Here is a 72,089-nt window from a genome sequence, read left to right on the forward strand (position 1 = left end):
TAGCAATGAATATTCTAGTAAGATAACCAGTGGAAGGGGAAGACTTTGGTTCTGCTATGACTGAACCCACAGTGAACGTGATTGTTGGGGGAAATGCGGCAATGGGGGGAGGATGGGGAGGGGAACATGCATAAAGAAGGGGAGGGGGAGGGATTAGGGTTATGTTTGCCCAGAAACCGGGAAAGGGAATAACACTCGAAATGTAATAAGAAACACTCAATTTAATAAAAAAAAGTGTCAGACAAAAACTGCAATATAGGGTATCCAGAACATTGAAGAGGTTTCTTTGAGCTGAGAACACAATGCTTATCCATGCCATCTTCATTAGTACCTATGTCTTTTTTACAAAAAGTATAAAGTCCATGACCTGTCAGGGATACAACTGTGCCCTTCACAACACCTGACTTTTGGTATAAAGAAATGAATGATATAAACTCTCTGACTTCCAGGAAGCAAAATAACAGGGAAGTCCAGATGCTTCTGAGAGGCTCCTGGCTCCTGGTTCCCTTATGTGGAAACCACATAACTTCAGAGATACCCCTCAACACCTAACAAGGACACACTAAGCTTTCCCAAGCACCACATATTTCTTCCTTGTTTTTTATACCAAGACAGAAGGCCAGCTTCCTTATCCCCATTTCATATCCTTCATCCTCTTTGTTCTCACTCCCAAATTGTCTCTGAATAAGAGGCCAATTAGCAAACCTTAGAGGTATTGAAGGAAAATCTGAGAGGCAGTTGCAGTCATGACAACAGAAGGAGGTAGGGCTCACCAGGTTATAAGAGAGTTTTCATGGAGTTCCTAATGATGATGTCACTGAGAAATACGGTGGTCTACATGATGAACACCTTTCCTTACATTGTCCAGATTCGAGAGTGCCCTTACTAGGTATGTCTCCGGTAACACAGTGGAAACCTGTATGTACTACATCACTCTAAAGTAGAGACTTCTCTCTGTTTCACTAGTGGTTACATGCTCTAAATGGAGAAAGTTAGACAGGGGCTTGGCATGGGTAGAGAAGATGTAGGAACATGGAGTGTAGGAGATTCTTCAAGACAATATTTTATTCCCAGGATCATTCCTGTGACAATGAGTTCAATTTTCTGGGTTTTCTTTATTTCCCGAAGGCCAGTATTTTCTCAACTACCTTTAATTGAATGAATATTGTATTTCAATTTCTTACTGTAAATTCCTTGATAGGGGACTATGTAAATGTTCCTCAATGTGTAACCAAAAATTCTGTTTCCAATTAAAATTTCTGTAATGATTTTGGTCACAAAGGGGGCCCAGCCATAGAGTGAGTACAACAGTATAAATACTGTGTGCCTATTTCAAATGATGAATTCCCAAATCCTTATTTTATCAAAAAATTACCAGACATCAGGAAAGCAAAGGACAACATGGACTATTGAATTTGGTTCTCTACTCCCATTTGATGCCAGTACTACCCTATCTATCTTACAGTGTTACCATGGCCAGACTTGAGTGTTTAGGATGTTTTACCATGATTCTTTCTTAAGGCCTAATGTAATCTTCCAGATGATGGGCAGGGTTGAAGAATGGCTTGAGGACCAGTTAAATGTCTACTTCAATAGGTTCATAAAAACAGCAGGGGTTGGGGATTTAGCTTAGCAGTAGAGTGTTTGCCTAGCGAACGCAAGGTCCTGGGTTCTGTCCCCAGCTCTGAAGAAAAGAAAAAAAAAGCAGGAGGGAGTCTATTTGCATTGTCATTTGTGAATTCTACATTCTTGACATAGTTGGGGAGAGTCTATGATAACAGTCCACTTAACAACATAAGTGTAGAAGCCACCAAAATTATTTATGTACATCAGCCACCAAAATTAGATAAGATTGATAATGCTAATAAGTGCATTCTTCCAGGAACTGGATATAGATATTTACCTAGAGACACAGATACAGCATGTCTAATACGGAAGTGAATGCTAGTAGCAAACCAGTGAACTGAAAACGGACCTCTTGTTGGTAAATTTTAAAAAAGTATTAGAAGAGCTAAAGGTGCTTTCAACCCCATAAGAACAACAATGACAATAAACCAGAGCCTTCTCATACCAGACCAATAAACAAAGAACGTACATGGACTGATCTATGTCTCCAAATGGATATGTGGCAGAGAATGACCTTTTTGGGCAATAATGGTGATGATGCCCTTGGTCCTCCCTAATTTGTCTCACAGTACAAGGGAATGTCAATGGACAGAAAGACTGGTTATAGAAGTAAGAAAAAAGAACAGGTAGGGATCATAAAGGAAGAAACTGGGAAAGGAAATAATATTTTAAATGTAAATAGAGAAAACATCCAGTTAAAATAAGCAATAAAATTTTCTAAAAAATATGAATGACATAAAAGAAAAGAAAGATGCCAAGTAATCACACATATTTCTAGGAAAACTGAAGTGGTAGTCTGAGTAATGCTAGTGGAAAGACTGAGATGATCATGTCTCAACTAGAAGCACTTCTCTCTCCCAAATATCAGTGTCAGACACAAAGTGCACAATAGATATCCATAGCATGGAGTTTACTCAGAGATAAGCACATAGTACTTGTTTTTCCCTTCTTCCTTAGGACCCTTTCTTCTTGACAAAGTATAAAGGTCATGACTTTTCAGTAAAACAAATATGCCTTTCAAACTCTTGGCTTTTTAAATAAAGAAATGAATGATATAAACCCACTGTCTTCCAGGAACCATAAGAAGAGAAAAGTCCAGTGTGTAGGAAGTTCTTCTAGACAATATTTTTATTCACAGGTCATTCCTGTACACTCTATCTAGTTTCCAGTGTTTGCATGCCCAGACTTGAGGGTAGGATGATTTACCATGATTCTTTCTTAAGGCCAAACATAAGATACTGGACGAGGGGCAGGGAGAAAAATGTCTCGAGGACCAGTTAAACATCTACTTCAAAAGGTTCATAAAAACAGGAGAGAGTCTATTTGAAATTGTCATTTGTGAATTCTACATTCTTGACATAGTTGGGCAGAATCCATGTTAACTTTCCACGTAAACACTTAGGTGTAGGAGCCACCAAATGTATATATGTATACATCAGCCAACAAAGCTAGATAAAATTGATGAAGGTAAGAAGTGTATTCTGCCAGGAACTGGATATAAATATTTACTGAGAGACACAGATACAGCATGTCGAATACAGAAGTGAATGCTGGTAGCAAACCAGTGAACTGAAAACGGACCTCTTGTTGGTAAATTTTCAAAAAGGATTAGAAGTGCTGAGGGTGCTTTAAACCACATAAGAACTATGCCAGTGAACCAGAGCGTTTGGTTACTAGACCAATATACAAGGAAAGTACATGGACTGACCTATGGCTCCAAATGCATATGTTGCTGAGGATGGCCTTTTTGGGCAACAATGGAAATGAAGCCCTTGGTCCTCCCTAATTTGTCTCCCAGTTCAATGGAATGTCAACAGAAAGAAAGACTGGTTAAAGAAATAGGAAAAGGGAACAATTAGGGATCTGAAGGGCAAGAAACTTGGAAAAAAATAATATTTTAAAGGTAAATATAGTAACATCCAGTTATTAAAAGCAATAAAATTTGCTAAAAAGAGAAACATATAAAAGAGAAGAAAGCTGCCAAGTAATCGCACATTATGATTCAGAAATCTGAAGTGGTATTCAGAGTAATATTAGTGGAGAGACTGAGATGATGAAGTCTCAACTACAAGAACTTCTCTCTCTGTGATATCAGTGTCAGGCACAAACTGTACTATTGATATCCAAAGCATGGAGTAGATTACTCGGAGCTAGGGACTCAATACTTCTTTTTCACTTCTTCCTTAGGACCTTTTCTTCTTGACAAAAAGAGTAAAGGTCATAACCTCTCAAGGAAACATATATGCCCTTCACAACACTTGGATTTGGAATAAAAAAATGAATGATATAATCCCACTGACTAGGGAAACCATAACAACAGGGAAGTACAGATGTTTCTGATAGGATCCCAGTTCTGATTCCCATATGTGAAAGGCTCAGATCAAGGCTATCTCTTCAGTGATCCCACTCAACACCTAACAAGGACTCACTAAAGTTTCCCAAAAACCACATGTTTCTTTCTTGTTTTTTATGCCAAGACAGAAGGACAGCTTCCTTCTCTTCATTTCCAATCTCTTCATCGTCTTTGTTATCACTCCCCAATTTGCTCTGAATTTGAGGCCAATTAGTAAACCCTACAGGTACTGAAGGACTTCTGAGAGGCAGTTTCCGTCAAAACAGCAGTTGTGACATCACAGAAGAGGGTCTAATGGTGATGTCGGTGAGAAATGCCATGGCCTACCTGCTGAACAGTTATCCTTACACTGATATGATTCCAGGGTGCCCTTTCTAGTTCTATCTCCTGTGGCACAGTGGAAACCTTTATTTACTCCATCTCTCAACAGTTAGAGACTTCATTTGCTTCATTAGTGGTTACATGGTGTGAATGGAGAAACTTAGTCAGGGGCATGGCATGGGTAGAAAACATCTAGGAACATAAAATGGAGGAGATTCTTCTGGATAATAATTTTATTACCAGGTTCATCCCTGTGACATATATTTCAATTTCCTAGGTTTTCTCTGTTTCCCAAAGACCTGTATTTACCCTACAGATCTTTAATTGAGTGAATATTGTATTTCATTTTCTAATTGAACATTCCATGAGAGGGGACTTTATATATATTCCTGAATATCATATCAAAAATCTGTTTTCATTTCTATTTTTTTCAGTGATTTTGTCAACAAAGTGGGTCCAGTAGTAGAATGAATATAACAGTGAAAATATTGTGTTCCTACTTCAAATGATAAACTCCAAAATGCTTATTTTATCCAAAAATTAGCAGATATCAATAAAACAAAGGGCAACATAGAGTATAGAATGTGTTCTCTTTCCATTTAAGTATCAGTTCTCTCATATCTACCTACCTGTGTTCCCAGTGTCAGTCTTGGGGGTTTTGGATGTTTTAGCATGATTATTTCTTCAGGCCATACATAATACTTATGAGGATGGGCAGTGAGAGGAATGACTTGAGGTCCAGTTAAACCTCAACTTCAATAGGTTCCTAAGAACAGGAGTAAGATTATTTGGCATTGTCATTTGTGGATTCAACATTCTTGAGCTAGTAGCACAGAATCCATACTAAAATTCTACCTAACCTCATTGGTGTAGGAGAATATATATATCACCAAAACTAGATATGATTAATGAAGCTATGTAGTGCATGCTGCCAGGTACCGGATATATATCTTTCCTGAGAGACACACCTAGAACATATCAAATACAGAAGTGAATGCTAGTGGCAAACGAGTTTACTGAAAACTGATCTGTTGTTGGTAGATTTTTGAGAAGGGATTACAAATGCTCTGTAAGTGAGTGTTCTGAGGGTACATGGAAGAGTATGTGGGACAAAGGACGCAAAGAAGGATGCCAAGACAAGAGTCTGAACAAGGTGTCAATTTTATTTTTCTCCAAGGCTGAATTTATACCATAACAGGGGTAACAGAGGGAGGGAGGAAACTAAGAAACATTTACGCAGGGCAAGATCACAGGATTCGTTTGGTCACAGAACTGATGTTGAAAGGATGTCAGAGAGTTCACAGGTGTGTCATATTATTAATCATCAGGACAACATTATCATATTATTATTTTTCTTGACCACCAAATTTGTATTAGTCTTCTACGGCTGCCTGGGGATTTTCCATGAACCTAGTCAACCATAACCTTACTTATATTCAAATGTAAAAGTGACCAATGGCCATGTATGTCCTGGAATGAACCCCTTGGAAACTGCGTCTGTCTTAGGTTGGGGTGTTATTTATCACATGGCCAAGAGAATCTTGTAACAAGGGCCCATCATGGGATAAGGCAGCAGCTAATGTCGGCCCTCCTGTCTTAGGCCGCTTATTCATGAACATATCACTCTATTATCCATCATTGACTGTCCAGCTCAGCATGCAGTGGTGACAATTTTTTGGTTTTTCAGCAAACGCATCAGGACAGTAGGTAAAAAAGAATGTTGGCCCCATTTGACTGAAGGACAAAAATGTCCTTGCCTGAACTGAGATGGAGATTTGTGTTTGAGTTTGACCCTCATCAAAGTATCATCGAGAGTTAGCCTATGATGATATAAGTGAATAGGTTTTGTTGCTATATTGTCTCCCTGTTATTTAACAAGGCTGGTTAAATGATTAAATGTCCAAGGTCCAAAATATATAAATAAAAGACAAAGAGATAAACAGGTATCCCATGCATGGCAAATAAGAAATAAGCAAACCACACGTCATTAAAGTACAGCATCAATAACTGAGAAATAAATAATGTGTTGATACATAGAAGGAAAAATAACATTCTGATTGACATTTTTATATATTTCAAAATAAATCATGTTTTGAATAAATCATAAATTTGTGTTCCTGCAACAATCATAATTGCATTATCCAAAAAGTCAAATCCTATGAAAGTTATTGCATTGTTGAAGAATACATATTTTAGTTGTGCTAGAGTGGGTGGTAGGATACTGATTCATCTTGGGCGATGGCAGTGGACTTGAATCAGTGCAGATCTTTGAGGAAGCAGGTCCTCTCAGTGGAGTGCAGGCTGAAGATGAAGTCATGTGTACCTTGCAGCATGTTCAGTGCCTCCCTGGGCTCCTTCTTTGGATCAGTGCCCAAAAGCGAAGCAGTAAGAATGCACTGTCACTTTTAACAATTTTATAGTAAATATAATCTCCATATCAGCTCCTGATTGAAGCATTGTAAGACCCCAACTATATCCATCTGTCCAATCCTGGTTCAGACCGTGGAGTTAAATTTAATATTTAGGGGGGTTCACCATCCCCTTGCTTTAGAATTAGGACCTTCAGAATGTGAATCTCGGACATGCATTAAGCAGGTTGGGATATACTTTAAGTCAAAGTACACAGTGTCTTAGGTCATAAAATTCTTAAGAAGAGCTGTAAGGGGCCTGGCAAGAGTGCTATGGAGTGGCCTGATGAGAGCAGGTGTAACAACCTTATCAGGTGACAAATAGCATTCAGTCACACAGCTAAATGAGCCAGCTTTCTTGGGGCGAAAAGGCCAGCCCATAATTGAGCAGAAGCCTTGTGCCTGTGAAACAAAAATGAGAGCAGAGGGGCAGCTGGTCTGTTACTGGCTGTCCTTCTGGACTCAGCTCAGCTCAGCTCCTTAGAGTCAGCTCAGTGGCTCTGCCTCTCAAGAGACCCAGCCTCTGAAGGACACTAGGCTTCCAGTAAGAATTAATAACAAAAGGATGGGGAGATGGTTAGGATCTGAGTAGTAAATGCCAAGTGGTTGACAAAATCATTTTATGGTTCATCTGCTTTAGGGGGGAAGTTTCTTCCAGCATGTCAGACATGCCTGATGACCTTCCCCCAAAAGACCAGGAGAAAGTAGCATTTGAGTATTGAAGAGGGTTTGCCAAAGGTGTTGTTATCCGACTGAAGCCTCAGGTATCAGAGAGTAAGCTATAGTTAGAGGCAATTGGTTTTAAGGACACTTTCTGCTGCCATTCCTGAGGCAGGGTCACAATTGCATTGGGTTTCCTGCCTCTTACAACCAATAAATATATGACTAACAGTGGAGTACTGATCTTTAATAGAAGTATAGCCCTCCCAGTACTGCAGGAGTAGCCCTTCACTAAGCCATCTCACTTAGTTAGAGGGCCATGGGAAAAAAAAAACATTGACCATGACCTTGGCCACAGCCTCCAATTAGTGTAAGATGAAGAGCTGGTGCCAACACTTTCTCCTCATGTCATCCTAGAGTAAAGCCTGTTTTGTCTGGCAAAACAAAGTTCCGCGCAGTCTGGTGCAGAGTCTTTCTTAAACTATTTTAGGGACTACCCTGACTCCTAACCTGGGGCATTTTGACCATGGGACAAGAACTGACTGCTGCAGTGATAGGATCAGAGGCAGTGTTTTTGTTAATGATGACTAACAAGGAAGGGACTTAATGATGAAGATCAACTCCTCACTTGCAATAGGGCCAGCAGATAAGGCAGGCTCCCTGGCAGAAAGCAATTTCTCTCAAGCAAATTATTTCCAAGTTAAGCACCAAGAGGACCAAGTAAAACTTCTTGAGAAACACAGCAAACAGTTCCATGATTTCAAACACTATCATCAGCCCAAGCCCAAAAATTAAACAAAAGCCAAAAAAAGGACACTCAACAATACCAAAGAAAACAAAATAGAAAAACAGGACCAAGAAAAATCATTCTATAAGTGAATTCCACAGATGCCTGTTACCTTCAGTACCTGGCCCAAAATGAAGCTTAACCTTAGCTGCTTCTGGGAAGAGGAAGACCATCTGATCCCACCTCCCAATGGGATTCTAGAGTGTCCCCTAGATTCCTTTTTCCTCCTAGAGCATCCTCTAGGCCCTATGGCTTGTGAAAACTAGCAAGTCACCCTGTCACAACCGTAAGCCCCTTACAGGACCAATAGTGACAACCGAGTGGACTCTAAACCTTTTCCAGTGGGGACTCAAACCCTTCAGACAGCAGAGGCAGACAACACAAGTCAACATGAAACAAAGACGAGACATGACATGGAGATAAAACAGAAAGTAACACAGAACAGAAAAGACTGACTTGTTTGAGATTACCTGTGATCTCTTCACCAATTGTGGTTTGGAGGGAGTACAGTTCCCTGTGATGCACCAAAACCCCATAGTGAACCACTTCTGGAGTGCAACCATGGAGCATAGATTGACAAAGTGACCGGAGCAGTAGCATGAGTGTATAAGGTTTCTAATCCACATATGTGGGGTTGCTCATCCACACAAGGAGAGGCAACCTTGTACCCAAAATGCACATAAATTTTATTCCCTACAGATTGTAGACTTCAGTAAAAGTGTTAGCTCATTCATTAAACTATCACAAACTCTATACTATCTTTTGAATCAATTGCTCCTTCCTGGGGGAACTATGGACAATATTTTTACAAAATCTAAGATTTTTTTTAAAATTTTTAACCATATTCATTGTGTCCTGAGGGACTCCCTGAGTCATGTCACAAAAGATTACTGTAGAATGCTTGTGCCATCTCTCAGCAGAAGCTCTGGGAGGTGGTGGTGGGTGGGAGTAAAAACTCCAAGGGGGAGCAAAGGCTTTCAAAAACAAAGAAGACAGACCAGCCTATTTACAGGGAATGACTTTCTCCTCTAGGACACCTTCAAAGAGACTCTCCTTGGGTGCCATTTGTAAGTGAGAGGTCTGAGGGTGCCTAGAATAGAACTGGGTACCAGGGTAACAACGTAGGTTGTTAAGATAAGACTCTGATCAAGGTGAAAATTTTATTTTCCTCCAAGGCTGAATTTATACCATAACAGTGGTAACATAGGGTGGGGAGAAGTAAGAAACATTTACTCAGTCCAAAGATACAATATTGGTGTCGTCATGGAATCAGCTGATGTTGACATAATATCAGAAATGTAAAAGGTTTGTCATATTATTAGTCAGCAGGACAACTTTAAAATGTTATTATTTTTCTTGACCACCAGATTTGTATTAGTATTATAAAGCTGGCTGGGGATTTTCCATGAAAATAATCCTACTTAATTCTAACCATAATAATAACATCAACAATGGAGGGCGTCAAGGGCATTGTTCCAAAAGAACTGAAGGGGCTTTCATCTTCACAAGAAAAGCAATGCCAAAGAACCAGAGATTTCTGGTACTAAGCCAATATTCTGTGCATCGAAAGAACTATGGCTCCAACTGCATATGTAACATAGGATGGCCCTGTTGGGCACTAATGGAAGGAGAAGCCACTGGTCCTTCCCAGGTCTGACTCCCAGTTTAAGGGAATGTCAAGGTGAAGTAAGGGAGGTTATAGAAGTAGAGTAGGGGGATCAGTTAGGGTTCTTATTGACAGGAAACTTTGAAAGAAGATAACATTTGAAATGTAAACATAGAAATATCCAGTTAAGAAAGCAATAAAATTTGGTAAAAAATAAAAAAAATGGAAGAAATAAAAGAAAAGAAACTGCTAGCTAATCTCAACTATTTACTCAGAAATCTCAAGGGTCACAGTCAGGGAATGGTAGTTAGAGTAATACTAGTGAAAGACTGAGATGATGAAATCTCAACTAGAAGTACTTCTCTCTCCCAGATGTCAGTGTCAGACTCAAACTGCCCTATAGGGATCATAATCCTGGAGGAGTTTACTCTGAGCTGAAGACAAGATACTTGCCCATCCCTTCTTCCTTAGGACATTTTTCTTCTTGACAAAAAGAATAAAGGCCATGGGCTCTCAGGAAACAAATGTGCCCTTTCCAACACTTTGCTTTTGGAATAAAGAAATGAATGATATAAACTCTCTGATTTCCAGGAGCCATAAGAACAGGGAAGTCCAGATGCTTCTGAGAGGCTCCCAGCTCCTGATTCCCATATTTGGAAGACTCAGATCAAGGCTGTCTCTTCAAGGAACCCACTAAAAACCTACCCAGGACTAATTTAGCTCTCCAATGGACCACGTATTTCTTCCTTTTTTTACACCAAGATAGAAGGGCATCTTCCTTCTCTCCATCTCTGACCTCTTCATCCTCCTTTTCTCCCTCAAAAATGGCTGTTCACTCTGAATTAAAGGCCAATTAGTAAGCCTTAGAGGTACTGAAGGAATATCTGAGAGGCAGATGCAGTTACAACAACACTTGTGACCTCACAGAAGGAGCTAGGGCTCTCCAGGATACAAGAGATTTTACAGCCAGGGCCTAATGATGATGACTGAGAAATGCCATGGCCTACCTGCTGAACAGCCTTCCTTACATTGACCAGATTCGAGAGGGCCTTTTCCAGGAGTGTCTCTTGTGACACAGTGGTAACCTTCACATACTCCATCTCTCTAAATCTAGAGACTTCTCTTTGCTTCCTTAGTGGTTACATGCTCTGAATGGACAAAGATGGTCAGGGGCTCGGCATGGGTAGAAAGATTTAGAAATATGGAGTATATGAGATTCTTCTAGATAATATTTTTCTTCCCAGGTTCATTGCTGTGACATATAGTTCAATTTTCGAGGTTTTCTCTGTTTCCCAACAGGCAATATTTTCCTTCTAGACCATTAATTTGTTGAATATTGTATTACACAAATGTGGTCATGTTCTTGTTTTCTTCTCTAGCTTAGTGCTGAAATAAGGTGATACCCAATAATGTATTAGAACAAATATTTTATAGTACACCTAAAGAAAAGAAATTATTCTCAAGGCCAACGTAACTTCAAAAGTAAGCAATTTGAATTTACAGAGAAATGGCTAAGTATTGTATTATTTATCTTTAAGAGTACTCTTATAATAGTCTTAAAAAATAGAAATCTAAACATCTGCATAAAAATGTCATATCTGCTTTTAATGATCAGAATGCACATCTGTGGCAATCTATTAAATCAATCAGGAAGCTGAGGGTAAAACTCAATCAGAAATCAGTTATCAACAGTCCAGCCTTTGTGACAGTCACACCATTAGCCTATCCCGCCATTGTTCTTGATCCCTGACCTTAAAAGGTCCCAGTCTTTCCAAACATCAAATTGTTACATAAATTGTGTTTTACATCAGAGTCAGTAGGGACAACATCTTAACCAGCTTCACAAACTATTTACTTTTCCAAATGCGTTTTAAGGTTGGTGGTCGTCGTTGACCATACTACATTTCCTCGGGCAATGATGGAAGCACTGATCTGCCCCAGAGGCAATTCCTAAAAGACCTTGACCACTGTTATTGCAAATTCCAATGGCGCTGCCCTCTGAGTGGTGGGAAACTACATGAGGATTTTCATGCACTTCTTAGATTAAGAGAGATATGAGTGCAATAACCGACCGACACTCTGCATGAAGTCCTCCTTGGTTCCTGCCTCACCAAGGTCCAACGAGACTGTGCTGAAGAGTGTGCCATACCCCAGGAGTTCTAAAGCTCTGTGTCATTCGTCCTTCACAGGCCTTGGCCATACTCCATGTCAGAACCAAATTTGAACCATGCTTTCACCCTGGATAGTATTTCAAATACTATACAGAGTAGGGAGTGTGGGCATCCTTACATGGTCCTTGACTTTAATGGAATTGCTTTATGTTTCTTTCCATTTAAGTTGATGTTGGGTACCGGCTTGCTGTCTGTTGCCTCTATTATGTTTCTGCATAGAACTAGTATCCCTGGTCGCTCTCATTTTTTAACATGAAGGGGGTTTGGAATATTTTTGCAAGCTTTTTCAGCATCTAACGAGATTATTATGTGATTTTTTTTCTTTCAGTTTCATTATATCCTGGATTATATTGATGCATTTTCAGAAATTGAACCATCACTGCCTCCCACTAGATATTAATAATTACACAGCATAACCTACAGAAGGGATCTCATATTCACATGAATACTCTAACATCTACCAAAAAACAAAAAACATGCAAACAAAAAACATGCAAACAAAAAAACCATGCACCCTACAGAACATATCTAATACTCACATACACACTCAAACATCCCAATCAAGAAAACAAAAAATAAAAAGGATGCAAGCAAAAAAACCCTGCTTCCACAACATCAAAATTGCATGAAATAAATATCACTTCTCATTAACACCTTTAAGCATTAATGGCCTCTACTCAACAGTAAAAGGACACAGGCTAACACAATAGATTTAAAAACAGGACCATCCTTCTGTTGCACTCAAGAAACACAATCCAACAACCGAGATAGACTCAACCTCAGACTAAGTAGTTGGAAAAAGTTTTCCAAGCAAATGGACATAAGAAAAAAGATGATGTAACCATTCTAACATGCAGCAAATCAGACTTTCAACCAAAAGTTATCAAAAGAGATGTGGAAGGACACTTCATATGCATCAGAGGAATAATCCACCAAAATGGCATCTCGATTTTAGACATCTATATGCCAAAGAAAAAGCAGCAATATTGGTGAGAGAAATATTGCTGAAACTTAAATATCACATCGAACCTCACATATTAATAGTGGGGAACATCAATGTCCCACTCTCACCAAGGGCAGGCCTTTGAAACAGAAATTTAAAAAAATAAATAAATAATATAACTAACACGGGGTTCAGTTAAACTGACCACACTGATATCTACAGAATAGTTCACACGAACACAAAAGTACACACTCTCTTTTCAGTACCTCATGGAACTTTATCCTAAACTGACCTAAACTCTCCCTCGCTAAACAACCCATAACAGATACAGAAAGACTGTGCTAACCATTGGATCTTCTCAGATCACCATGGATTAAAACTGGACTTCAACAATAAGAAAAAATGTATAAACTCATTGAAATTCAATAGCTCGCAACTGAAGAATCCCCAGGTCAGAGAAGACATGAAAAACAAAAAGGGTTCCTAGAATTTAATGAAAATGAAGGCACAGCTTCTCCAAACTTAAGGGACGTAAAAGCAGTGCTAAGAGGAACATGCATATGCAGCACAGGGCACTTTCATAAAGAAACCAGAGATTTGACACAAGCAACTTCTCAGCACACACTAAATCTCTAAAATAAAAGTAGCAAATACATATTAAAGAAGGAGACAGCAAGAAATGATCAGACTCGGGGTGAAAGTGATCCATCAGAAACAAAGTGAACACAAAGATCAAAAAAAATTAGAGCTTGTTCCTTGGGAACATCGACCCGGCAGACAAATCCTCAGACAGATAATGTAATAGGTGGAGAGACAGCATCCAAATAACAAAATCAGAAATGAACAGGGAGCTGTATCAATGGACACTGATGAATGTCACAGAATCATTAGGTCTCACTTCAAAAACCCTCTGTCTCCAAATTAGAAGCTCTGAATGAAGTAGATGATTGTGTAGACTGATTACACTGACCACAGGTGAATTCAGGTAAGATAAACTATGCAAATAGCTCTACAACACCTAAAGGGACACAAACATTAATTAAATCCCCCCCCCCAAGCAAGAGCCCCAGGTCCCGATTGCTTGAGTGCAGACTCCTACAAAATTTTCCAAGAATTCTCAACCTACTCCAAAAAAACAGAAACAGGAGGAAAATGCCAAACTGATTCCATGACACCACTGTCGCCCTGACACCTAAATCGACTCAACAAAGATAGAATTTCAGATGAATTGCCCTTATGAACATTGGTGGAAAAAATACTAGGGAAAATGCTCAAAAATGATATGCAAGGGCATATCAAAATCGCCATTTACTGCGATCATGTAAGCTTTCTCCTGAGGCTTCAGGAGTGGATCAAACTATGAAAACCCATCAAAGTGATCGAAAATATAAGCAAACTGAACTGAAAAAAAATATTCTGCCCTCAGCATTTCCCATTAATGTGTGAGGTCCACTAGGAGTTAACTTAGTGGAATTACAGATCATTCAATATATATATATATATATATATATATATATTTGTGTGTGTGTATGTACATATATAAAATATTATAATAAGTTAATATTAAATTATTATATACTAACATTATAATAATATAATTAATATTAATATACTATATTAACATATTAAATTGTTATGTATCAACATTATGATAATATAAAATAAATATTAATATATTATATTAATATATTAAATTATTATATATAAATATCATGATAAAATATAAATAACATTAATATATTAGGTTAGTATATTATATTATTATACGGTAATAATACTATACCTCTCTTATCCTCTTCTGCCTCTCTACCTAACCCCACCCTCAACCCTCTAGTATCAACTTTCCCCTCTTGCCCCCGTCATAGGCTCTAGCATTTACGGAACAATTAAAATGTACAGAAGGTTCATATGTGATCTCCTTATTCCATGACAGAGGTCTAGTCAGGGGTAACATCCTTTTAGGAAGCAGATAAAAATCAGGATACAAATAACATTTGCTGTGGGAAGATCAAATCCGAATAATGACTTTGCAAATCTATCCAGTGGATTCTGAGAAAATGATGATATTCTTTCTAAAGACCCAGCTATACTACTCCTGGCCTTATATCTGAAAAGACGTCTGCCATACCGCAAGGACATGTGCTCCATAAGATTTCTAACTGCTTTCTTCATAATGAGCAGAAAATAGAAATAACCCAGAAGCACCTCAACCAAAGAATGGCTACGGAAAATGTGGTTCATTTACTCTATGGAGTACTATGAATCTTTGAAAATAAGGACATTGTGAAGATGTGGTCAAATACATGGAATTAGAAAGTATTGTTCTGAATGAGGTAACTGAGACCCAAAATAACATGTACATGCTCACTTAAAAGAGGGTATTAGCCATGAAGTACAGAATTCACACACTACAATCTATGGAACCAAAAAAGGCTAAACATGAAGAAAAAACCAAGAAAAATGCTTGAATTTCACTCAGATGGAGGAATAAAATAATGAGAGGAGGCAGATGGAAGGAAAGGAGTGGGTGGCTGTGGGGATGGGAAGGGAAATGGGGTTTGAGAATCATTTCTTGGGAGAGACAGGCAAGAGGGACAGAGGGCCAAGAGAATAAACTGAAATCAGTGACTGTCCAGGGTGGGTGCTATGTCTTTGATTTGCCTGCAATCTGGGATGGGTGAGGCTACCCTGGGGTCCATGAGGTTGACTTTAGCTGAGACATGTAGCAGTGGGGATACGGATACTGAAATGGTCTCTTTCCGTAGCCACGGAGGACCCAAGGTGAAAGGATAAGGACACAAACCCACCCCCAAAATTTTGACCCAAAAATTGCCCTCTCTATTATAGACACAGGGACAGAGATCGAAGAGGAAATGAGCGAATAGCCAAAGGATAAGTGGCCGGATCAGAGACTTATCCTACGGGCAAACGGGAAACACTTACATTATTAATGGTTCTTTCTTGTGTCTGCAGACGGGAGGTAGCATTATTGTTCTCTGCAAGGCTCCACCGAGCAGCCGACTGACACAGAAGCAGAGGTGCACGGACAAATATCAGATGGAGCTCAGTGAGTCTCACTGAAGAGCTGAGGGAAGGACTGAGAGAGGCAGAGGAGCACAATGGTCTTCACGTGGGTTCACTAAACCCGTCGCCTGTCTGTGGATCCTGTCCTCCTACCCGGGCTGGGTTTTCAGGACCTGGTGGGAGATGATGAACCATGTCGTGCAGAGACTTGATGTGCCAGGGGAGAGGGTGCACTGAGAGGGGTCCTCCACTCTCTCAGAGAAGAAGGGGAGAGGATAGAAAGAGGGACTGTAAATGCTGGGAGCGGGGAGGAGTGTGGTGAAAAGGCAGCATTCAGAATGTTACCTGGTGAATAGATGCAACCATTCTAGCAAGGGGCACAGGCATGACATCATGGAGGTGGGGCATGACATCGTACGGGTGGGGCATGATATCATGGAGTGGGGCATGACATCATGGGGGTGGGGGAATGATGTCATAGGGATGGGGCATGATATCATCATGCTTCAGGGAAAATAGATGAAACTAGAAAAAAAAAAAAAAGCCCGAGACGGAGCTGAGACATAGAGACACAAACATGGCTGGCGTTTACCTACGGATGGTATCAGTATCAGCTGTGAGTTAAATCGTATTTTATCTACAATCCTCAAATGCAGAGAGGACATAGGAAAGGAGAAGGCCGGTGAGGGGGAAAGCATCGACCTCTCTGAAAGGAAAACTCGAACAGATTCTGTGGGTGAGTGAGGGCGTCTGAGGACAGAAGCAGAGGTTCGGTGGGGAAGATGGAGGGATAGCGCTGTGCAGAGAGAACCTGCCAAAATTAGGGGACATACGGGTTAATGCAGAAACTCGATGCACTGGTTAATTCATGGCATCTAGAAGGCCACCTTCCTGAGGATTTAATCTGATGGAGAATGCAGAGTCGGAACCTGAAATCCTTTGATATCGAGCAAGCAAGACCTCAGGGGTGGGGATGGGGCACATTCAGTGGAGTCTGTGTCTGAGGAGGTCAAATGGAGATCCCTGAACAACAGACTGAGGATGGGACAGAGATTAAAAAGCTCAACCAAATGAGGCCTCCATCAATGTAAATGCACCCGAATACCCCTTCATGCTCTCAAAGTTTTGTGTAGCCCTTGTTCACCCTGAGTAAAATATATGCACACAGCGCTTCCCCGAATAACTTCTAAAAGAGCTGTGACACTGAATTCCTTGGAGGAACCCTAACTTACTTGCAGGCAGACCAAGATTCTGCTGACCGACTGGTTCCTGGGTCCACTTCATCCTTTCATACCTGGTGTGCACCTGGACACTCTAAGAAGCAGACATCAGAGATATGTGTGTGTGTGTGTGTGTGTGTGTGTGTGTGTGTGTGTGCATGTGTGTTTGTGTGCATGTGTGTGTGTGCATGTGTGTGTGTGTGGGATGTGTGTGTGTGTGTGCTGTGTGTGTGTGTGTGTGCTGTGTGTGTGTGTGTGTGTGTGTGTGTGTGTGTGTTAGTCATGCATAAGTTAACCATCCTCACACAGACTGTCTGGATTGGTTTTCCATTTGGAAGGTTGGCGAAGATTCTCTTGTCCTAAGAAAAGACCACTCTGGTTCCCAACTCTCTCTGTGAAGCCGTGACAGGGTGCGTGATTTTCATGTGTGAGGAAATTTGCTTTCATGGATACAATATCCCTAGAAAAACACGGCTCAACATGTTATTTCCTTAGTCCGTGATCCCTCAGGGCATTATTCCGTTGTTGTTGTTATTATTATTATTATTATTATTATTATTATTATTACTATTACTATTACTATTATTATTATTATTACAGGATTATTCCTTTATATTATTGTCTGCATTGTTACCAGTGTGCTAAAGTTCACTGATGGCAGAAAGAAAGATTTTGGTTAATGGGGGTCCCATTGGATGGCCATGTTTTGTTCTTGGAACTGAAAGTTTTATTTACATTCTCCCAAGAGCAAATACATGCAAGTACAGACAGTTTATTGGTCTTCTACATGAGAGTGACATCCTCACGTAGTCCTCTGATCTACATGATTTACAGAGAATTTAGATGGGCAATGAAAAGGATGGTGACCAAAGACCCACGGTAGGGAGAAATACGAAACTTTTTCACAACGTTTCAGGCTTTGGGGATTGATAGACATTTTACAACCATATTTTCATTCATAGCACGAATAGTCAGAATTAATAGATAACAGAAGGGAGAAAATTTTAACAACATATTTATGCTGGCTAATTTAAATTCCCCTATTTTATCTCTGGAACATTATATATTCTCTTTCAGGTTCTTCTTGAAATTATGAAGAACTGAAAACCGGTATCTGTTTATCTGTTCACATTAATTTTTTTTATCTTTATTAACTTGAGTATTTCTTATTTACATTTTGAATGTTATTCCCCTACCTGGTTTCCATGCCAACATCCCCCTAATCTCCCTCTTCTATATGGGTGTTCCCCGCCCCATCCCCCCCAATTTCAGCCCCCGCCCCAACAATCATGTTCACTGGGGGTTCAACCTTGACAGGACCAAGCGCTTCCCCTTATACTAGTGCTCTTAATAGGATATTCATTGCTACCTATGAGGTCAGGGTCCAGGGTCAGTCCATGTATAGTCCTTAGGGGTAGTGGCTTAGTCCCTGGAAGCTCTGGTTGCTTGACATTGTTGTTCATATGTGGTCTCGAGCCCCTTCAAGCTCTTCCAGTTCTTTCTCTGATTCCTTCATCGTGGGTCCTGATCTCAGGTCAGTGGTTTGCTGCTGGCATTCACCTCTGTATTTGCTGTATTCTGGCTCTGTCAATCTGGAGAGATCTACATCCAGCTCCTGTCAGCCTGCACTTCTTTGCTTCATCCATCTTGTCTAAATAGGTGGCTGTATATGTATGGGCCACATGTGGGGTAGGCTCTGATTGGGTGTTCCATCTGTCTCTGTTTTAATCTTAGCCTCTATTCCCTGCCAAGGGTATTCTTGTACCCAATTAAAGAAGGAGTGAAACATTCGCATTTTGGTCATCCTTCTTGACTTTCATGTGTTCTGTGCATCTAGGGTAATTCAAGCATTTGTGCTAATAGCCACTTATCTATGAGTGCATACATTATGTGTATTTCTGTGATTGGTTTACCTCACTCAGGATGATATTTTCCAGCCCATCCATTTGCTTAAGAACTTCATAAAGTCATTGCTTTTGGTAGCTGAGTAATATTCCATTGTGCAGATGTACCACATTTTCTGCATCCATTCCTCAGTTGAAGGGCATTTGGTTCTTTCAAGCTTCTGGCTATTATAAATAAGGAATTCTTCACTAAACACATCTCTACCCAGACTCTTTTCGGTTGGGAGACCTTTAATGACTGCTTGTATTTCCTTAGGAGTTATGGGGTTGTTTAAATAGTTTACCTGTTCCTGATTTAACTTTGTCAACTGGTATCTGTCTAGAAATTGTCATTTCCTGCAGATTTTTAAGTATTGTTGAATATAGACTTTTGTAGTAGGATCTGAGGTTTTTTTTGAATTTCCTCTGATTTTGTAGTTATGTCTCCCTTTTCATTTCTGAGTTTGTTAATTTGGACACACTCCCTGTGTCCTCTCGTTATCCTGCCCAAGGGTTTATCTATCTTGTTGATTTTTCAAAGAACCACCTTTTGGTTCTTTTGATTCTTTCTATGGTCCTCTTTGATTCTACTTGGTTGATTTCAGTTCTGAGTTTGATTATTTCTTGCCTTCTACTCTTCCTGGGTGTATTACCTTCCTTTTTGTTGTAGAACTTTTAAGTGTGCTGTCAAACTCCTGATTTATGCTCTCTCCTGTTTCTTTCTGCAGGCACTCAGAGCTATGTGTTTTCCTATAAGCACAGCTTTCATTGTGTCCCATAAGTTTGGGTATGTTGTAACTTCATTTTCATTAAATTCTAAGAAGTCTTTCATTTCTTTCCTTATTTCTTCCTTGACCCGGTTATCATTGAGTAAAGCATTGTTTAACTTCACGTATATGTGGGCATTCTTTCCTTATTGTCATTAAAGACAAGCTTTAGCCCGTGGTGGACTGATATGATGCATGGGATTATTTCTACCTTTCTGTATCTGCTGAGGCCTTTTTTATGACCAATTACGGTCAATTTTGGAGAAAGTGCAATGAGGTGGTGAGTACCTTTTGCTTTAGGATAAAATTTTCTGTAATTATCTGTTAAGTCCATTTGATTCATGACTTCTCTTAGTTTGTCTACGTCTCTGTTTAATTTCTGTTTCCATTATCTTTCCATTGATGAGAGTGGGCTGTAGAAATCACCTACTCTTATTGTGTGAGGTGCAATGTATGCTTTGAGATTTAGTAAGGTTTCTTTTATTTATGCTGATTCCCTTTTATTTGGAGCATAGATATTTATGATTTAGAGTTCATCTTGGTGAATTATTGCTTTGATGAATATGAGGTCTCCTTCCTTATCTTTTTAGATCACTTTTGGCTGAAAGTCGATTTTATTTGATATTAGAAAGACTACTCCAGTTTGCTTCTTCAGACCATTTGCTTGGAAAGTTGTTTTCCAGCTTTTCACTCTGAGGTAATGTCGGTCTTTTTCTCTGAATAGTGTTCCCTGTAGTGCAAAATGCTGGGTCCTCATTCAATATCCAGTTTGTTAATCTGTGTCTTTTTAGTGGGGAATAGAGTTCCTTGATATTTAGAGTTATTTAGGAATAGTGATGGTTGCTTTCTGTTATTTTCGTAATTTGAGGTTAGTTTGTGTTTGTGTGCTTCTCTTCTCTGATTTGTTGTGAAAAGTTTAATTTCTTTCCTTATCTATGGTTTTACTTGCCATCATGTGTTGGACTTTGCCATTTATTATCCTTTGTAGGACTGGATACGTAGAACGATATTATGTATATTTGGTTTTGTCATGGAATATCTTGGTTTCTCTATCTATTTTAATTGACAGTTTTTCAGGACACAGTAACATGGGCTGGCATTTGTTTCTTTTAGGATCTGTGTGACATCTGTCAAGGCTGTTCTAGCTTTCATAGACTCTGATGAGAAGTCTGGTGTAATTCTGATAGGTTTGCCTTTATATGTTATTTGACCTTTTCCTTTACTGCTTTTAATATTTTTGTTTGTTTTTTGCATTTGGTTTTTTTCTCTATTATGTGAGGGGAGGATTTTATTTTCTGGTCCAATCTATTTAGAGTTCTTTAGGCTTCTTATCTGTTCATGGGCATCTCTTTCTTTAGGTTAGGGAGTTTTCTACTATGATTTTGTTGAAGATATTACTGTCCCTAGATGCTGGCAGTCTTCACTCTCTTCTATACCTGTGATCCTTAGGTTTGAGCTTCTTATTGTTTCCTGGATTTCCTGTATGTTTTGGGCTAGGAGCTTTTTCTGTTTTATATTTTCTTTGACAGTTGTGTGTATGTTTTCTATGGAATCTTCTGCTCCTGAGATTCTGTCTTCTATCTCTTGTATCTTGTTTGTGATTCATGCATCTATGACTACTGGTCTCTACCCTTGGTTTTCATTCTCAGGGTTTTCTCCCTTCCTGCTTTCTTTATTGTTTCTATTTCCATTTTTACTCCTGGGTGGTTTTGTTTATTTCCTTCTCCTGTTTTGTTGTTTTTCCAGTAGTTCTTTAAGGTATTTTTGTGTTTCCTCTTTAAGAGATTCTAGTTGTTTACTTCTGTTGTCCTGTATTTTATTAAAGGATTTATTTATGACCTTCTTACCATCCTAAATTGTCATGATAAAATGAGATTTTAAATCTAGATCTTCATTTTCTGTGGTGTTTGAATATCCAGTGTTTGCTTTGGTGGGAGAATTGGTCTCTGATGAGCCAAAGCATTCTTCATTTCTGTTGCTTGCTTTCCTGTGCTCTCCTCTCACCATCAGGTTGTCTCTGGAGTTAGCTTGCCTAATTCTTTCTGACAGGGGCTTGACCATCCTGTAGTCTCATTTGTCAGGACTGCTGTAGACTTGTTTCCTGTTTTCTTTTAGCCAGTTACGGGAACAGAGTATTCTGCTCTCAGTCGAGTAGTTTCTCCTGTCCACTGGCTTTCAGTCATCCCTGTGGTTAGGAACAAGCAGGACCTTCACCTATTTCTCTTAGATTCCTCTGTGGGGGTGTTGCACAGATGGCCCAAGGGGTTTTCCTGTTGAGTCAGGAATCTGGGCAGAGAATAGTCTCCTCTGGTTTCCCAGGAGTGTCTGCTCCTCTGACATTCTAGTTCCCCCACCCTCAGGATTTGGATGAAAGAGCTGTTTGAACAGTTCAGTTCAGATCCAGGCACAGTCTGTAACATGGTGGTCCTGCAGCTTTACTCCTCCTATATTCCGGTGTCCAGGTGTCCAGAGGCACTATGAAGGATCCTCTTGGGCCAGAGATGTGGGCAATGTTGGGCAAAAATTTCAGTCTCTCCTGCCCTGTAGTCTCAGTATAGCCTACAGTCCTGGGTGATCAGCTCTCTCTCCCACAGCATCTAGGAGCAGGGAGTTCTGGGTTAGGATCAACAAACTGGAAACTGGAACTGCCTGGTCCCAATGGAAATACGGTCTTTTTGTGTCCTGAGTCCATCAGGCAGTAGAGCACAAATGTTGGTTTTCATCAGGCACAAAAGAGCCAAGTTTATCACAACACACAGTCAATGAGCCATGCAAACTCCGTATTAATACAATGTGCAGAGGAGATAAATCATCTCCTACCTACTCAAGGGATTCTAGGTCATTCTTTCAAAAAAGGAGAGGCTCCAAAATTTTCCAGATATACATCAGAGATGCTAGAATTTCCCAAAACTGAGCAGGATTCTCTGAGTAGTACTCTATCTCATAAAGAGTCTGTGGAACGAGAAATATCTACTAAAGGAGTTCTACCCACAGCCACATCTAGAGAAACGTCTTGTGGATGTGACACATGTACAAAAGATGTTCTAGGACATATTCCTTCTGTAGAGAAGGTTATGGATCCAAGCGTATGTGAACGTGGAGTAGGGGAACATGATATGCAAACACCAGTGTCTGTACCATCCTCGGCATCTGAGGAAAGTGATTCCTTGGATTACATTTGTGTAAAAGAATGCATACGACCTCCGCAAATTTCACAGGAGGCTATGGGAACTTCCTTATCGCCTCAAGATCAGCCATCTTCCCCAACTACAGAAGATGGTACACTCTTCCAAGTATGCACAAAGGGTTTCCAGTCCTACTTTATACCCACAATCAGTCACAGGCTCTGATTTTACCTAATACCTCAAAGGCTCTGGATTTTATCTAAACTTCTGAAGGGGCCTTCGAACCTGTTTTGCCTATCAAGGAGGCTAGGGAACCTCACACTTCTATATGAAAGTCTGTTTCTTCTTCTCCAGCAGAAGAAATTTTTCTTGGAACTTCCTCAATTACACAACTATATCTAGAAACATCCTTATCTGTTCATGAGGCTCTCAGCCATCTCACATATATCCATGATGCTCTAGGAGAGGTCACATCTTCAGAGGTATCTCTAATACCTAAGCCCCATTCTGAAGTCAGTCAGGATTTCTAAACATATACATGGTACATTAAGACCTTCCTCACCTGAGAAGGATATCTTAGGATCTACTACATCTGAACAGCATGCTTTACAACTATCCCATGTACCCAAGTAGATTTCTTTCACATGTCCTCTCTGGAGAGAAATAGTCGACATTCTCCCTCTACAAAAATGTGCCACAGGCATCCAGTTTCTAGAAACAAAGGGTTAAGATTTGATCCTTCTGATGGAGTCTTGAGAAATTTCTCCTCTAAGGAAGACAGTTTCAACCTTCCCCCTTCTGCCAAAAGGGATCTTGTGACTTCTTCTGCAAAAGAGACACCAAAAGATACAACTACTCCTTAGGTGAGTCCCACACCTTCTCTATCTGTCCAAAGGGCCTTGGAATATTCAAAAAATGACGAAGGAAATGTGTAAAGTTAACAATGCTTTCAAGGGAATGCTGGACATCCCATGTCGTCCAAAGATGCTCAAAGTGATTTTTCATTGTGCAAATTAGACTTAAAAATGCAAAACCATTTTTTTTTATATTTCCAAAGGTCTGAGGGAAAGTCCACATCGAAAAAAAATCCTTTGGACCTTATGCAATCATTAGGCCAAGTATATCAGAAAAATTCCATGTCTTCTAAAACATCTAAAAATCAATCTGGCTCTATCACTCTTCCTGGTAAACATGTACCATAAGACATACAATCCCCAGGACAATTGAATCTAAAAAGGGGTACCTAGAAACTTTACCATCTGCCCAAATTTCTTTAGGATTTTAAGCAACTTCTCCAAGAGCTCGGTACACCTAGAAAACAAAAGAACTAAAGTCATCTTCACAGGGAATTTTCCCAAGAACCACATATTTCTTCTTTTATGTTATACCAAGAAAGAGGGCCAGCTTCCTTCTCCCCATCTCTGATGTCTTCATCCTATTTGTTCTCCCTCCCAAATGGATCTTTACTCTGAATAAGAGGCCAATTAGTAAACCATAGATATAAGGAAGGAATATCTGAGAGGCAGTGGCTGTCAAGACAACACTTGTGACATCACAGAAGAAGCTACGCCTCTCCAGGATACAACAGATTTTTCAGAGAGGGCCTAATGATGATGTCACTGAGAACTGCTATGGCCTACCTGCTGAACAGATCTCCTTACAATGACCAGATTCAGGGGTGCCGTGTCCAGGAGTGTCTCCTGTGATACAGTAGAAATCTTTTTATCCTACATCACTCTAAAGCTACAGACTTCTCTCTGCTTCATTAGTGATTACATGCTCTGAATGAACAAAGTTAGTCAGGGGCTGGGCATGGGTAGAAAAGATCTAGGAACATGGAGAGAAGGAGTTCCTTCTGGAGATTAATTTTATTCCCAGGTACATTCCTCTGACATAAAGTTAAATTCCCTAAGTGTCCTCGTTTTCCAAGTTCCAGTATTTTCCCTACAGACCTTTAATTGAGTGAATATTGTACTACATTTTCTGATTGTACATTCATTGATAGGGGACATTACATATGATCCTGCATGTGTACTAAAAATTTTCATTTTTCCAATTCCATTTTATGCAATAAATTTGGATACAAAAGGGGACCAGCTATAGAGTGAATATAATAGTGTAAATATTGTGTATGTCCTTCAAATGATGAACTCCCAAATCCTTATTTTATCCATAAATAACCAGACATTAGTTAAGCAAAGGATAACATGGACTATATAATGCAGTTTGTAGTTCTATTATATATCAGTTCTCTAATATCAACCTTCCTGTGTTCCCAGGGAAAGACTTGAGGTTTTTGGATGTTTTATCATGATTCTTTACCAGGACAAACATCAGTTTCTGGGTGATGGTCAGCTAGAAGAATGGCTTGAGGTCCAGTGAAACCTCAACTTCCATAGGTTATAAGAACAGGAAGGACTCTATTTGGCCTTGTCATTTGTGGATCCTATATTCTTGACCTAGTTACACAGAATACAAGTAAATATTCCATCAAAATTCTTAGTAGTAGGAGCTACCAAAGCATATATATATCAAGCACCAAAACTAGATAGGATTGTTGAAGCTAAGAAGCTCATGCTGCCAGGAACTGGACATAGATCTTTCATGAGAAACACAGACAGAGCATGTCAAATACAGAAGTGAATGCTAGTGGCAAACCAGGGAACTGAAAATGAACTTCATGTTTGTAGATGTTTAGAAAAGATTACAAGAGCTGAATGGACTTTCAACTCCCATACGAACAACAATTCAACTAAGCAGAGCTTTCTGGTACTAAACCAATATTCAAAGACTGTGTATGAACAGGCCTATGGCTCCAAATGCATAGGTAGAAGAGGATGGCCTTGTTGGGCCCCAATGGAAGGAGAAACCCTTGCTCCTCCTTAGGTTTGCCTCCCAGTTCAAGGGAATGTCAAAGGGAAGTAAGAGGGGTTATGGAAGAAGGTTAGTGGGACTGTTTAGGGATCTCATGGACAGGAACCAGGGAAATAATATTTGAAATGTAAATATAAAAATATCCAATTAGAAAAAGCAATAAAAATTGCTAAAAAATGAGAGAAAAAAAGAAAAGTTAACTGCCTGCTAATCACACCTATTGACTCAGAAATCTAAAGGTGTAATTGTCAGGGAATATTGTCTGAATAATACTAGTGGAAAGACTGAGATGATGAAGACTCAACTGGAAACACTTCTCTCTCCCAGATACCAGTGACGGACCCAAACTGCACTACAGGAATCCAAAAAAGGAGGAGTGTACTCTGAACTGAGGACACCATACTTGTCTTTCCCTTCTTCCTTAGGACCTTTCTCTTCTGAGAAAAATTATAAAACCCATGAGCTCTCAGGAAACAACTGGGCGTTTTCCAATACCTGGCTTTTGGAATAAAGAAATTAATGATTTAAACTCTCTGAATTCAAGGAACCATAGCAAGCAGGGATGTCCAGATGCTTCTGGGAGGCTCTCAGTCCCATGTGTAGAGAGATCAGATAAAGGCTATTTTTCAGTAAACCCACTCAACCCTAATCACTCAGTTTTCCAATGGACCAAGTATTTCTTCCTTTTTTATACAAATACAGAAGACCAACTTCTTTCTCCCCATCACTGTTCTTTTTACCCTCTTTCTTCTCACTCCCTAATGGCTATTTGCTCTGTATTAGAGGACATTTAGTAAACCATAGAATTACTGAAGGAATATCTGAGAGGCAGTTGCTGTCAGGACAAAACTTGTGACATCACAGATGAGGCTAGGGCTCTCCAGGTTACAAGAGATTTTTCAGGCATGGGCTAATGATGATGTAACTGAGAGCTGCCATGGCCTAACTTCTGAGCACCTTTCCTTACATTGACCAGATTCGAGAGTGCCTTTTCCAGGAGTGTCTCCTGTGATACAGTGGAAAAATTTATGTACCCCATTTCTCTAAATCTAGAGACTTCTCTCTGCTTCACTTGTGGTTACATGTTCTGAATGGAGAAATTTAGACAGGGGCTTGGCATGGGTAGTAAAGATTTTGGAATATGGAGTGTAGTAGATTCCTCAAGAGAATATTTTTATTCTCTATGTCACAGGTTTTTTCCTGTGACATACAGTTCAATTTTCTAGGTTTTCTCTGTTTCCCAAACTCTAGTATTTTCCCTACAGACCTTTAATTTAATGAATATTGTATTTCTATTTCTTATTGTAAATTCCTTGAAAAGCGACTGTAGGCAGCTGTGATGTGCCCAGGCTCAAAGTTGGCAGTTGTTTCTCCATTCCACCCTCCCAATGGTGAGCTCTCCTTTCACTAAACTATTCCTTATTTGGCTATATGCCTGCCTGGCCTGCTGGCTTCTGCATAGTGACAGCATATCTGCATGACGCACGTGGCTTTTTAGGATTGGGCAGTGCTAGCTATTTAAGTGTGGTGTGTGGGTTCCCTGGGGTCAGAAGATTGTATCAAAGTTCCTAAGTAAAACTGCTTGAAGAAGATCTTTACTATCCGTGTCTTCCTCGCTGGTCGAGGTTGGACACAGCAAGTGGTGGCCCATACGGGACCTCCTGATATCAGAACTTCATGCAGTCAGGGCAGCGCTGGAAAGTTCCCAAGGTAAGATGGGACCATAACGACCCTGGGATATAAGTGGCTATAAATATTCAGTGTAGTTACCAAGAAAGTTCTCGGTAGCAGCGAACCGAAATTAGGAAGACACTTGGTGAATTTAGCCATAGCAGGGTAGAAAGATTTTGTCATGAGGACCTCACAGTCTCATCCAATTTTTCTGGCTCTTCAAGAGCTGTTTGAGCATAAGAAACTAAAAATAAAAAGGAGCATTAGTAGAGAGATTTTTGCGTGAATGGGATGTCATTGCCCCCTGGTTCGCAGTCTCTGGTAATCTTACTGTGGAAGTTGCGAAAAATTAGGGAAAGACCTTGATTTTGCATGGGAACAGGGGATGAAAAGACCTGGGGTCCATCCAGTGTGGCCCTTAGTGCGTAGTTGTCTTGAGGATCAAAAATGTTGTCAGGCAACTATGGAGAAGGGGCAAGCTGCCCAAGAAATGCATCAAAATGAGAGGACAGAAAAGCAGGGAAGCGTAAAGGAGACAGACTCAGAAAAGACAGATACAGAGGAAGAAACAGACAAAACAGATTCAGAAGAAGAGTTACAAGAGTTGATAGATCAAATGCGGAAACAGTCTCTAAGGAATAGACAGAACAAGAAAAGGAAAAAGCCTAAAATGGTGGAGGAACTTCCTGTGTGGTTCCCCTCAGCTGCTCCTCCCTGCAATGTTGTAGAGGGAGGAAGTAGAGTTTCGCGTGCAGGGAGCCCTCCTGTGGTGAACAACAGTACTGTGCATGTGCAGGCTTTGCACCAGACATCAGTTGGCCAGTAATATGCTAATGAGGGAGCAGCACCATGCTAATGAGGTATTCATGCTCCGCCAATCCCCGAAGTACAATTAGCAAAGTCTCAGCTGCTGTCTATATAAGGCGAGCATTCTTGCTGCTTGAGGTCTCCCTGTCCCTGTTCAAGAGAGCTGTACAGTAAAGGCTTGTTCGCAGAAGAATCCTGTTGCCACATGTCGTTCTTGCTGGTGAGAAATTGGGCGCGTGACAAATGGGTAGTAAATTCTGCCCAGAAGTGTGGAAGCCAATCCACACAGAACTGCATCTGGTCTATCCTGTTTATGTGGATGATAATCAACAAAGGTATCATGAGCCTTTAGACTTTAAGGTGATCAAGTCCCTGTAAAATCAGTCAGGACATATTGCATTATGGCCTCATTTACCATAACTCAGGTTGAGGTCTTATACAGATTTTGCATGACTCCTAGTGATTGGAGTAAACTTCCTTAGGCCTGTCTTAGTCTGGGACAGTATTTGAACTGGAGAGCTTTTCTTATTGAGTTTGCCAATGAACAGGCTGCTGCTAACTTGGTAGCGAGGGGGGGGGGGAGGCTGCCTCGGATAGAGATATGCTGCTAGGTCAGGGACACTCTGCCAATGCTCAGACAGGGTATCCAGGACAGGTTTACCAGAAGATTAATGAGGTTGCAACAAATGCATTGAAATCCTTACCTAGTAAGGGAGAAGTAAGTAGAAACCTCATCAAGATCCTTCAAGGACCTATGGAGCCATTCTCTGACTTTGTAGCCCAATTAGTGGTAGCAGCAGGTAGAGACTTTGGCGACCCCATTATGATTATGCCCTTAATTAAACAATTGGCCTATGAGCTTTGCACAAAGGAATGTCGAGCCACTATCACTCCTTACAAGAATAAGGGACTTGAAGCTTGGAACAAGGTCTGTAGAGATATAGGGGGATCTTTGACTAATGCTGGACTTGCAGCTGCTGTTATGCAGATGATGCAGAGAAAAGGAGGACGCTCAGGAATGTGTGTTAAGTGTGATCAACAGGGGCACCTCAAAAGGCAATGTCCAGAAAGGAGAAGTCTCTTCAGTACAAGAAGTGGCCAACGACCAAGGCAAAAAGGGTCGTGCCCCAAGTGCAAAAAGGGGAACCATTGCACTCATGAGTGCCACTCGGTAAAAGACATCAATGGGCAGCCTCTTAGCTCGGGTTTTGGTGGAGCAGGTCCAAAAAATGGAGAGCCACGTCCACGACCCTAGGGCCCACAAATATATGTGCCAGTCGAGAATTAGGATGTAGAACCGAGTCACGAGAGATGGTCATCCCTTCGCCATCTGAGGGGCCAAGGAGAGCCACTAAAGGCTCTGCAGGACTGGACATCTGGTCCACTGCCAGACTAGTACTAACTCCTTGGACGGGTGTACAGTTGATAGAAACTGATTTAAACGTCCCCTTGAACTTGGCACAGTATGGTTACTTATAGGGAAATCATCTACGGCTTTAACAGTACTACATGTCCATCCAGGAGTTATTGACCCAGATTATACTGGGGTAGTCAAGAACATGGTAGAATCACTGAAAGAGATTACTGCCATTTCCCCTGGGGACAGAATAGCCAAACTATTACTTTGCCTAGGCTTCATGGAAGTTTTGCAGCCCAGTCTAGAGGGAGAGGAGAGAATGGTTTCAGCTCCGACCTTACATTTCTAGCCTTGGGTTTAAACCAACGCCCAGTAAAGGAGCTAAGGGTAGAAGGAAAAAGGATCCTAGGACTGTTGGATACAGTGCCCAATAGAAGTATAATAGCTAAGAAAGATTGGCCCTCTGGATGGCCAGTACAGGTCTCATATCAAACATTACAATGTCTCCATTAAGCATGAGCTCCTGATATGAGCGCAAGACAATTGAGTTGGAGAGATCAGGAAGGGCATTCGGGAGTTATGCAACCCTATGTGTTTGATTTGCCCATTTCCCTTTGAGGGAGAGATTTGCTGAAATATATGGGTTTCAAATTGAACACTGAGTATTCTGAAACTTCACAAAAGACTATGAAACATATGGGTTATATTCCCAGTAAAGGAATAGGGAAATACTTGCAGGGTAGGACTAACCCTATAACTGCCCAAAAGAGAGAAAAGGATCAGGACTTGGGTTTTTCCTTGGGGCTGCTGAGGAAGGGTTTCCATTACCTGGAAAACAGAGGAGCCAGTGTGGGTTCTTCAGTGACTGCTTTCTTCTGAGAAGCTTGCCACAGCTAAAGCTGACTATGAAGCATATAAAACCATCAGTATCATATTGTAATACCCCAATATATGTGATATAAGAAGTCAGGGAATGATGATGCATGATTTACAAGTTAATAATCAACAGTTGCAAATCATGAGCCCAGTGCAACGTGGGCTTCCTCTTTTATCCTCTTTGCCAGCCTGTTGACCTGCTGTACTGATTGATATAAAAGATTGCTTTTTCTCCATACCTCTTTGTCCAAGGGATAGTGAAAGATTTGCTTTTACTGTTCCATCATGCAAACATGAAGAACCTGATCAAAAATATGAATCAGTAGTTATACTACAGGGTATGCCAAATAGCCCTTCTATATGTCAACTTTTTCTGGCAATGCCATCACCCCAATAAGACAGAAGTTTCATGCACCTCATATTATGGATGATATCCTTTTAACTGCAAAGAATGAAGAGATTTTAGATTTATCATATGGAAATTTAGTTAAATTGCTAGAAGGTAGGGGATTGATTATTGCCCCGGAAAAGGTACAAAAGGGCAATCTTGTAAATTATTTAAGAGCAAAATTAAGTCCTTTTATCATTATTCCCCAGGAGGATGAATGGAAGAAAGATAATCTTAATACTTAATGATTTTAAAAAATTATTAGGAGGTATTATTTGGGTCAGATGTTATTTAAATTTACCAAATTATGAATTAAAACCATTTTATAATACTTTAGTTGGGGATTCGGCCTTGGATTCTCATAGACAATTGACAGATGAAGCAAGGAGAGCTTTAAAGAAGGTTGAAAAAGGATTACGAGGCACAATTTTACATCGATGGAAGGAGGGTGCAGACATTGTGCTATGAATTCTAGCCACCTACATGCAGCCCACAGAATTGTTGTGCCAAGATGGCCCTCTGCTTTGTTTTTATCCCAAGGCTTCTCCAGCTAGATCAGTAGAGTATTATCCTACAGCAGTTACAGAATTAGGCCTGTATGGGATCCAAAAGTGCATACAATTTTTTGGTGTTTCCCTAATCTCGATCATAGTGCCCTATACAGGTCAGCAGATGAAGATCTTGTGTGGCACTGTGGGTGATTGCGCTATATTATGCTGTGGATTCCATGGAGAGATAGATAATCATTATCCAAAACATTCTTTGCTATCCTTCTTTAAAGAACATCCCATATTCTTTCTAAGGTTACTTCCAGTACTTCTATACAGGGGGCGCCAAACATTTTTACAGATGGATCCAAAAATGGCTGTGGAGCTTATATGATTAACCATCAAGAGCCAATTTTGTGTCAATATCATCCCAGCTCTCCACAAATAATTGAACTCAAGATTGTGCAGGAAGTGTATAAAAATTGTTCCTTTGCCTTTAATTTGCTCTCTGATTCATCATATTTGTTAATGCAGTTAAGATTTTAGAAGTGGTTAGCCCTATTAAAATTAGCAGCACGGTATGCCAGCTGCTGAGGGAACTTCAGGAATTGATCTGAAAAGAGGTCAAGATTTTTGTCTAACAATGAAATGATCTTGTGGATAGATGGACCCAAATGGAGTTCATCTTCTTATGCTCATCATTGGATCAAGCTGGACAGTTTCATCAACAATTTCATGTGCCTACTAAGACCTTAGAACAGAAGTTTCATCTGTCTTGAGCAGATGCTCGACAGATAGTTTTAGGATGTCAACAGTGTATCACTTTTCACGATTCCCCAGGTGTAGGGGTTAATCCTAGAGGCCTTTTGCCCCTAAAGATTTGGCAAATGGATGTAACTCACATATCTGGATTTGGGACTCTAAAATGCATTCATGTTTCTGTGGATACTTGTTCAGGTGTCATTCATGCTACCCCTATGAGTAGAGAAAAGCCACGCAATGTTATTGGACACTTCCTATAAGCCTGGGCTGTTTGGAAAAAGCCTTAACACTTAAAAACTGATAATGACCCAGCTTAAACTGCTATATCTTTCAAATCCTTTTGTAAACAGATGGATATGCAATTGACCCATGGCCTGCCTTATAATCTCCAATGTCAAGGTATTGTTAAGCAAGCATATCGTACCTTGAAGGAATGCGTGATTAAACAAATAGGGGGAATAGGCCATGGTAGAACCACCAGGGAACAGATATCCTTAGCCTCTTTTACTCTTAATTTTTTAATATTGGATTATGATGGCCTATCTGCCACTGACAGACGTCAGTGTCGGGTGGGCATGTTGAAAGGTTACGTGAAATGGAAAGACGTGATCACTGGCTTATGACATTGGCCAGATCCCGTGTTGTCATGGGCAAGAGGGTCTCTTTGTGTGTTTCCTCAGGACCGGCAAGATCCGTTGTGGGTCGCTGAAAGATTGACCAGGAGGTACAACAAGAATGAAGATCCTGCTGCTGCTGACACTTCTTGGTGTGACCCAAATGGTGGTCCAAATGGAACCCCTGTGGGGGATACTATTGGTGTTCCGGAGACTCATGCCGATACGTCATGACTTTTAAATCCACTCATTTAATTTTTCTAAAAAGTTGTCAAGTTATCTTCTAGGAAATTGGACAGGAGAATTCGATTTCTTAATGATTCAGCTATGTGCAGCCATCGTGACGGTGAACTCCACACGTGCATATGCTAGACTGGCTACGGGATTGTCATTTTGGATTGAGGCTGCTATGAATCATCTGAGGGAGTGGGAGGGTATGGGAACCCTAGTTGGATTCTTGCTGCTGGTCTGCCTAGTGTGCCTGTGTTGTCTCTGTAGAATGAGGTTTGTTCAGAGGCGGCACGCTGTTATGGTGGTACAGGTATTTGCAGCAATTGAAGCAGGACAGTCCCCTCAAGCCTGGCTTAAGGTTATTCAGAAGACCTTGTTGTACCTCAGGCATGAGTATGTGTGAGTGACCCTCCCCAGTTATGGGCAACCTCTCTTCTAGCTAAGGAACTTGGTGGGCAAAGAGGTGTCATAAGACTGGTTTAATGAAGGGATGATCCTAAGACAGTGGGGGTCACCACACTCACTGGTGCCTTTGCCTGCTTGGTTAATTAAACAAAAAGGTGGAACTATAGGCGGCTGTGACGTGACAGGCGTCAAAGATCGTGCTGGTTCCACTTTCCACCCTCCGAACAGTGTGCGCTCCTTGTAGTAAGCAAGTCCTTATTTGGCTATACCTGCCTGGCTTGCTAGCTTCCGCATAGTGATAGCCTGTCTGCATGACCCAGATAGCTTGCTGGGATTAGCCAGCACTAGCTATTTAAGTGTTCTCCGGGGGTTCCCCGGGGTCAGAAGATTGTTTCAAGTTTCCTGAGTAAAACTGCTTGAAGAAGATCTTCATTGGTCATATCTTTTTTGCTGGTCGAGGTTGGGCATGACAAGGGACTTGGTAAATATTCCTCAATGTGTACTCAAAAATTTTGTTTTCCAATTCCATTCTCTGCAATGATTTTGGTCACAAAGTGGGCCCAGGTATAGAGTGAGTATAAAAAGTGTAAAACTGTGTACCTACTTCAAGTGATAAATTCCCAAATTCTTATTTTATTGAAAAATTACCAGACATCAGGAAAGCAAAGGACAACATGGACTATTGATTTCGGTTTCTTGTACAATTTGATATCAGAACTACACTATTGAGCTTCCAATATTCCAATGGCCAGACTTGAGGTTTTAGGATGTTTTAACGTGATTCTATCTTAAGGCCAAACATAAGATACTGGATGATGGGAAAGGAGAAGAATGGCTTGAGGACCAGTTAAACATCTACTTCATTAGGTTTATAAAAATAGGAAGGAGTATTTTTGAAATGGTCATTTGTGAGTTCTACATTCTTGACATAGTTGGGTAAAATCCATGTTATCATTCCACTTCACCACATAAGTGTAGGAGCCACCAAAAGTATATATGTATACATCAGCCAACAAAACTATATAAGATTGATGAAGGTAAGAAATGCATTTTGCCAGGAACCGGATATCAATATTACCTGAGATACTCAGATACAGCATGTCAAATACAGAAGTGAATGCTAGTAGTAAACCATTGAACTGAAAACGGACCTATTGTTCGTAAATTTTGAAAAAGGATAGAGGAGCTGAGGGTGTTTTCAAACCCATACAAACAACAATGCCAATGAACCAGAACTTTCTCATACTATACCAACATACAAAATAGTACAAGGACAGACCTATGGCTCCAAATGCATATGTGGCAGAGGATGGCCTTTTTTAGGCAACATTGGAAAGAGAGGCCTTGTCCTCCACAGTTTGTCTCTCAGTTCAAGGGAATGTCATGCAGCAGAAAGGCTGGTTAGAGAAGAAGGAAATGAAACTGGTAGGGATCTTATGGGCAGGAAACTGGGAAAGGAAATCATATTTTCAATGTATATATAGAAACATGTAGTTTGAAAAGAAAACAAATTGCTAAAAAATAAAAAAAATATATGATATAAAAGAGAAGAAAGCTGCCAAGTAATCTAACATATTGACTCAGAAATCTGAAGTGGTAGTCAGGTTAATATTAGTATAAAGACTGAGATGATGAAGTCTCAACTAGAAGCACTTCTCTCTCCTAGATATCAGTGTCAGACACAAACTGCACTATAGGGATTCAAAGCCTTGAGGAGTTTAACTTGAGTTAGGGACACAATACTTGTTTTTCCCTTCTTCCTTAGGACCTTTTCTTCTTGACAAAAAGAGTAAAGGTCATGAGCTCTCAGGAAATCAACTGTGCCGTTCATAACCCTTGGTAATGGAATAAAGAAATAAATGATATAAACCCTCTGACATCCAGGAACCAGAAGAACAGGGAAGTCCAGATGCTCCAGCTCTTGATTCCCATATGTGGAAGGCTCAGATCAAGTCTATTTCTTCATCAATACCACTCAACCCCTACCAAGGGCTCTCTGAGCTTTTCCAAATACCACTTATTTTTTTCTTTTTTTTAATACTAAGACAGAAGGCCAGCTTACTTCTGCCCATTTCTGATCTCTTCATCCTGTTTGTTCTCACTCCCACATGGCTGTTTACTCTGAATTAGTGGCCAATTAGTAAACCAGAGAGGTACTGAAGAAATTTCGGAGAGGCAGTTCCTGTCAGGACAATACTTGTTACATCACAGAAGAAGCTAGGGATCTCCAGGATACAAAAGATTTTTCAGGGAGGCCTAATGATGATGTCACTGAGAACTGCCATGTCCTTAGCTGCTGAGCAGCGTTCCTTTCATTGACCAGATTCGAGGGTGTCCTTTCCAGGAGAGTCTCCTATTGCACAGTTGAAACCTTTACATACTCCATCTCTCTAAACCTAGAGACTTCTCTCTGCTTCACTAGTAGTTAAAAGCTCTGAATGGAGAAAGTTAGTCAGGGTCTTGGCATGGGTAGAAAACATTTAGGAACATGGAATATAGGAGATCTTCTAGATAATACTTATATCCCCAGGTTCATACCTGTGACTCAGTTCAAAATTCTAAGTATTCTGTTTCCCAAAGGCCAGTATTTTCCCTACAGACGTTTAATTGAATTAATATTGTATTTCAATTTCTTATTGAAAATTCGTTGATAGGGGACTTTGAAAATATTCCTCAATGTGTATTCAAAAATTCTGTTTTCCAATTCCATTTTCTGCAAAGGTTTTGGCAACAAAGGAGGCCCAACTATAGAGTAAGCATAACACTGTAAATACTGTATACCTAATTCAAATTATAAATTCCCAAATCCTTATTTTAACAAAAAATTACCAGATATCAGAAAAGCAAAGCACAACGTGGACTATTGAATTCGGTTCTCTAGTCCCATTTGATATCAGTTCTGCAATATCTACCTTCCTGAGTTTCATTCCCATACTTGAGGGTTTTGAGTATTTTACCATGATAAGTTATTAAGGCCAAACATAAGATATAGGAGGCTGGGCATCTAGAGGAATGACTTGAGGACCAGTGACGCCTCAATTTCAGAAGTTTCAAAAAACAGGATTGAGTCTATTTGGTGTTGCCATTTGTGGATTCTACAGTCTTGACCTAGATATGCAGAACCCATGTCAAAATTCCAGCTAAACTCAGAGCTGTAGGAGCCACCAAAAGTACATACATATACATCAGCCACCAAAACTAGACAAGATTGATGAAGGTAAGTGCATTCTTCCAGGAATCAGATATAGATATTTCCTGAGAGACACAACTAGATTATGCCAAATACAGAAGTGAATGCTAGTGGCAAACCAGTGAACTGAAAATGGACTTCTTGTTTGTAGATTTTCAGGAAAGATTACAAGAGCTGAAGGGGCTTTAACACCATAAGAACGACAATGCTAATGAACCAGAGCTTTCTGATACTAGACCTATGTTCAAGAATGTACATGGACAAAGTTATGGCTCCAACTGCATATGTGGAAGAGGATGGACTTGGTGAGTACTAATGGAAGGAGAAGTCCTTGGTCCTCCCTAGGTTTAACTCCAAGTTCCAGGGAATGTTAAGGGGTAGTAAGAAGGGTTATAGAAGACGGGCAGGGGGACCAGATAGGGATGTTATGGGCCAGAAAATGGGAAAGGACATAAGAATTTAAATGTAAATAAAGGAACATCCAGTTAAAAAAACCAATAAAATTTGCTAAAAATTGAGAGATATAAAAGAAAAAAAACCTGCCAACTAATCATAAGTATTTACTTGGAAATCTAAAATGATAGACAGAGTAATACTAGTGGAAAGACTGAGATGATGAAGTCTGAAATAGAGCACTTCTCTCTCCAAGATAGAAGTCTCAGACAGAGAGAAACTGGACAATAGGTATCCAAAGCACTGTAGAGTTTACTCTGAGCTGAGGACACAATACTTGTCCATCCCATCTTCCTTAGTAACTTTCTCTTTTTGACAAAATGTATAAAGTCCATGATCTGTCAGGAATACAACTGTGTCCTTTACAACACATGACTTTTGGAATATAGAAATGAATGATATAAAGTCTCTGACTACCAGGAAGCAAAAGATCAGGGAAGTGCAGATGCATCTGAGAGTCTCCCAGTTCCTGTTTCCCTTATGTGGAAGGCACAGAAAAAGGCTATCTCTTCAGTGATCCCACTCAACCCCTAACAAGGACACACTAAGCTTTCCCAAGCACCTCATATTTCTTCCTTGTTTTTTATACCAAGACATAAGTCCAGCTTCCTTCTCCCCATATCATATCTCTTCATCCTCTTTGTTCTAACTCCCAAATTGTCTCTGAATTAGAGGCCAATTAGTAAACACTAGAGTTATTGAAGGAAAATCTGAGAGGCAGTTGCAGTCATGACAACAGAAGGAGGTAGGGCTCACCAGGTTATAAGAGAGTTTTCATGGAGGTCCTAATGATGCTGTCACTGAGAACTACCTTGGTCTACTTGCTGAACACTTTTCCTTACATTGACCAGATTCGAGAGTGCCCTTACCAGGTATGTCTCATGTGGCACAGGACACCTGTATGTACTACATCACTCTAAAATAGAGACTTCCCTATGCTTCACCAGTGGTTACATGCTCATAATGCAGAAAGTTATTAAGGGGCATAGCATGGGTAAAAACGGTTTAGGAACATGGAGTGTAGGAGATTCTTGCAGATATTAGTTTTATTGACAGGTAATTCCTGTGACATACAGTTCAATTTTCTGGGTTTTCTCTCTTTCCCAAAGGCCATATTTTCTCTAAAACCTTTAATTGAATGAATATTGTATTTCAATTTCTTACTGTAATTCCTTGATAGGGGATTTTGTAAATGTTCCTCAATGTGGAATCAAAAATTCCATTTGCCAATTACATTTTCTGAAATGATTTTGTTCAGAGAGGGGGCCCAGCTATAGAGTGAGTATAAGAGTGTGAATACTGTGTACCTACTTCAAATGATGAATTCCCAAATCCTTATTTTATCAAAAAATTACCAGTCATCAGGAAAGCAAAGGACAATATGAAGTTTGAATTCAGTCCTCTAGTCCCATTTGATATCAGTACAACCCTTTGTACCTTCCAGTGTTCCCATGGCCAGACTTGATTATTCAGGACTTTTTACCATAATTCTTTCTTAAGAACAAATGTAATCTACCAGATGATGGGCGGGGAGAAGAATGTCTTGAGGACCAATGAAACATCTTCTTCAATAGGTTCATAAAAACAGGAAGGAGTCTATTTGCATTGTCATTTGTGAATCCTACATTCTTGACATAGTTGGGCAGAATCCATGTTAACTTTCCATTGAACCATTTAGGTGTAGGAGCCACCAAATGTATATATGTATACATCAGCCAACAAAACTCGATAAAATTGATGAAGGTAAGAAATACATCCTGCCAGTAATTGGATATAGATATTTAGTGAGAGACACAGATACAGCATGTCGAATACAGAAGTGAATGCTGGTAGCAATCCATTGAACTGAAAACGTACCTCTTTTTGGTAAATTTAGAAAAAGGATTAGAAGATCTGAGGGTGCTTTCAACCCCATAAGAACAACTAAGCCAGTGAACCAGAGCTTTTGCTTACAAGACCAATATACAAAGAAAGTACATGGACTGACCTATGGTTCCAAATGCATACGTTGCTGAGGACGGCCTTTTTGGGCAACAATGGACATGAAGCCCTTGGTCCTCCCTAGTTTGTCTCCCAGTTCAAGGGAATGTCAACAAACAGAAAGACTGGTTAGAGAAGTAGGAAAAGAGAACAAGTGGGATCTGAAGGGCAAGAAACTTGGAAAGAAAATTATATTTTAAATGTAAATATAGAAACATCCAGTTATTAAAAGCAATAAAATTTGCTAAAATGAGAAACATATAAAAGAGAAGAAAGTTGCCAAGTAATCGCACATATTGACTCAGAAATCTGAAGTGGTATTCAGAGTAATATTATTGGAGAGACTGAGATGATGAAGTCTCAACTACAAGTACTTCTCTCTCCGAGATATCAGTGTCAGACACAAACTGCAGTATAGATATGCAAAACATGGAGGAGTTTACTCGGAGCTCAGTACTCAATACTTGTTTTTCACTACTTCCTTAGGACCTTTTCTTCTGACAAAAAGAGTAAAGGTCATAACTTCTCAGGAAAACAAATATGCCCTTCACAACACTTGCCTTTTGGAATAGAGAAATGAATGATATAATCCTACTGATTTCCAGAAACCATAAGAACAGGGAAGCACAGATGTATCTGACAGGCTCCCAGCTTCTGATTCCCATATCTGAAAGGCTCAGATAAGGCTATCTCTTCAGTGATATCACTCGACACCTACCAAAGACTCACTGAGCTTTCCTAAAAACCACATATTTCTTCCTTGTTTTTTATACCAAGACAGAAGACCAGCTTCCTTCTCTCCATTTCCAATCTCTTCATCCTCTTTGTTTTCACTCCCCTATTTGCTCTAAATTAGAGGCCAATTAGTAAACACTAGAAATACTGAAGTATTTCTGAGAGGCAGTTGCAGTCAGGACAACAGTTGTGACATCACAGAAGAAGTTATGGCTCTCCAGGTTACAAGAGAGTTTTCAGGGAAGGCCTAATGGTGATGTTAGTGAGAAATGCCATGGCCTACCTGCTAAACAATTTTCCTTACACTGACCAGATTGGAGAGTGCCCTTTCCAGGTCCATCTCCTGTAACACAGTGGGAACCTTTAGGTACTCCATCTCCCTGAAGCTCGAGACTTCTCTCAGCTTGACTATTGGTTACATGCTCTGAATGGAGAAAGTTAGTCAGGGTATTGGCATGGGTGGAAAATATTTATGAGCATGGAGTGTAGGGGATACTTCTAGATAATATTTTTATTGACAGGTCATTCCTGTGTCATACAGTTCAATTTTTTAGGATTTTTATGTTTCCCAAAGGCCAGTATTTTCACTACACACATTTAATTGAATGAATACTGTATTTAAATTTCTTATTGTAAATTCCTTGATAGCGGATTTTGTAAATATTCCTCAATGTGTACTCAATAATTCGGTTTTCCAATTCCATTTTCTGCAATGATTTTGGTCACAAAGCGTGCCCAGCTGCAGAGTGAGTATAACAGTGTAAATACTGTAATCCTACTTCAAATGATAAACTCCCAAATCCTTATTTAACAAAAAATTACCAGACATCAGGAAAGCAAAGGACAACACGGACTATTGAATTCAGTTCACTAGTCCCATTTGATAACAGTACACTCTATCTAAAATCCAGTGTTTGCATGCCCAGACTTGAGTAAAGGATAATTTACCATGATTATTCTTAAGGCCAAACATAAAATACCCGATGATCGGTAGGGCAAAAAAGGTCTTGAGGACCAGTTAAACTTCTACTTCAATAGGTTCATAAAAACAGGAGAGTCTATTTGAAATAGTCATTTGTGAATTCTACATTATTGACATATTTAGGCAGAATCCATGGTAACATTCCACTTAACCACTTAGGTGTAGGAGACACCAAATGTATATATGTATACATCTGTCAAAAAAACTAGATAAAATTGATGAAGGTAAGAGGTGCATTCTGCCAGGAACCAGATATAAATATTTACTGAGAGACACAGATATAGCATGTCTAATACAGAAGTGCGTGCTGGTAGCAAACCAGTGAATTTAAAATGGACCTCTTGTTGGTAAATTTTGAAAAAAGAATTAGAAGAGCTGAAGGTGCTAACAAACCCATAAGAACAATGTTGCCAATGACCCAGAGATTTTTTATACTAGACCAATATAAAACGAAAGTACATGGACTGACCTATGGCTCCAAATGCATATGTGGTTGAGGATAGCCTTTTGGGCAACATTGGAAAGAGAAGCCCTTGTCTTCCCTAGTTTGTCTCCCAGTTCAAGGGAATGTCATGCGCTAGAAAGGCTGGTTAGAAAAGAAGGAAATGGAACTGGTAGGGAACTAATGGTCAGGAAACTGGGAAAGGAAATAATACTTTAAATGTATATATAAAACATCTAGTAAAAAAGAAAAAAAATTGCTAAAAAATAAAAAAAAACATGAATGATATAAAAGAGAAGAAAGCTGCCAAATATTCTAACATATTGACTCAGAAGTGGGAGTCAGGTTAATACTAGTATAAAGACTGAGATGATGAGGTCTCAAATAGAAGCACTTCTCTCTCCCATATATCAGTGTCAGATACAAGGTGCACTATAAGTTTCCAAAGCATTGAGGAGTTTAACTTGAGTTAGGGACACAATACTTGTTTTTTCTTCTTCCGTAGGACCTTTTCTTCTTGACAAAAATATTAAAGGTCATGAGCTCTCAGGAAATCTACTGTGCACTTCATAAAACTTGGTTTTGGAATAAAAAAATGAATGATATAATCCCTCTGTCATCCAGGAACCATAAAAACAGGGAAGTCCAGATGTTTCTGAGAGTCTCCCAGCTCTTGATTTCCTTATGTGGAAGGCTCAGATCAAGGCTATCTCTTCAGCGATACCACTCAACCACCACCCAGAACTCACTGAGCTTTCCAAACGACCACGTATTTCTTCCTTGTTTTTATACCAAGACAGAAGGCCAGTTTCCTTTCCCCTATTTCCAATCTCATCATCCACTTTGTTATCACTCTCCAATTTTCTCTGAATTAGGGGCCAATTATTAAATCCTAGAGTTCCTGAAGGATATCTGAGAAGCAGTTGCAGTTATGAGAACAGTTGTGAAATCACAGAAGAAGGTATGACTCTCCAGGTTACAAGAGTGTTTTCGGGAAGGCCTAATGGTGATGTCACTGAGAACTGCCATGGCCTACATCCTGAACAGCTTTCCTTACATTGACAGGTTCGAGGGTGCCCTTTCCAGGTCCGTCTCCATTGATGCAGAGGAAACCTTTACGTACACCATCTCTCTAAAGCTAGAGATTTCTGTCTACTTCAATAAAGGTTACATGTTCTGTGTGGAGAAAGTTAGTCAGGGTCTTGGCATGGGTAGAAAAGATTTAGGAACATGGAGTGTAGGAGATTCTTCTAGATAATACTTATATTCCCAGGTTCATTCCTGTGACTCACTTCAATATTCTATGTATTCTCTGTTTCCCAAAGGCCAGTATTTTCCCTACAGACATTTAATTGAATGAATATTGTATTTCAATTTCTTATTGAAAATTCATTGATAGGGGACTTTGTAAATATTCCTCAATGTGTACTCAAAAATTCTGTTTTCCAATTCCATTTTCTGCAATGATTTTGGTCACAAAGGGGGCCCAACTAAAGGGTGAATATAAAAGTGTAAATACTGTGTACCTACTACAAATGGTAAACTCCCAAATTTTTATTTTCTTGAAAAATTACCAGACATCAGGAAAGCAAAGGACAATATGGACTATTGAGTTAAGTTTCTTGTCCCATTTGATATCAGTACTACACTCTCTAGCTTCCTGTGTTGTGAAGGCCAAAAGTAAGATACCGGATGATGGGCAGGGAGAAGAATGGTTTGAGTACCTTTTAAAGGTCTACTTCAATAGATTATAAAAACAGGAGGGATTCTTTTAAAAATTGTCATTTGTGAATCCTCCATTCTTGAAATAGTTGTGCAGAATCCATGTTAACATTCCTCTTAACTACATAGGTGTAGGATCCACCAAAAGTATATATGTTTACATCAGCCAACAAAACTAGATAAGATTGATGAAGGTAAGAAGTGCATTCTTCCATGAACTGGATATAGATATTTCCTGAGAGACAGAGATACAACAAGTCAAGTACAGAAGTGAATGCTAGTAGCAAACTAGTGAACTGAAAACGGACCACTTGTAAGTAATTTTTGAAAAAAAAAAAAGATTAGAAGAGCTGAAGGTGCTTTCAACCCCATAGGAACAACAATGCCAATGAACCACCACTTTCTCATACTAGACCAATATACAAAGAACGTACATTGAACCTATGGCTCCAAATGAATATGTGGCAGAAGATGAGATATTGAGCAACATTGGAAAGGAAGCACTTGTCTTCCCTAGTTTGTCTCCCAGTTTAAGGGAATGGCATGCAGCAGAAAGGCTGGTTAGAGAAGAAAGAAATGGAATGGTTAGGGATTTTGTGGACAGAAAACTGGGATAGGAAAGAATATTTTAAATGTAAATATAGAGACATCCAATTAAAAAATCAATAAATTTCGCTAAAAAATAAAAAAAAATGAATGATATAAAGGAAAAGAAACCTGCCAAGTAATCACACATATTAACTCAGAAATCCAAAGTGTAATAGTAAAGTGAAATAGTGAAGTAATTAAATAGTAAAGAAGTCAGAGTAATACTCGTGGAAAATCTGGGATGATGAAATCTCAACTAGTAGCACTTCTTTCTTCCAAATATCAGTGTCAGACAGAAACTGCACTATAGATATCCAAAGCATGGAGGAGTTTACTCTGACCTAGGGAAACAATACTTGTTTTTCACTTCTTCCTTATGACCTTCTCTTCTTGACAAATTGAGTAAAGGCCATGAGCTCTTAGGAAAACAACTGTGCCCTTCACAACACTTGGCTTTTGGAAGTAAGAAATGAAGGATATAAACTCTCCAGGAACAGTAAGAACAGGGAAGTCCAGATTCTTCTGAGGGTCTCCCAGCTCCTGATTCCCTTATGTGGGAGGCTCAGATCAAGGCTATCTCTTCACCCATAGCATTCAACCCCTATATATGTCTCACTGAGCTTTCCGTAGGACCATATGTTTGTTCCTTGTATTTTGTACCAAGACAGAGGACCAGCTTCTTTCTCCCTATTTCTGATCTCTTCATCCTCTTTGTTATCACTCCCCAATTTGCTCTTAATTTAGAGGCCAATTAGTAAAACCTAGATTTACTGAAGGAATATCTGAGAGACAGTTGCAGTCACGACAACTCATGTGACATCACAGAAGAAGCTAATGCTCTCCAGGATACAAGAGATTTTTCATGAATGAACTAACTATGATGTCTCTAAGACCTGCCATGGCCTATCTGCTAAAGAGCTTTCCTTAAATTGACCAGATTTGAGGGTGCTCTTTCCACATATATCTCCTATTACACAGTGGAAATGTTTGCGTACTCCATCTCTCTAAAGCTAGTGACTTCTCTTTGCTTCATTAGTGGTTAAATGCTCTGAATGGACAAAGGTAGTCAGGGTCTTGGCACGAGTCGATAAGATTTAGGAATTTGAGTTTAGAAGATTCTTCTAGATAATATTTTCTTTTTCAGGTTCATTCCTGTGACACACAGTTCAATTTTCTTCATTTTCTCTGTTTCCCAAAGGCCAGTATTTTCCCTACAGACCTTTAATTGAATGCATGTGTATTTCAATTTTTATTGAATATTCCTTGATAGGTGACTTTATATATATTCCTGAATTTGTACTCAAAAATTTGCTTTTCCACTTCCATTTTCTGCAATGACTTTAGCAACAAAGGCGCCCAGCTATAGAGTGATTATAACAGTGTAAATAGGGTGTACCTACTTCAAATGGCAATCTCCAAATTCCTATTTCATCCAAAAATTTCCAGATATCAGTAAACCATAGGACCACATGGAGTATAGAATTTGGATCTCAGGTCCCGTTTGATCTCGGTTCTTCAATATCTCTTTTCCAGTGTCTCAGGGTTAGATTTGAGGTTTTTGGATGTTTTACCATGATTCTTTCTTGAGGCCAAACATAAGATAGAGAAGGATGGGAAGTGATAAGAATGGCTTCAGGACCAGGGAAACCTCAACTTCAATAGTTTCATAAGAACAGGAGGGAATCTATTTGCCAATTCCATTTGTGGATTCTACATTCTTGACCCAGTTGCATTGAATCTATGATAAAATTCCCCCTAACTTCATACAGTAGGATCCACCAAAAGTTTGATCAGCCACCAAAACTAGATAAGATTTAGGAAGCTAAGTGCATTCTACCAGGAACTGGATATAGGTCTTGCCTGAGAGAGAGCTGGAGCATGTCAAATACAGAAGTGAATGTTAGTGGCAAACCAGTGAACGGAAAACGGACCTCTTGTTGGTAGGTTTTGAGAAAGGATTACAAGAGTTGAAGGTGCTGTTAACCCCAAAAGAAAAACAATGTCAATGAAACAGAGCTTTCTGGTAATAGACCAATATTTAAAGAATGAACACGGACAGACCTATGGCTCCAAATGTATATTTGGCAGAGGATGGCTTTGCTGGCACCAATGGAAGGAGAAGTCCTTGGTCCTACGTTGGTTTGTCACCCAGTTCAAGGAAATGTCAAGGGGTAGAAGTATGGTTAGATAAGAAAGGATTGTGACAGGTAGTGATCTTATGGGCAGGAAACTAAGAAAGGAAATAATATTTTAAATGTAAATATAGACTCATCCACTTTAAAAACACTAAAATTTTATAAAAAATAAGAAAGAAAGATATAAAAATAAAGAAAACTGCCAACTAATCACAGTTATTCACTCAGAAATCTATAGTGGTATTCAGAGTAATACTAGTGGAAAGACAAAGATGATGGAAGTCTCAATTAGAAGAACTTCTCTCTCCCAGATATCAATGTCAGACACAAACTGCACTATAGGTATCCAAATCTTGGAGGAGTTTCCTCTGAGCTGTGGACATAATACTTGTCCATCCTTCTTCTTTAGGACCTTTTTCTTAGGACAAAAATAATAAAGGCCATAGCTCTCAGAGAAACAACTGTGCCCTCTCAAACTCTTGGCTTTGCAATAAAGAAATGAATGAGATAAATCCTCTGACATCCAGGAACCATTAGAACAGGGAAGTCCAGATTCTTCAGTGAAGCTTCCAGCTCTTGATTCCCATATGAGTAAGGCTCAGATCAAGTCTATCTCTTCAGTGATACCACTCAACCCCTACCAAGGGCTCTCTGAACTTTCCCAGTACCACTTATTTCTTCATTTTTTTAATACTAAGACAGAAGGCAAGCTTCCTTCCTCTCTTCTCTGATCTCTTCATCCTGTTTGTACTCCCTCCCAAATGGCTGTTTACTCTGAATAAGTGGCCTATTAGTAAATGGAGAGGTACTGAAGGAATATCTGAGAGGCTGTTCCTGTCAGGACAATACTTGTTACATCACAGAAGAAGTTAGGGCTCTCCAGTTACAACAGATTTTTCAGGTGGTGCCTATTTATTATGTCACTGATAACTGGCAGGGCCTACCTACTGAACAGCTTTCCTTACATTGACCAGATTCAAGGGTGTCCTTTCTAGGTCTGTCTCCTTTGGCACAGTGGAAACCTTTATGTACTCCATCTCTCTAAAGCTACAGAATTCTCTCTGCATCACTAGTGGTTACATGCTCTGATGGAGAAAGTTAGTCAGGGCCTTGGCATGTGTCCCAAAGATCTAAGAATATGGAGTGCAGGAGATTCTACTGGATAATAATTTTATCCCTAGTTCCATTCCTCTGGCTTATAGTACAATTTCCTCAGATATCTCTCTTTTCTAAAGGCCAGTATTTTCCCTACAGACCTTTAGTTTAGTGAATATTTTATTAAAATTTTTTGTACATTCCTTAATAGTGGAATATATATATTGCTGAATGTGTACTCAAATGTTCTATTATCCTATTCCATTTTTTTGTTATGATTTTGAAACAAAGGGGCCCAGCTCTATAGTTCTGAATATCTTGTATTTACTTAAATGATAAACTCCCAAATCCTTATTTTATCCAAAAATTACCAGATATTAGTAAAAGAAACGACAGCATAGACTATATGATGCATTTCTGTAGTCGCATTAGATAGCAGTTCTCTAATATCTATCTTCCTGTGTTTCAAGGGCCAGACTTGAGGGTTTTGGATGCTTTACCATGATTCTTTCTGCAGTCCAAAAATAAGGTTCATGTCATGGGCTGAGGGATGAGGGGCTTGAGGTCCAGTGAATCTTCTACTTCAATAGGTTCATAAGAATAGGATGGAGTCTCTTTGGCTTAGTCATTTGTGGATTCTAAATTCTTGACCTAGTTTCACAGAATCCTTGTTAAAAATCAACGAAACACCCTAGCTGTATGAGGCACCAAATATATCTTAGCCATTCTAATTGGTGTGCTGTGGAACCTCAGGATTTTTTTTTATTTCCATTTACCTAGTGGCTAAGAATGTGGATATTCCTCAGTTGAGAATTCATTGTTCAGCTCTACACACACACACACACACACACATACACACACACAGACACACACACACACACACACACACACAGACACACACACACACTCAGCAACCAAATGTAGATAAGACTGATGAAGCTAAGGAGTCTATGCTGCCAGTGAACTGAAAACGGACATCTTTTTGGTAGAGTTTGAGAAAGGATTAAAAGAGCTAAAGGTGCTTTCAACCCTATCAGAACAACAATGATAATGAACCAGAGATTTCTGGTACTAAACCAATATTCAAAGACTATACATGGATAGAACTATGGCTCCAACGGCATCTGTGGCAAAGGATAGCGTTGTTGGTCACCAATGGGAGGAGAAGTCCAATTGAAGGAGTAGTCCTTGGTACTGCCTGGGTTTGACTCCGAGTTCAAGGGAAAGTCAGGGGGCAGTAAGGTGGGTTATATAAGGTTAGCGGATTTAGATAGGGCAATTATGGAAAAGAAACTGGGAAAGGAAATAACATTTGAAATGCAAATGTAGAAATATCCAAATAAAAAAGCAATAAAATTGTATTAAAATTAAAAAAAATGAAAGAAAGAAAAGAAACCTGCCAGATAATCAAACCTATTGACAGAGAAATCCAAACAGTCACTGTCTGGAAATGGTATTCAGTGTAATACTAATGGAAAGACTGAGATGATGAAGTCTCAACTATATCCCTTCCAGATATCAGTGTCAGACACAAATTGCTCTACAGGTATACAAAGCATGGAGGCATTTACACTGAGTTGAGGACACAATACATGTCTTTTCTTTGTTTCTTTGGACATTTTTCTTCAGGGCAAAAAGAGTAAAAGCCATGAGCTCTGAGGAGAACAACTGTGCCCTTCCCAACAACTAGCTTTTGGAATGAAGAAATTGATTATATAAAAACTCTGATTTACAGGAACCATAAGAAAAGAGAAGTCCAGATGCTTCTGAGAGGGTCCCAGCTCCTGATTTGCATATGTGGATGGCTCAGATCAAGGCTATCTGTTCAGCAATGCCAGTCATCCCCTACGAAGGAGTCACTGAGTTTTCCCAAGCACACATATTACTTCCCTTTTTTAGACAAAGACAGAATGGCAGTTTCCTTCTACCCATTTCTGATCTTTTCATCCTCTTTGTTCTTACTCCAAAATGGATGTTTATTCTGAATTAGATGCCTATTACTGAACCCTAGAGGTACTGAAGGAATACCTGAGATGCAGATGAAGTCATGACAACAATTGTGACATCACAGAAGAAAAATCTCTCCAGGTTACAAGAGATTTTTCAGGCAAGGCCTAATGATGATATCACTGAGAACTGCCATGGCCTACCTGCTGAACAGCTTTCCTTACATTGACCATATTTTAGGGTGTCCTTTCCTGGTATGTCTCCTGTGACACAGTGGAAACCTTTATATCCTCCATCTCTGTAAAACTATAGATTTCGCTTTGCTTTATATGAGATTACATGCTCTGAACAGAAAAAATTAGTCAAGGGCTTGGAATGGGTAGAAAAGGTCTTTTAACATAGAATGAATGGGATTCTTTTGGATATTAATGTTATTCCCAGGTACATTTCGTGAAATACAGTTCAATTTTGTATCTTTTCTCTGCTTCCCAAAGGCCAGTATTTTCACTACGGACCTTCAATTGAATTAATATTGTATTTCACTTTCTTACTGTACATTCCTCGATATGGGACTTAATAAATATTTCTGAATGTGTACTCAAAAATTCGGTATTCCAATTCCTTTTTCTGCAATGTTTTTGGAAACAAATGTGGCCCAGCTCTAGAATGACTATAACATTGTACATTTTGTATACCTACTTGAAATGATAAACTCACAAATCCTAATTTTATCCCAAAATTACCAGACATAAGTAAAGCAAAAAAAAAAAAAAAAAAAAAAAAAAAACATGGACTGTAGAATTCGGTTCTCTAGTCCAATTTGATACCAGTCCTGCATTATCTACCTTACTGTGTTCCCGTGGCAAGACTAGAGTGTTGTGGATACTTGACTATGATTCTTTCTTCAGGCCAAACATAAGATTCACGAGGTTTGGAAGAGTGAGGAATGGCTTGAGGTCCTCAGTTTCATTAGGTTCATAAGAACAAGAGAGAGTCTATTTTGCACTGTCCTTTTTAGATTCTACTTTCTTGACATTATTCCCCAGAATCCATGTTAAAATTCCACCTAATTTCATATCTGTAGGTTACATATATATATATATATATATATATATATATATATATATATATATATAGAGAGAGAGAGAGAGAGAGAGAGATGGAGATGCAGATGTAGATATAGATATACAGATATATATACATATATATATGTATATGGGTATATATATATATATATAGAGAGAGAGAGAGAGATGGAGATGCAGATGTAGATATAGATATACAGATATATATATACATATATATATGTATATATACATATATATATATATATATATATATATATATATATCAGCAACCAAAACTAAATAAGATTGATGAAACTTAAAATTGCATGATCAGAAGATATGGATATAGGTCTTTCCTGAGAGACACAGCTAGAACATGTCAAATACAAAAGTGAATTGTAGTAGCAAAAAAGTGAACTGAAAGCACATCTCTTGTTGGTAGATTTTTGAGGAAGGATTACAGGAGCTGAAGGAGCTTTCAGTCCAATAAAAAAGACAATGCCAATGAACCGGAGTTTTCTTGTAATATATGAATATTCAAATATAGTACATGGATAGACCTATGGCCCCAACTTCATATGTAGCAGAGAATGGCCTTGCTGGGCACCAATAGAAGGAGATGCCCTGGGTCTAACCTAGGTTTTATTACCAATTCAAGGGAATTTCAAAGGGCAGTAAGGGGAATTATATAAGAAGTGTGGGGGGACGGGGAGGGATCTTATGGACAGGAAACTGGGAAAGGCAAAAATATTTGAAATGTAAATATGGAAAAATCAAATAAAAAAGCAAAAAAATTGCTAAAAATAAAAATAATTAAATATGTTAAAGATAAGAAAACTGCCATCTAATCAGACATATTGACTGAGAAATCTGAAGGGTCACAACCAGGCAATGGGAGACAGAGTAATATTAGTGGAAAAATGATAGGATGAACTATAAACATGTCTCTCTCCCGAATACCAGTATCAGAGTCAAACTGCACTATAGGTATCCAAATAATCGAGGAGTTTACTCTGAGCTGAAGACACAATACTTGTCTTTCACTTCTTCCTTAGGACCTTTTTCTTCTGAGCAAAAAAAAAAAAAAATAAAAGCCATCAGCTCTAAGGAAAAGAACAGTGCCCTTCACAACGCCTGGTTTTGGGGATAAAGATATTAATGATATAAACTCTCTGACTAACAGGAACCACTAGAAGCAGGGAAGTCCAGATGCTTCTGACAGGCTCCGAGCTCCGAGCTCCTGATCCCATGTGTGGAAGGCTCAGATCAATTCTATCTCTTCAAGGTAACTACTCAACTCCTACCAAGGACTCAGTGAGATTTCTCTGGGTGGACATATTTCTTCCTTTTTTTATACCAAGACAGAAGTCCATCTTCATTCTCCCCATCTCTGAGCTTTTCATCCTCTTTATTCTTACTCCCAAATTGATGTTTCCTCTGAAATAGAGGCCAATTAGTAAAACCTATAGGTACTGAAGGAATATACGAGAGGCATTGCAGACATGACAACATGATATCACAGGAGAAACTAGGGATCTCCAAGATACAAGAGATTTTTTCATGGAGGGCCTAATGATGATGTAACTGAGAATTTCCATGGCCTACCTCTAAACAGCTTTCTTTACATTGAGCAGTTTCGAGAGTGCCGTTTCCAGGTATGTGCCCTGTAACACAGGGGAATCCTTTATGTACTCTGTCTCTCTAAAGCTAGAGACTTCCCTTTGCTTCATTACTGTTTACATGTTCTGAATGGACAAAGTTAATCAGGGTCTTGGCAGGGGTAGAAATGATCTAGACACACAGAGTAGAGGAGATACTTCTGGATAACAATTTTATTCCCAGTTCAATTCCTGTGACATACAGTGCAATTTCCTAGGTTTTCTCTGTTTCCTAAAGGACAGAATTTGCCCTACAATATTTTGACTGAATATTGTATTACACTTTCTTATTGTACTTCTTTTATTGGAGACTTTGTATATATTCCTTTGTATATATATATATATATATTTGTGTACTCAAAAACTGTATTTTTCAATTCATTTTTTGCACTGATTTTGGCAACAAAGAGGGTCGAGCTATAGAGTAAATCTAAGACTTTAAATATAGTGTACCTAATTCAAATGATAAACTCCCAAATCATAATTTTATCCCAATATTACCAGACATCAGTAAAGCAAAGGACAAAGTGAAGTACAGATTATGTTTCTTGTAGTCCCATTAGATATCAGTACTCTAATATCTGAATTCCTGAGTTCACAGGGACAGACTTGAGGGTTTTAAATAAATTACCCCGATTCTTTCTTCTGGTAAAACATAAGATTCAGGAGGATGGGCAGGGAGAAAAATCACTTGAGGTCAAGATAATCCTCAACTTCAATAGTTTCATAAGAACAGGAGGGAGTCTATTTGACATTGTCATTTGGTGATTCTACATTCATGACCTAGTTTCCCAGAAAACATGTTAAAATTCCACCCAACATCCTAGCTGTAGGAGCCAGCAAAATGTGTGTGTGTGTGTGTGTGTGTGTGTGTGTGTGTGTGCATACATTTTCTATATATATTTCAGACACCAAAATTAGATAAGATTGATGATGCTAAGAAGTGCATGCTGTGTGGAAAACAAGGGCACTGGAGAAAAATTCCTGAAGAAACCATGGCCTATGATCTAAGATCAAGAATCAACAAATGGGATCTCATAAAACTGAAAAGCTTTTGAAGGCAAAGGATACTGTGGTTAGGAAAAAACAGCAACCAACATATTGGGAAAAGATCTTTACCGATCCTACAACAGATAGAGGGTATATATATATATATATATATATATATATATATATATATATATCTCCAAACTCAAGAAGTTAGACAGCCACAGGGAGTCAAATAACCCTATTAAAAAATGGGGTTCAGAGCTAAACAAAGAATTCACAGCTGATGAACACGGAATGGCAGAGAAACACCTAAAGAAATGTTCAACATCTTTAGTCATAAGGGAAATAAAAATCAAAGCAACCCTGAGATTTCACCTCACACCAGTGAGAATGGCTAAGATCAAAATCTCAGGTGACAGCAGATGCTGGCAAGGTTGTGGAGAAAGAGGAACACTCCTCCATTGTTGGTGGGATTGCAGACTTGTACAACCCTTCTGGAAATCAGTCAGGAGGTTCCTCAGAAAATTGGACATTGAACTACCTGAGGATCCAGCTATACCTCTCTTGGGGATATACTCAAAAGATGCCCAAACATATAAAAAAAAGACACGTGTTCGACTATGTTCATAGCAGCCTTATTTATAATAGCCAGAAGCTGGAAAGAACCCAGATTCCCTTTAAGGGATGAATGGATACAGAAAATGTGGTACATCTACACAATGGAATATTACACAGCTATCAAAAACATCGCCTTTATGAAATTCATAGGCAAATTGATCAAACTGCAAAATATCATCCTGAGTGACGTAACCCAATCACAGAAAAACACACATGGTATGCACTCATTGATAAGTGTCTATTAACCCAAATGCATGAAATATCCTAGATGTACAGAACACGTGATACTCAAGACGGATGATCAAAATGCGAATGCTTCACTCCTTCTTTAAAAGTGGAACCAGAATACACTTGGCATGGAATAGGGAGGCAAAGATCAAATGAGCGGCAGAAGGAACACCCATTCAGAGCCTGCCCCACATAGGGCCTATACATATACAGTCACCCAATTAGAAAAGATCGATGAAGCAAAGAAATGCAGACTGACAGTTACCACATGTAAATCTCTCCTGAGAGGCACAGTCAGAATACAGCAAATACACAGGCGAATGCCAGCAACAAACCAATGATCTGAGAAAGGGACCTGGGTTGTAAGAATCAGAAAAAGGACTGGATGACCCTGAAGGGGTTCGAGACCACATATGAACAACAATACCAACCAACCAGTGCTTCCAGGGAGTAAGCCACTACCCAAAGACTATACATGGACTGACCCTGGACTCTGACCTCATAGGCATCTATGAATATCCTGGTAAGAGCACCAGTGGAAGGGGAAGCCCTTTGTCCTTCTAAGACTAAATCCCCAGTGAACGTGATTGTTGGGCGGCTGGAGGTAATGGGGGGAGGATGGGAAGGGGATCACCCATATAGAATTGGTTATACAATGGACACCTTTACATACTACATCTCCCTAAAGTTAGAAACTATTTCTTGCTTCATTAGTGTATACATGCTGTAAATGTAGAAGGTCAGGCACTGGCCATACAGAGAAAGGATCTAGGAACATGGGGTGAAGTAGATTCTTCTGGACAATCATTTTATTCCCAATTCCATTCCTCTGACATACAATTCAATTTCCTAGGTTTTCTATGTTTTCCACAAGCCAGTATTTTTTCTACAGACCTTTAATTGAATGAATTTCACATTACATTTTCTTATTTTACATTCCTTGATAGGGGACTTTATAAATATATTCCTGAATGTGTACTCAAAACTTCTGTTTTCCAATTCCAATTTTTTAAATGATTTTTTCAACAAAGGGGACTCAGCTATAGAGTATAATAATTTAAATATTATGTACCTACTTCAAAGGATAAACTCCCTAAACCTTATTTTATCCAAAAATTACCAGACATCAGTAATGCAAAAAACACCATGGAGTGTAGAATGCAGTTCTCTTGTCCCATTAGATATCAGTTCTCATATATCTACCTTCCTGTGTTCCCAGTCCCTGTCTTGAGGGTTTTGGATGTTCTACCATGATTATTTCTACAGGCTAAACATAATATTCAGGAGGATGGGCAGTGAGAGGAATGGCTTTAGGTCCAGTAAAACCTCAAAACCAATATGTTCATATGAACAGGAGGGAGTCTATTGGTCATATTCATTTGTGGATTATAAAATCTTGACATAGTTGTGCAGAATCCATTTTAAAATTGCACCTAACCAGCTGTACGAGCCAAAAAATGTATATTTACTAGCCACAAAAACTAGATAATGTTGATAAAGCTAAGCAGTGCATTCTGCAAGGAAGCTGATATAGATCTTCCCTGAGAGACACAGGAAGAACCTGTCAAGCAGAGAAGTGAATGCAAGTGGCAAACCAGTGAACTGAAAACAGACCTCTTGTTGGTATATTTTGAGAAAGAATTAAAGGAGCTGAAGTGGTTTTCAACCCCATAAGAACAACAATGCCAATGAACCAGAACTTTCTGGGTCTAAACCAATATTCAAAGACTAAATGGACAGACCTATGGCTCCAACTGGATATGTAGCAAAGGATGGCTTTTTTGTGCATCAACAGGAGAAGCCCTTCATCCTCCCTGGGTTTGACTCCCAGTTCAAGGGAATGTCAAGGAGCAGTAAGGGACATTGTAGAAATGGGGAGAGGGACAGTTTAGGGATCTTATGGGCCGGAAATTGGGGAGGAAATAATATTTGAATTGTAAATATAGAATTATCCAATTGAAAAAAGGAATAAAATTTGCTAAAAAAAATAAAAGAAATTAAAGTAAAGAAATCTGCCACCTAATCACACCTACTGATTCAGAAATCTAAAAGGTCACTGTCAAGGAAAGGAACTCAGATTATTACTAGTGAAAAGACTGAGATGATGAAGTCTCAACTAGAAACAATTCTATCTCCCAGATATCAGTGTCAGACACAAACTGCAAAATAAGACCAATTTTTCCCTAAGTTTCAAACCACAGATGAAAATCACCACGTGATTCAGGTAGTCTCTTTACTCTCCTTAAAACAAACTTAAGCACCTTCTATTGTTGTTGTAAAAATTAATAAAAATAAAAAATAAAAAATAAAAATGAAACAGTAAATGTTTTTCTCTGGTTGGTTTACCCTGCTTGGGTTCCACACCTCAGTGCCCCAGATATCTGCTGGATATCTTGGCAGAAACACAGCCCAGCCACACACTTTCTTACAGTGAGACTCTTACATATAAAAACACACCACACAATAATCTTATTTCCAATTGGTAAGATATAATTGCCCACTTAAACATACAAAGCCCGGTACCATCTATCCCTTGCACCTTATATTTACCAAGTCTCCAGCTTCTCCCACAACGACTCCTTGCTTCTCCTCTCTCTCTCTCTTTCTTTACTCACTCTCCCAAATATATCAACCCTTTCATGCTTTAGTTTCTCTTTCTCTTACAAAGACTCCTAGCTTCTCCCCTCTCTCCATCTCCTGTCAATTCTAACTCTTCTCAGTTCCCCATCCTGTCTCTAAACCGTTCCCTTCTCCTCCTAGCTTCCTTCTCCTCCCCTATCTCCATCTCCGGTCTCTTCTAACACTTCTCAGTTCCCCATCCTATCTCTAAACCATTCCCTTCTCCTCCTTGCTTCCTTCTCCTCCCTTCACAGTCCCAACTGTTCCATCCTCTCCCCCTCCTGCTCAGGTTCCACTGGCTCAACTGTCAGCAACTGTTCTCTCTAACCCTATTCTCTGAATCTAATCCCCCTCTTGCTCCTGACATTTCCCTCTGTCCAAATCTCACGCTCTTGCCTTTATTTAACAAATTCAGAGAAAATTTCAAGGCAAACCACAACATTCTATCAATTCTAAAATCAATATGCAACTTAAAACTCAGGGCTTTAGCCCAAAATATATCCATCACTTAAGCTCTCTACCCGGAGCCACAGATTTTTCTTTAACCTTAATAACTTCTACAATATATGTCTGCATTCACTCTGCCTGCTGTTACAGACATTTATCACAACTCTCAACTTGGTGGTAGTGACTAATTTTTCCTTATCTAAGTTCTGAAGCTTTTATGAAAATCCCCCCTGTTTCAGGAAATGTCCCTACACTCTTCTTTCTAAAACCAAATTTTATCACTTTTTAATAATACCTTTAATAATGAAGTACCTTGTGTAGCTAGGATTTAATCCCAAAATTCACTTGGAGCCCACCTTAAAAAGAATATGAGTATCCTGAAAAACTTTCTAAACAACTTTCTTTAAAAAGCAGCTTTACTCTCTTAACTCTCTGAGCTGCCCTTACTTATCACAGAGCAGCGGACCTACAGCCTGTCAGTACAGGCTGCTTCGCTTTTTCATTGTTTGAATTCCTGGCCTTAAGTTATCACATGCCTTAACATAGAGCCTGTGTACTCTTACTTAGAAAATAAAACTTTTCAGTAAACTCTAAGGAATGCTATTGGATTCTTGATCATCACCTTGGTTCATGATCTGTTGTAAAAAGAGAAAAGAAAAAAGTAATGTTGCCTTTTACACCGCTAGCACTGGCACCATATTGTCCCATGATATCTGGTAGATATCTTTGGGAAAACACATCCCCACTCCTTGGCTGCCCAGTGTCTCTTGCTGCCACACACTTTCCTATCCTCAAACCCTCATGTAAAAGAACACACAACACAATAATTTTGACCCAATTAATAAGATATAATTGCCCACTTAAACAAACAAAGCACTTTACCATCTATCCCTTAGGAACATTAATACCAACCTGTAAATACAGAGAGCAGAATCTTGACTTCACCTTCAATGGCTTCTCACCCTCTCCTCTTCCTGTCTCTCCCTTTTCCTCTAGTCTCCTCCTCTCCTTTCAAACATCTCTCCCGCCCATCCTTCCTTCTCCTCCAATGACAGGATTCCTTCTATCCTGTTCCTGCCCCTCACATGTACTTTACAAATTCAATGGGAGGTGGTTCTTGTGAAGTCACCTGAGTTCTGAGTACAAGACTAGGCAACTATCCTTGGGCCAGTGGATTTAGCATCAAAATACAGATAACTTCAGGGCAAACCACAACAAGTAGCTTTGATATCCTAGTGAAATCTTTCAAGCCGTTAAAAATTGCAAATGTGAACATGTACTAATTTTCTTCTCCTGCTTGATGGTGAAAAAAGTGGTACCCAACACTGTATGAGACCTAGTATTACATAATACATGTAGAGAAAACAAATTACTCCCAAGGCCAACGTAACTTCATAAGTAAGCAATTTTTGTAAAGTAACAAAGAACAAACAAAGTATTTTTTCAGTTGGTTTCCCTTCACTGTAGGCAGCAATTTGAATTTCTAGAGCAATGGTTAAGTATTGTATTATTTATCATTAAAAGTACCCTCATAATAATCTTAAAAAAAAAAAGAAATCTAAACATCTGTATAAAAACGTCATATCTGCTTTAAATGATCAGAATATACGTCTGTGATTGGAAATCCTTATTAAATCTTATCAGGAAGCTGAGGGTAAAACTGGGTCAGAAATGAGTCATCAACAGTCCAGCTTCTGTGACAGTCACACCATTACCTGTACCACCATTGTTCTTGATACCTGACCTTAAAAGGTCCCAGCCTTTCCGAACTTCAAATTGTTCCATATATATATATATTTTACATCAGAGACAGTAGTGAAAACATCTTAGCCAGCTTCACGAACAATTTTATTTTCCCAAAAGCTTTTTAAGGGTTGTGGTCGTCTCTGACCATTGTACATTTCTTCAGGCAATGATGGAAGCACTGATCTGCCCCAGAGGCAATCCCTAAATGACCTTGACCACTGTTATTGCCAATACCAATGGTGCTGCCTTTTGAATGGTGGGAATCTCCATGAGGATTTTCATGCACTTCTTAGATTAAGAGAGATATGAGTGGTATAACTGAGCAACACTCTGCATGAAGTCCTCGTTGGGTTCATGACTCACCAATGCCCAATGAGACTGTGCTGAAGAGTGGGCCATAACCCAGGAGTTCTAAATCTCTATGCCATTTCTCCTTCTCAGGCCTTGGCCATACTCCATGTCAGAACCAAATTTGAACCATTCTTTTACCATGGATAGAATTTCAAATACTCTACTGATAGTGGGCATCCTTACATTGTCCTTGACTTTAATGGAATTGCTTTATGTTTCTCTCCATTTAGGTTGATGTAGGGTACCGACTTGCAGCTCATTGCTTCTATTATGTTTCTGCATAGGACTGGTATCCCTGCTCGCTCTTATCCTTTTAACATGAAAACGGTTTCGAATATTTTTGCAAGCCTTTTCAGCATCTAATCAGATTATCATGTGATTTTTTTCTTTTATTTTCATTAGGTAGTGCATTATATTGATGGATTTTCAGAAATTGAACCATCCCTGCCTCCCACTAGAAATTAATAATTGCACAGCATAACCTACAGAAGTGTTCTCATATTCACACACATACTCTAACAGCTCCTCCAAAAAACAAAAACGAAACATGTTAACAAAAAAAGCCATGCACCCTACAGAACATATCTAATACTCACATACACACTCAAACATCCCAATCGAAAAAACAAAAACCAAAAAACATGCAATCAAAAAAAAAAATAACCATGCTTCGACAACATCAAAATAGAATGAACTAAATATCACTTATCATTAATGCCTTTAAGCATTAATGGCCTCTACTCAATAGTAAAAGAACACAGGCTATCACAATGGATTTAAAAACAGGATCTATCCTTCTGTTGCACTCAAGAAACACAATCCAGCAACTGAGATAGACACAACCTCATACAAAGGTGTTTGAAAAGCTTTTCCAAGCAAATAGACACAAGAAACAAATGGCGTAGATATTCTAACATCCAGCAAATCAGACATGCAACCAAAAGTAATCAATAGAGTTGGGGAAGGACAATTCATATGCATCAGAAGAAAAATCCACCAAAATGCCATCTTGATTCTAGATGTCTACATGCCAAAGACAAAGGCAGCAATATTGCTGAAGCTTAAATATCAAATCGAACCTCACAAATGAGTAGTAGGGAATATCAATGTCCTACTCTTACCAAGGGCAGGCCATTGAGACAGAAATTAAAAAAAAAATGATGTAACTAACGGGGTTCAATTAAGTTGACCTCACTGATATCTACATAATAATTCACCTGAATACAAAAGTAAACACTCTCCTTTCAGTACCTCATGGAACCTTATCCTAAACTGACCATGTTCTCACACTCTAAAAAAGCCACAAGGGATACAGAAAGACTGTGCTAACCATTGTATTTTCTCAGATGACAATGGATTAAAACTGGACTTCAACAATAAGAAAAAGTGTATAAACTCATTGAAATTCAATAACTCGCAACTGAAGAACCATCCGTTCAGAGAAGACATAAAAAAAAGCATTCCTAGAATTCAAAGAAAATGAAGGCACAGCTTCTCCAAACTTAAGGGAAATAAGGAAAGCATTGCTAAGAGGAACATGCATATGCAGCACAAGGCGCTTTCATAAAGAAACCAGAGAGAACCAACACTAGCAACTTCCCAGCACACCCTAAGTCTCTAAAATAAAAAGAAGCAAATACATATTAAAGGAGGAGACAGCAAGAAATAATCAGACTCGGGGTGAAAGTGGTACATCAGAAACAAAGAATACAAAGATCAACAAAAAAAAAAAAATAGCTGGTTCCTTGGGAACATCAACAAGACAGACAAACCCTAAGACAGATAATGTACTAGGAGGAGAAATAGCATCCAAATCAGAAATGATCAGGGAGCCACATCGATGGACACTGATGAAAGTCACAAAATCCTTAGGTCTCACTTCAGAAACCTGGTGGTTACACAAATTTGAAGCTCTGAATGAAATGGATGATTTTGTAGATGGATAACACTGACCACATGTAAACTGAGGTAAGATAAACTATGTAAATAGCTCTACAACACCTAAAGAGACAAAAGAGTAATTAAAAGTTTCCCCACTGAAAGAGCCACAAGGCCAGATTGTTTGAGCACAGAGTCCTACCAGATTTTCAAAGAATTCTCAACATACTCCAAAAAACAGAAAGAGGAGGAAAATTGCCAAACTTATTCCTTGACAGCACAGTCACCCTGACACCTAAATCACAAAAGGACTTAACACAGCAAGAATTTCAGACGAACTTCCCTTAAGAACATAGGTGGAAAAAATACTAGGTAAAATTATAGAAAACAAAATCCAAGGACACATGAATATTCCATCCAGTGCCATCTAGTAGGCTTCCTCCTGTAGCTGCAGGAGTGGTTGAGTCTATGAAAATCGATCAAAGTGATTCACCATATAAGCAAACTGAAGTGTAAAAAATTCTGCCCTCAGCATTTCACATTAACTTGTGAGCTACACATGGAGTTAAACTTTGTTTAAGTTGCATATAAACCAATATATATATATATATATATATATATATATATACCTAGCTATACTACTCCTGGCCTTATAACTGAAAAGACCTCTGCCATACCTCAAGGACATGTGCTCCATAAGTTTCCTTACTGCTTTCTTCATAATAAGAAGGAAATAGAAATAACCCAGATGCCCCTCAACCAAAGAATGGCTACAGAAAATGTGGTTCATTTATAGTATGGAATACTATGCAGCTATGAAAATAAGTACATTGTGAGGATGTAGTCAAGTAGATGGAATGAGAAAGTATTGTTCTGAATGAGGTAATTGAGACACAAAATAACATGTACATATTCACTTAAAAGAAGGTATTAGCCATAAAGTACAGAATTCACAAGCTACGATCTATGGAACCAAAGAAGCTAAACAAGAAGAAAGGCCTAAGAAAATGCTTAAATTTCACTCAGAAAGATGAATAAAATAATGAGAGTAGGCAGATGGAAGGAAAGGATTGGGTGGTGAGAGGATGGGAAGGGAAATGGGGTTTGAGAATCATTTCTTGGGAGAGACGGGCAAGAGGGACAGAGGGCCAAGAGTATAAACTGAAATCAGTGACTGTCCAGGGTGGGTGATATCTGTATTATTTGCCTGCAATCTGGGATGTGTGAGGCTACCCCAGCATCCATGAGGGTGACTTTAGCTGAGATTCGTAGCAGTGGGGATACGGGTACTGAAATGGTCACTTTCCATAGCCACAGAGGACCCAAGGTGGAAGGATAATAACCCAAACACACTCCCAAAATTTTGACCCAGAATTTGTCCTCTCTATAAGAAACACAAGTACAGAGATGGAAGAGGAAATGAGGGAATGGCGACAAGGTAAGTGGCCGGATGTGAGACTTATCCTATGGGCAAACGGCAAACCCTGACATTATTAATGGTCCTTTCTTATGTTTGCAGACAGGAGGGTAGCATTATTGTCCTCTGCAAGACTCAACGGAGCAGCCGACTGACACAGGTGCACAGACATACGGCCAAATATCGAATGGAGCTCAGTGAGTCTCACTGAAGGGCTGAGGGAAGGGCAGACAGAGACAGAGGAGCACAATGATCTTCAGGTGGGGTCACTAAACCAGTCGCTTGTCTGTGGATCCTGTTCTCCTACCCGGGCTGCGTTTTCAGGACCTGGTGGGAGACGATGAATCTAGTTGAGTAGAGACTTGATGTGCCAGGGGAGAGGGTGAACCCAGAGGGGTCCTCCACTCTCTCAGATAAGAAGGGGAGAGGATAGAAGGAGGGAGTATAAATGGTAGGAGCCTGGAGGAGTGTGGTTCCAGGGCAGCATTCAGAATGCTACCTGGTGAATAGATGCAACCATTCTAGCAAGGGACTCAGGCATGACATCACTGGAAAGGGGGCGGGACATCATGGGTGTGGGACATGACATCATGGTGGTGGGGCATGACATCACGATTATCCATCAGAAGTAATTATCTGGCTAAACATTCATCACGAGTGTCAGCTCCACAGGCTCACTAAAGATCCTAAACTATAGTTGTTAGTGAAGTTATATATTGAAAAACCCAGTCAATATCTTATCTTGTGTCCTTTCACCTGTACCAAATCGTTTGATCTCTTTGTTTGACTCTTGATAACTGTTTTGGAACCTCTTGGAATGTGTTCTGAGTAGGATTAAGTCTGTTTACTCTCTCAGAACAATTAAATGGTGACACCTGGGAGACTGGCAGAGTTGTCACTGGAATTTTGACTAATAGAAAGAGACTTATAACACCCGCGGATCCCGGCCCGCAGCAGCTCTCTGCTCCCAGACCCGGTGAGAGAGAGACCCAACCGCCTGGTCAGGTGGGCACTCCTGAGGCTGCAGAGCGGAAGAGACCACCAACACTGCTCACCCCTGCCCACATCCCTGGCCCAAGAGGAAACTGTATAAGGCCTCTGGGCTCCCGTGGGGGAGGGCCCAGGAGCGGCAGGACTTCTGCGCCTGAGACACCGCCGGAACCTGAAAGAAACAGACTGGATAAACAGTTCTCTGCACCCAAATCCCGTGGGAGGGAGAGCTAAACCTTCAGAGAGGCAGACAAGCCTGGGAAACCAGAAGAGACTGCTCCCTGCACACACATCTCGGACGCCAGAGGAAAAAGCCAAAGACCATCTGGAACCCTGGTGCACTGAAGCTCCCGGAAGGGGCGGCACAGGTCTTCCTGGTTGCTGCCGCTGCAGAGAGCCCCTGGGCAGCACCCCACAGGCGAACCTGAGCCTCGGGACCACAGGTAAGACCAAATTTTCTGCTGCAAGAAAGCTGCCTGGTGAACTCAAGACACAGGCCCACAGGAACAGCTGAAGACCTGTAGAGAGGAAAAACTACACGCCGGAAAGCAGAACACACTGTCCCCATAACTGACTGAAAGAGAGGAAAACAGGTCTACAGCACTCCTGACACACAGGCTTATAGGTCAGTCTAGCCACTGTCAGAAATAGCAGAACAAAGTAACACTAGAGATAATCTGATGGCGAGAGGCAAGCGCAGGAACCCAAGCAACAGAAACCAAGACTGCATGCCATCATCGGAGCCCAATTCTCCCGCCAAAACAAACATGGAATATCCAAACACACCAGAAAAGCAAGATCTAGTTTCAAAATCATATTTGATCATGATGCTGGAGGACTTCAAGAAAGACATGAACACACTTAGGGAAACACAGGAAATCATTAATAAACAAGTAGAGGCCTACAGAGAGGAATGGCAAAAATCCCTGAAAGAATTCCAGGAAAACACAATCAAACAGATGAAGGAATTAAAAATGGAAATAGAAGCAATCAAGAAAGAACACATGGAAACAACCCTGGATATAGAAAACCAAAAGAAGAGACAAGGAGCTGTAGATACAAGCTTCACCAACAGAATACAAGAGATGGAAGAGAGAATCTCAGGAGCAGAAGATTCCATAGAAATCATTGACTCAACTGTCAAAGATAATGTAAAGCGGAAAAAGCTACTGGTCCAAAACATACAGGAAATCCAGGACTCAATGAGAAGATCAAACCTAAGGATAATAGGTATAGAAGAGAGTGAAGACTCCCAGCTCAAAGGACCAGTAAATATCTTCAACAAAATCATAGAAGAAAACTTCCCTAACCTAAAAAAAGAGATACCCATAGGCATACAAGAAGCCTACAGAACTCCAAATAGATTGGACCAGAAAAGAAACACCTCCTGTCACATAATTGTCAAAACACCAAACGCACAAAATAAAGAAAGAATATTAAAAGCAGTAAGGGAAAAAGGTCAAGTAACATATAAAGGGAGACCTATCAGAATCACACCAGACTTCTCGCCAGAAACTATGAAGGCCAGAAGATCCTGGACTGATGTCATACAGACCCTAAGAGAACACAAATGCCAGCCCAGGTTACTGTATCCAGCAAAACTCTCAATTAACATTGATGGAGAAACCAAGATATTCCATGACAAAACCAAATTTACACAATATCTTTCTACAAATCCAGCACTACAAAGGATAATAAATGGTAAAGCCCAACATAAGGAGGCAAGCTATACCCTAGAAGAAGCAAGAAACTAATCGTCTTGGCAACAAAACAAAGAGAATGAAAGCACACAAACATAACCTCACATCCAAATATGAATATAAAGGGAAACAATAATCACTATTCCTTAATATCTCTCAATATCAATGGCCTCAACTCCCCAATAAAAAGACATAGATTAACAAACTGGATACGCAACGAGGACCCTGCATTCTGCTGCCTACAGGAAACACACCTCAGAGACAAAGACAGACACTACCTCAGAGTGAAAGGCTGGAAAACAACTTTCCAAGCAAATGGTCAGAAGAAGCAAGCTGGAGTAGCCATTCTAATATCAAATAAAATCAATTTCCAACTAAAAGTCATCAAAAAAGATAAGGAAGGACACTTCATATTCATCAAAGGAAAAATCCACCAAGATGAACTCTCAATCCTAAATATCTATGCCCCAAATACAAGGGCACCTACATACGTAAAAGAAACCTTACTAAAGCTCAAAACACACATTGCACCTCACACAATAATAGTGGGAGATTTCAACACCCCACTCTCATCAATGGACAGATCATGGAAACAGAAATTAAACAGTGATGTCGACAGACTAAGAGAAGTCATGAGCCAAATGGACTTAACGGATATTTATAGAACATTCTATCCTAAAGCAAAAGGATATACCTTCTTCTCAGCTCCTCATGGTACTTTCTCCAAAATTGACCATATAATTGGTCAAAAAACGGGCCTCAACAGGTACAGAAAGATAGAAATAATCCCATGCGTGCTATCGGACCACCACGGCCTAAAACTGGTCTTCAATAACAATAAGGGAAGAACGCCCACATATACGTGGAAATTGAACAATGCTCTACTCAATGATAACCTGGTCAAGGAAGAAATAAAGAAAGAAATTAAAAACTTTTTAGAATTTAATGAAAATGAAGATACAACATACTCAAACTTATGGGACACAATGAAAGCTGTGCTAAGAGGAAAACTCATAGCGCTGAGTGCCTGCAGAAAGAAACAGGAAAGAGCATATGTCAGCAGCTTGACAGCACACCTAAAAGCTCTAGAACAAAAAGAAGCAAATACACCCAGGAGGAGTAGAAGGCAGGAAATAATCAAACTCAGAGCTGAAATCAACCAAGTAGAAACAAAAAGGACCATAGAAAGAATCAACAGGACCAAAAGTTGGTTCTTTGAGAAAATCAACAAGATAGATAAACCCTTAGCCAGACTAACGAGAGGACACAGAGAGTGCGTCCAAATTAACAAAATCAGAAATGAAAAGGGAGACATAACTACAGATTCAGAGGAAATTCAAAAAATCATCAGATCTTACTATAAAAACCTATATTCAACAAAATTTGAAAATCTTCAGGAAATGGACAATTTCCTAGACAGATACCAGGTATCAAAGTTAAATCAGGAACAGATAAACCAGTTAAACAACCCCATAACTCCTAAGGAAATAGAAGCAGTCATTAAAGGTCTCCCAACCAAAAAGAGCCCAGGTCCAGATGGGTTTAGTGCAGAATTCTATCAAACCTTCATAGAAGACCTCATACCAATATTATCCAAACTATTCCACAAAATTGAAACAGATGGAGCCCTACCGAATTCCTTCTACGAATCTACAATTACTCTTATACCTAAACCACACAAAGACACAACAAAGAAAGAGAACTTCAGACCAATTTCCCTTATGAATATCGACGCAAAAATACTCAATAAAATTCTGGCAAACCGAATTCAAGAGCACATCAAAACAATCATCCACCATGATCAAGTAGGCTTCATCCCAGGCATGCAGGGATGGTTTAATATACGGAAAACCATCAACGTGATCCATTATATAAACAAACTGAAAGAACAGAACCACATGATCATTTCATTAGATGCTGAGAAAGCATTTGACAAAATTCAACACCCCTTCATGATAAAAGTCCTGGAAAGAATAGGAATTCAAGGCCCATACCTAAACATAGTAAAAGCCATATACAGCAAACCAGTTGCTAACATTAAACTAAATGGAGAGAAACTTGAAGCAATCCCACTAAAATCAGGGACTAGACAAGGCTGCCCACTCTCTCCCTACTTATTCAATATAGTTCTTGAAGTTCTAGCCAGAGCAATCAGACAACAAAAGGAGATCAAAGGGATACAGATCGGAAAAGAAGAGGTCAAAATATCACTATTTGCAGATGATATGATAGTATATTTAAGTGATCCCAAAAGTTCCACCAGAGAACTACTAAAGCTGATAAACAACTTCAGCAAAGTGGCTGGGTATAAAATTAACTCAAATAAATCAGTTGCCTTCCTCTATACAAAAGAGAAACAAGCCGAGAAAGAAATTAGGGAAACGACACCCTTCATAATAGACCCAAATAATATAAAGTACCTCGGTGTGACTTTAACCAAGCAAGTAAAAGATCTGTACAATAAGAACTTCAAGACACTGAAGAAAGAAATTGAAGAAGACCTCAGAAGATGGAAAGATATCCCATGCTCATGGATTGGCAGGATTAATATAGTAAAAATGGCCATTTTACCAAAAGCAATCTACAGATTCAATGCAATCCCCATCAAAATACCAATCCAATTCTTCAAAGAGTTAGACAGAACAATTTGCAAATTCATCTGGAATAACAAAAAACCCAGGATAGCTAAAGCTATCCTCAACAATAAAAGGACTTCAGGGGGAATCACTATCCCTGAACTCAAGCAGTATTACAGAGCAATAGTGATAAAAACTGCATGGTATTGGTACAGAGACAGACAGATAGACCAATGGAATAGAATTGAAGACCCAGAAATGAACCCACACACCTATGGTCACTTGATTTTTGACAAAGGAGCCAAAACCATCCAATGGAAAAAAGATAGCATTTTCAGCAAATGGTGCTGGTTCAACTGGAGGGCAACATGTAGAAGAATGCAGATCGATCCAGGCTTATCACCCTGTACAAAGCTTAAGTCGAAGTGGATCAAGGACCTCCACATCAAACCAGACACACTCAAACTAATAGAAGAAAAACTAGGGAAGCATCTGGAACACATGGGCACTGGAAAAAATTTCCTGAACAAAACACCAATGGCTTATGCTCTAAGATCAAGAATCGACAAATGGGATCTCATAAAACTGCAAAGCTTCTGTAAGGCAAAGGACACTGTGGTTAGGACAAAACGGCAACCAACAGATTGGGAAAAGATCTTTACCAACCCTACAACAGATAGAGGCCTTATATCCAAAATATACAAAGAACTCAAGAAGTTTGACCGCAGGGAAACAAATAACCCTATTAAAAAATGGGGTTCAGAGCTAAACAAAGAATTCACAGCTGAGGAATGCCGAATGGCTGAGAAACACCTAAAGAAATGTTCAACATCTTTAGTCATAAGGGAAATGCAAATCAAAACAACCCTGAGATTTCACCTCACACCAGTGAGAATGGCTAAGATCAAAAACTCAGGTGACAGCAGATGCTGGCGAGGTTGTGGAGAAAGAGGAACACTCCTCCATTGTTGGTGGGATTGCAGACTGGTAAAACCATTCTGGAAATCAGTCTGGAGGTTCCTCAGAAAATTGGACATTGAACTGCCTGAGGATCCAGCTATACCTCTCTTGGGCATATACCCAAAAGATGCCTCAACATATAAAAGAGACACGTGCTCCACTATGTTCATCGCAGCCTTATTTATAATAGCCAGAAAATGGAAAGAACCCAGATGCCCTTCAACAGAGGAATGGATACAGAAAATGTGGTACATCTACACAATGGAATACTACTCAGCTATCAAAAACAACGAGTTTATGAAATTCTTAGGCAAATGGTTGGAACTGGAAAATATCATCCTGAGTGAACTAACCCAATCACAGAAAGACATACATGGTATGCACTCATTGATAAGTGGCTATTAGCCCAAATGCTTGAATTACCCTAGATCCCTAGAACAAACGAAACTCAAGACGGATGATCAAAATGTGAATGCTTCACTCCTTCTTTAAATGAGGAAAAAGAATACCCTTGGCAGGGAAGGGAGAGGCAAAGATCAAAACAGAGACTGAAGGAACACCCATTCAGAGCCTGTCCCACATTTGGCCCATACATATACAGCCACCCAATTGGACTAGATGGATGAAGCAAAGAAGTGCAGACCGACAGGAGCCGGATGTAGATCGCTCCTGAGAGACACAGCCAGAATACAGCAAATACAGAGGCGAATGCCAGCAGCAAACCACTGAACTGAGAATAGGTCCCCTATTGAAGGAATCAGAGAAAGAACTGGAAGAGCTTGAAGGGGCTCGAGACCCCAAAAGTACAACAATGCCAAGCAACCAGAGCTTCCAGGGACTAAGCCACTACCTAAAGACTAAACATGGACTGACCCTGGACTCTGACCCCATAGGTAGCAACGAATATCCTAGTAAGAGCACCAATGGAAGGGGAAGCCCTGGGTCCTGCTAAGACTGAACCCCCAGTGAACTAGTCTATGGGGGGAGGGCGGCAATGGTGGGAGGGTTGGGAGGGGAACACCCATAAGGAAGGGGAGGGGGGAGGGGGATTTTTGCCCGGAAACCGGGAAAGGGAATAACACTCGAAATGTATATAAGAAATACTCAAGTTAATAAAAAAAAAAAAAGAAAAAAAGAAAACAAAATGCAGAAACCAGACTAAAATATGGGCATTGCTCCATGGGCCACCTGGCAGGGAAAAAGAAACAGTCCCTGACCCCCCAGGAGACCCGACCCGAATATGGAAAGCAAGACAGAATCAGAAAAGCCCACATTGTGTAATTCCTATTAAATTCAGCAATTTAGTTACTATGTTGAATTCTAATTAAAATGTTTAGTTGTTGGGACATAAGAAAGTCACATAGGACCAAAAGTAACACTGCAGAGATTGCTTTCTTGTGGTTGGTGGTGAGAGAGGGGCTAAGGGATCAGTGAAAGCTCAGACTGGACCAACAAGCTCATCAGGTAAAGGAGATTGCCACCAAGCCTGGTGACTCGAGTGTGATCCCTGGAATCAGGTCCAAAGAAGAGAACTCTTCCCAAAAGTTACACTTTACTACATAGTACACAGTGGCAATCATGTACACAATTGCACACACACACACACACACACACACACACACAGTGAGAGAGAGAGAGAGAGAGAGAAAAAAAAAAAAAAGAAAGAGACTTATAGCAGTCCCACTATAAAAGAGCTTAATAACCATTGATATAATTTTAAGAATTATTGTAGGATCGTTATTAAGACTAAAGAATTCATCTACTTGTCTGTATACTAACACTACGGGACAGTACAACTTCATAGGCCTGCAGAGATGTGCTCCAAAGGTGCTATAACTCAATTATTGTTATATATGTCTAATAATAACAACAGGAATAGCATTTTAATAGCAGGAAACTTTCCCAAAATGAATCCATTACAGCCTTGATTAATAAGGGTGTACCAGTTGTGGATTATAAAGTAATCCGATGCTGTTCATCTGAGGATGATCACCTGCCAGTTATTAGCTTGTCCAGTCATGGCTCCTGACACTTTCTTCTCAGTCCCACATAGTACCTTCTCCAAAAGTGACTATGATCCATCACAAAACAGGCCTCAACAAACACAAGAAGACTGAATTAATCCCTTGCATCCTATGAGATCACTAAACACTAAGAATGGTCTTCAATAACAACAAGAACAAACAAAGACCCACATATACATGGTAGCTCAGGAATGATTTACTCGAGGAGAACTTGTTCAAGGAAGAAATAAAGAAAAAATTAAAGACACTTTTGAATTTAATGAAAATGAAGGCATAACTTGGGAACACAAAAAAGAAATGCTAAGAGGAAAACTCATAGCTCTGAGAGCCTCCACAAAGAAACAATTGCTATGATCCACTAGCAGTTTGACAGAAAACCTGAAATCTCAGAACCAATACAAATCCAAATACACCAAGAGGACTAAACAGCAGGAAATAATCAAACTCCAGACTGAAATCAACCAAGTAGAAACAAAAGGAATTATATAAAGAATCAACAAAACCAGGAGCTGGTTCTTTGAAAAATCCAGAAATAGGCAAATCCTTAGTATTCAAATTAAAAATAACAAAATCAGAATTGAAATAAAGATATAACCATAGAAAATGAGAAAACTCGAAAAATTATCAGATCCTACTATAAAAGCCTATGCTTAAAAAAACGGGAAAGTAAGGAATAGATGGATAATTTTCTATTCAGATACAAGTTACCAAAGTTGAATCAGGATCAGATAAACCATCTAAATACTCCCATAACTCATAAAGTAGTAGAAGCAGTCATTAAATATCTCCCAACCAAAGATCCCAGGACTGGAAAGGTTTAGTACAGAATTCTCTCAGATCTTCACAGAATACCTAATACCAATATTCTCCAAACTATTCAACAATCTAGAAATAGAAGAAACACTACACAATTCTTTCTCTGATGCCATAGATATGCTTATAACTAAAGCAAACAAAGACCCATCAAAAAAAGAGAATTTCAGACCAATTTATTCATGAATATCCCTGCAAATATTCTCAGTAAATTTCTTTCAAACCAAATCCAAGAACACATCAAAACAATCATCCATCACGATCAAGTAGGCTTCATCCTGGAGATACTGGGATTGTTTAATATACAGAACCTGATCACTAATCAAACTAATCCTTCTATAAAAACAAATTCAAAGAAAAGAAAACAATTAATTATCTCATTAGATGCTGAGAAAGCATTTTACAGTTAAAAGTCTTGGAAATATCTTAAATTCAAGGACCATACTGAAGCACAGTAAAAGCAATATACAGCAAACCAGTAGCCAGCATCAAACTAAATGGAGAGAAATTTAATGCAATCCCACTAAAATCAGGAACTAGACAAGGACACCACTCTTTCCCTACCTTTTCAATATAGTATTCGAAGTCCTAGCCAGAGTAATTAGACAACAAATGTAGGTAAACAGACTAATATTGCAAATGAAGTATTCAAAATGTCACTATGTGCAGATGATGTGGTAGTATATTTAATTGGCCCCAAAATTTCCACCAGTGAATTTATAAGCCTAATAAAAAACTTTAGCAAAGTGGCAGGGTAAAAAATTGATTCAAACAAATCAGTACTCTACTCAAAAGAGAAATAGACTGAGAAAGAAATTACAGAAATGACACACTTGACAATAGTCAAAAAGCATATGAAACACTTCAGTGTGACTCTAACCAAGCAAGTGAAAGATATATATGACAAGAACACATGTCTCTGAAGAATTAAATTGAAGGTCTCAGAAATTAGAAAGATCTCCCATGCTTGTGTATTGACAGGACAAATATTGTAAAAATGTCCATTTTGTCAAAAGCAATTTACAGATTCAATTCAATCCCCATCAATATTACAAGTGAATTCTTCACAGACATAAAAATGACAGTTTGCCAATTTATTTGGAATAAAATAAATCCCAGGATAGAGAAAACTATTTTCAAAAATAAAAGCATTTTGGGGAAATCACCATCCCTGAGCTCAAGTTGTGTTACAGAGCAATGGTGATGAAAAACTCTATTGTATTGGTATTGAGACAGGCAGGTAAATAAATGGAATAGAATTGAAGATGCAGAAATGAACCCACACAGCTATGGCCACTTGGAAATTGATAAAAGATCTAAAACCATTCAGTGGAAAAAAAGATAGCATTTTTTAAAAATATTTTGCTGTTT

The sequence above is a fragment of the Rattus norvegicus genome, chromosome Y, assembly GCF_021556685.1.
Source record: "Rattus norvegicus strain SHRSP/BbbUtx chromosome Y, alternate assembly SHRSP_T2T, whole genome shotgun sequence".
Lineage (NCBI taxonomy): Eukaryota > Metazoa > Chordata > Mammalia > Rodentia > Muridae > Rattus > Rattus norvegicus.